We start from the raw sequence: 72,089 nt of genomic DNA on the forward strand, positions 1-72,089 counted from the left end.
AACTTAAATATTGAAGTGAAGAACGTCCTCTTATAATAATTTACATAAGATATTTCGTTAAAGCGATTATTAGTCTTTACCGCTATATACAATGCTACCATTCGCTCAAAGTCACAACACCAATACACATCATGCGATCCATGTCTCAATATGTCATCTAGTAGTTCTCCATTTCCCGCAACGTGTTCTAAGGGAGAAGAATTTGCACCAAAGGCTTCTTCCTTTCGAACTCTCCAAGCAGAAAACAAAGTACGTACAATACCTAAACATTCTTTTGACCAACCAATACATCGACTATAACTATAGAAGGCATGTGCAATATCTATGAGCAACAAACCTAGGTCAAAATTTGACTTTGGTATCTCATCAACTATACCTAAAATATATGGTAAGCACCATTGGATGAACTTTTGGTTCTCTTCGGCCTTAAAGCTTTCATAGTACTTACTTGGATTACGAGGCCACCGTCCATGACAAATAGAGGGTGGAGAGAGCTTATAAGCCTTTTCACAACAAAAATCTATCATCTTTTTCTTTTCATTGGACATGGCTCTCATGAGTACTCGTATGTATTTTTGAAATATATTTAGAGATAACACATGCATAGCATCATATACCAAGTCTATTGACAAGTTAAAACCATACAAATCATACAGTTTCCATAGAATAGACTCTCCAGCTAATCCTGCAAGCTTTAGTTTTCCATCCTTTTCAGCTTGTGTGGATGCCCTCTTTGAACTTGATAAGGCATCAATCATTTCACCTATGGACCGTTGGGTTGGAGGATATCTTGCTTGAAATCGACTACCATCGTAAAGGTAACGTCCTTGGAATGAGGGATTACTAGTATCAAGAGTAGCTTGGGCTTTGTCTCTACGACAAAAGAATTGCCCACCATCTTTGAAGGATCCTATTTTGCATTGTGCAGGATGATCCCCTGTAACCATCATTAGCATTGATCTAACAACACAAAAGTTTGATTGCCCCATTGGATTTTCAAAAATCTTTTCTACAGGATAGTTGTATGGCACTTGCATACCATTTATGTAAAGGTCTTGTAGCTCACTAATAAGTGGTCTTAAAAAAGTTTGAAATACATCAGCAGTATTACGAATAAATTTAGAGCAACTAAAAGGTATGAATAAAACAGGAATAATGCCTAATATGGAACCCTTCCCACCATTAAGGACCTTAATTTCAACCACACCACAGTCTTTTTGAGTGGTACAAGAGGCTTGGAAGCCATCCCAATGTAAAAGAAGTGCCAAGTTTCGAGGATCACCTCTACACTTTTTCTTTTTACATTTGTTGAGATGTCGGCATTTTTTACAAACAAAATTATACTCTTTCATCTCTTGGTCAAAACCTTGTTCTAGAACTATTGAAAAACAAGACCTTGGAAAAGTTGTATATACTTTCCCACATGTAGGGTTGTTACACACAACAGCCATCTCATAGTTAGCATCAGGATTCCAAAAATCTTGATACTCACGACACTTTGTTCCATCCCAAAACTTGTTTATGAATTCTGGTTGCATATGGATATCTTTCCCTAACCATCTTGTTTTATGACGCCACATGCTTAGGAAATCATGACAAAGTGTCCTGGATCGCACTAAAAGCTCTAATTGTTTCTTTAGAGGCAAATAATCAATAGCTAACATTTCTCTCCTTGGTTTATTGCATTTTTTACACTTTTCACAACATTCAATACAATCACGCTTTAGTATTCTTTTTCGCATATTTTGTTTGCAAGAACACAATACTACATCTTTGGTATAAGAATCTTCTTTACTAGGTGTAAGAAGTTTAATTTCATGATCATTGTTTTTACTTCCCATGCAAAACCTATAGCGCTCAGGTTGGACCATGCCAAGACCATGATACATAGAGTCAATTTGCTCCCAAGATGTCGGGACTCTTACTCCATCAAGATTTCCATCCCATGTATCAGGTAGTTGCACTAATAGCTTACTTAAACTTGGCTTGCACTCTTCAACTCTTTGAGCCCTAGCCCTTGGATTGCCCATGTCTCCAAATAATAATTGGAGCATCTTCTCTTGTGCACTAATTGATATTCGGTTCTCATCCCAAAGAGCTTGAAGCTCAATTATTTTTTGTATAGTTTGTTGATATAATGTTGGCCCAACAATAGATATGTGATTGTTTATAGAAGGATCTATTTGAGGAGACTCAGCATGGTTAATTGAGTTGTCATGACTGAAGGGGGGACTTATAGAAGTATTGATAGTTTGATCATTGCCTTGTTCATGTTGCCTTTCATTAGAAGGAGTAATACCAATTTGCATACTTAGTGCATCATATTTGGCCTTCAACTCTTGGTGCCTAAGAAAAGTTTGTGGACCAACACTCCTCCCACCATTACAATATGCAAGGCAATCACACCACCTACGTCTTCTATTTAAATCATCTATGTTAGTTTCACAATGCATTGGAGATGATTCTTCATGCCTTTGGTTCTCAAGATGATCTCCTTGCACATTTGAGTCCCTTGGTTCACTAGGATGTGATCTTTCTAGAGAAGAATATGTAATCCCAAGCATGTCATTTTTAGCGTGTCTAAAATAAGTACTACGGTTCACTAATTGCCAACCTTCAGTACTATGTGCACACTTATAGTTACATGTACATTTTCTTAATGTTCTTGTAGAAGAAGACATCCCTTACTTGAGTATCTTCAATCTTCAATCCAAGGTTGATGAAATTATGAGCTCCAAAATTAAAACTCCAAGACTGCAAAAAAAACCGACCCATAACATAGTTTACGTTAATAACATATTTTAGTTGCGCAATTAATATCATAGTCTATACTACTTTAGCATTAGAGCTACATTTAAAAGCATACTTTGAAGTCATGTTAGCCCTATAGATCTTTACCTTTTGAGTGCTTTGCACTCCCAAGGACTTTTCATAGTCTTTACGATTTTAAAAAGGGAGTCCACATTTACATAGAAAGAATAGTCCACATTTACACAACTTAAATAACCCAAGCATCTACTAAATCAAACCACACCAAAAAAAGGTCACAATTAGAAGTCACATACTCTGTCCATGGGTGGCTGGCATTTCTTTGTTCCATTCCATACATTAGTCGTCTATTGCTAGGAGAGGGTAGCTCAAAGAAGGCAATGTAACCATCATATTGGTTTGGAAGCCTTCAATAGACCAAGCATCAATATCTTATTTTATCTCCACCCCTTCTTGCAAGGCACTTCCAACCATGCCACGTTCTCTTGAGCACTTAATAAGCACTTAAAACCATCTCTCTCCCTAGTACTGCATGCAGAGTACTCTACTGCATGCAGTTCCGACAGAATATTCGGCCTCTACTGCATGCTGGCCAAGGATCTATCTCTCTCTCTCTCTCTCTCTCTCTCTCTCTCTCAGAGGCCGCATGCTGGCCACGGATCTATCTCTCTCTCTCTCTCTCTCTCTCTCTCTGTGTGGGTCTGCGTATCTGTCTATCTAATACCGCACGAATCCCCCACACCCTCACCATTACGAGCACGCTAGCTTTATCAAAAACATTCTTCCTTCATTCATTCATCAAAGCTATACATGCTTTCATAAGCTCTGAAACCTCTCTCTCTCTCATCTCTCTGATCTCTCTCTCTCTCTCTCTCTCTCTCTCTCTCTCTCTCTCTTTGGCCTGAAACAACCCATGGATTAGATCATGTTTGAAACGTATGTACTTCATCGGGATAGATCTTCTTCGAACATTTTTGCCGTCAAGGGCCGACGGTGGTGGAAAAAAAGGTTGCGACTCTTTCTTCAGCTCCTGTGCTGCCACAAGCTGTCAATGTGCAAATATAGGTGATTGAATCTGGACAGAAGCCCTCTCCTCGCATCCTTTCGAAACAATTGATCGCTTGTTCACCATGCCCATGCTGGATATATCCTGCAACTAGCGCATCCCATGAGATTGCATTCAGAATCAGAAGCTTTCCAAGTACTTCCTGTGAGGCCTGTACCAACAGACCACATTGATCTCTCGCCACTGGCTGGCCTCTGCAGCCTTATCAGTTGACACTGCACTAATCCATCCATCCACCAGTAAGTTGCCTTACCTTACCTTCTAATTAGTTCTAATACAGTCGTTTGATTCAGTCCATTCAGCTCTGTGCCTTCCATGCTCATCTAATTAGTTCTGACACAGTCGTTTGATTCAGTCCATTCAGATCAGACGATGGTTTGACAAGGAGAGCTGGACCCAATAGTCTTGAATACACAGATCAGACACACGCCTGATCAGCTAATTATTGACTTCAACCTTGTTTTGTAATGCAATTTTAACCGTTATTTGCATTGGAATTCTGACCATTTGTAGCTTAATCAAAAACATTCTTCCTTCATTCATTCATCAAAGCTATACATGCTCCTACAAGCTCTGAAACCTCTCTCTCTCTCTCTCTCTCTCCCTCTCTCTCTCTCGCCCCACTGGCTAGCCTCTGCAGCCTTATAAGTTGACACTGCACTAATCCATCCATCCACCAGTAAGTTGCCTTACCTTACCTTCTAATTATTTCTGATACAGTCGTTTGATTTAGTCCATTCAGCTCTGTGCCTTCCATGCTCATCTAATTAGTTCTGACATAGTCGTTTGATTCAGTCCATCCAGATCAGACGATGGTTTGACAAGGAGAGCTGGACCCAATAGTCTTAAATACACAGATCAGACACACGCCTGATCAGCTAATTATTGACTTCAACCTTGTTTTGTCATGCAATTTCAACAGTTATTTGCATTGGAATTCTGACCATTTGCGTGTTGATCTGTTGAGAAGTGCCATCGACTAAAAATTTAGGGGTTAACTGAAGCTACACACACACACACACACACACACAGATTTACCTCATAGACAGCCAGTTTCTCGAGGCGCCCTCTTTTGTAGCCTTTTAGAGCATTGTCATAATTAGGAAGAGAGGGACTTGTCACTTGCATTTGGTGGTCGTCTTGTCTGCGCAAGCAGCACAGAAAATTACAACCCTCTTTGTTAGGAGAAGAATAGAGATTTGATAAAAGAGCGAGAGACAGAGGTCTGTGCAATTGTGTGTATTATACTCATGATGTCTGCTGAGCGGCCTGTGTTGAGACCAGCAGGCAATGTGGCTCCTCGATCAGCAAGGTGGAGATGACAGAGCAGGCGCTAGGAAGGCCACAAAACCCCCTCCTTCCCCTGTCAACAAGCCATTAATTTCTCCCCCTCTTGTACCTCCTCTACTGCCCAAGATCTCCCCACCCAATTCACAGCCTTCCACCCCAAGAATTGCCCCCAGCCCCCAAGCAAGAAGCCCTGTCCTGAAGCCCAATGCTTCATTCAAGCTCCCGGCCCCTCGCAAGCCCACTGGCATCTCTCCCGCCACCCTTGCCCTATGTCTGCAATCAACAGGTTTCAAGGCCCCAACAGGTTTCAAGGAGGAGCTTCTCGAGCCTGCTAAGATCACCAGGAGATGCATGTACGTCCCCATTTAGAAGCTATACGTGTATGTCCCCAATTAGATGCATGTATGTCCCCAATTAGATGCAATCAACAGGTTTCAAGGAGGACCTTCTCGAGCCTGCTAAGATCACTAGGAGATGCATGTATGTCCCCAATTAGAAGCTATACACACACACACACACACAGATAGAAGTATCCCAGGGTCCGAGATTGACCTCATAGACAGGCAGTTTCTCGAGGCACCCTATTTTGTAGCCTTTTAGACCTCATAGATATCATCGACCAGCATTGCTCCAAGGTTAACGAAGATCAGGTGAGGCCATAAGCAATGTCCGCAGTGGCAGGTGCAGAGGCTCTGGGGAAATATCCGCAGTGGCAGTACAGTGCAGGCTGCTTTCTGTGCAACAAAAACAGTGAAAGGTGAGACACTTCAACAGAATGCATTAAGCATGTGACAGAGGTCAATTAGCTCTCTAGGCAGCATTCTTCACCATTTCCTCGAACTCCTCCTCCACATCCTTCATGCCCTACACCTTCTGAAGGACAGCCTTGCCTTGCACCTTCTGAAGGACAGCCTTGCCCTGCACCTTCTCTATCAAGCTGATCGGGGTCTCAACAAGGAGCAGCCCTCCAAGCATCAGTATTAATGAAGGGACACATGCACTAGCAAGGGCGATGCGCCAGCCGGCCACACCTGGTCTACTGATATAGTTTCTTTGGCTGGATTCAATAATGCTAGACCTTGTCAGTAATGCTAGACCTTGTCAGTAATGCTATGGGAAGAGCTGGCTATGTTCTCCAAAAGTTCAAAGCTACAACTAATCTTGCATATGGTCACAATTGCTTTCTGGTTCATCTATAGAGTGTTCTATGTGTAATTAACAGTTCCCTCGGTTTCTGCTTATTTAATACTGACAGGTGAATGGTGGAATGCTAATGTGGAGGATGTTATCACTCAGGCTTTAGCCCAGGGTGGGGCTTACAATATCTCAGATGACATCACAATCAATGGCCAACTTGGTGATCTGTACAATTGTCCATCCTCTGGTTAGCCCTAAAGATCCATGTCTTATTATCTAAGTTCATGAACAATAATTCCTGAGCTGTCGCTACAGCATGATGTGGAATTCCGGTCTAGATGCTTGACAGGCAATTCTCCTAATTCAGAAAACGCTCGTTCGAGTTTGTAACAGAATTCGTGCAAATCTATTAGAGATGTAGACTCTATTTAGCAGGCCTTTCTTTTTAGCTATTTAACAGAAGACACTAGCCTGGTAGTTCTGGATATACGCCTTGAAAAGTGTATACTAAGCTATGGGAAGAGCTGGCTATGTTCTCCAGAAGTTAATCTCTGAATGTTCAGCTATGGGAAGAGCAGGCTTTGTTCCCATAGCTGAACATTCAGTTAATCTCTGAATGTTCCCATAGCTGAACATTCAGTTAATCTCTGAATGTTCAGCTATGGGAATCAGACTCAGGGAACTTTACCAGATTCCTGGGCTCAATTTGAGAATCTCAGAGTGCTCAGTTTAGGTTATAATAGACTCACTGGATCTTTACCTTCTTGGATACTGAAGCTTGACAAAATTCAGCTTTTGGACTTATCAAAAAACAAATTTTCAGGCACAAAGCAGATCTACCACATGGAAGGTCTTAAGATTCGTGTGGATGTAATTGGTAACAGTGCTCTATCGCAAGACAATGTACTTCGCAAGCCTGAAGGGGAGAAACTACTCAGAGGGCTACTATTACTATGGCATCCCAAAAAGTGTCTGTAAGCCAGTGTCTGTACAAACACAAGAAAGAAGTACTAGTGCAGGAGACCCTTGTAGCAGAACTAATTACTGAGACTTAACAGGCCTGATAAGCCATAGCAAAAACGTATTGATGCATGAAAGAAGCTTATAAGACATTGCAAAAATATAATTGTACCTGGACTGGAGCTTAGTGATGGTGACCAATGCTGCAATATTCTGTGACCGTCTTTTCTTTCTCTATCATGAAATCTATGCGCCTCCACTCGGCTCACAGAGTACGGCCTGCTATGTTGCTGAATGAAAAAAGGGGAAAAGAAGAGAAGGCAGGAGTTCCAAAACGTTAGAGGGAAAATATATTAAGGTTAGTGTTTCAACGGTAGGATGAGAACTTTTTATTTTTTTGAGTTTATCAATATTTATTTCTCTATTTCGTTTTTGAAGAATTCTAGAAAAAGATAAGTCACATGATCATATTGATAGCATCACCAATTTGTTATAAAATCTCCCCCCCCCCCTAAAATCTTTCCCCCCCCCTCCCCCCACCTTCGATGACTCAACTCTTGGTGATTTTTGGTGCGTGCACCGCATCAATTATCTCTGTGACTACAATGAGTAGACTTTGTCGATCATCATCATTCCAAATGCAAGTCTTGTAGAGATTTTCGATGTCTCATCAAAATTGGAAGACTTAAAGGGATCCTAGTAACACTCAAGATTCTTTAAATTAATTTTTTTTTGTCTCATCAGTGATAATATTAGCTACCAAGACTCGTGGATTTATTTACATATCTAATAGAGTCTACATCTCTAATAGACCCGTTTTCAACATCTAGTGTCTAATTGGATCTTATATATCCTTTAATATTCGTATCTACCCAATGCTTCAAATCAATTTGCATATGTTGCTGGCATTGGCACCTTAAAATCTCAACAAATACCCCAATGACTCGTTGTTGGTATATTATTATAAAATAAATATTTTCAAAAAATAAAACACAAATATGCACGAGGGAGGGAGGGAGGGAGGGAGGGAGGGAGAGAGTGAGTGAGAGAGCGGCATGATTGCCTCGAAGGCAATCATGTTTCTCTCTATACAAATATTCTTTTTAAATTTTGCAGGTAGACTCCTCGGTAGACGCAATTTGTGTTTGGGGTTCGACTCCCCTTGAGTTTACCTTTATTTATTTAATTTACTCTCACATTGATATTGATTATTACTTGTCTACATGACAGGTGAACAATGTCCAAACAGAATTTGAAAAACAACACTTTGATGAAGGTTATGATTGAAATCAACTATGAGGGTATAATCTTGATTTTTTTCAGGTATAATCCTGATTTGTACAAAGGCCCCTCTCACTAAAGTGTAGTAGTACTTGATTTCCATTACGAGTGATGGCATAAGCATGGCTTAGATATCTCTAAAAATAATAGTAACAATTATGTTGATTTTCATTCAGTCTCACATTCATGACGCTTATCACTTGTCTACATGACGAGTTCACTATAAGACAGTAACCATTATTTTTATTTTTAGCCTTATGTTGATTATTACTTTTGAACTATAGGACAATAACCATAGTTTGTTTCAGTTTTAGTTTCAATTTCAACCTCATGTTGAACTATAGGACAATAACCATTATTACTTTTGAACTACATAAACCATTATTACGTCTGAACTACATCTACTCTGAATACAGTAGGGAGGTTGTCTGCCACACCTACTCTGAAAACAAATGATTTGATATGAATGATTGATTACTTGTTGATAATTGGAGTATTGCCTTGAAAAGTGTCCTTCAATGCTTGATAACAATACTTATACTAAGCAGTTGATGACTACAACACAGTCATGCATCCGAGGCAATCGGCGAACAAGGATGAGATTGTGTGCATTTGAGAAGATGGACCTAGTTGTGTGAGGGAGAATGGACAATGAGATTGTGTGAATATGAGAAGTTGGGACCTAATCGTGCACGCGAGAACGGACATTTCTTGAATCATGGAGGAACATTGAGCTCCCATTTAAGAAAACAACTAATTTTATTTGCATATTTTTTTTTCTCTTACATTGCCCAAGGTTTAATGACCTTTTACATGTGTCTTATTACCTATGCCCAATGGGCATCCTAAGTACCCAATCCCTTGCTCCAATTCTGCTACTTGGAAGTCTAGCTCCCTTAGCAACTTTGCTAACTCATTCAATCCTAGGAAGATAAGCTTGCTCATCAATTTATAAAATTAATTGGTCGAAGCACCAGCCCATAAGATACCATTTCCCTTGAACTAAAATTTGGCAACTTCACCTTTATGTTTTTGCAAATCTTCTATTCACTAATATGAGACCAGTTTTATGCCTCGTAACATATGCAAATTCACTGAGTCCAAATTAGTAATATAGGGAGAATTTTTCGTTATTCCTCTATTCTCATCGCATATCTTTTAAGCCTAAAATTATCATGCAATAACAAACATTATAACATATCTACCAGTAGAATCTATTGCTACCTTTGCATAGTATGCCCCCAATACGATTTTTCCAAAGATGAACCTCAATTAGATGACTTTAGACTTGACTACTTAAAGTACTACTCGCCCCTACCAATGACCCTAAACCTTTGAGTTCATGCTTCTATACTGCACATCAATAGCATTTTCTAACATTTCTATATTGCACATCATAAAATGTAGGTTTGCTTGGTGAGAACTAATAGATACTTGGGTTGCACATATAGCCTATCTTGTAATCATCAACAGTGCACCATCTCTTCTTCTTGCTTTCATTACACCTATAAGGCCATGGGAGAAAGAGAGTCTTGTGATTGGGATGCACACTTGTAGATGGATACATTTAAATTGGAAATTTTGCAAATTCATCTCAAGATTTTGAATTTGCAAACCTCAAAGAATCCATCAAGATATATTTTGGACATGCTCTGCAATATTCAAGAAGAATAAAACGTTAAATCAAATCGAGTCAAATTGATATAATCCCTTGATCGGTTAAAATGGGATGATTTCAAAAGAGGTTTAGTACCCCTTACTGAAGATTAAGATACAATACCTAAAATCCGCCTTCTCCTTGTAAAATTGGAACTTGAACAGAACATAGAGGAGAATCTATTGGTAGAATGCATGTCAAGAGATAGAGACCATTTGTTCTTGCCATACAAAGGATACCTATATTCCCTATATGCTCTTTTATACTTGGTATCAGCACATGTTTCTCATATTTTAGACATTCCAAGCTCCATTTGCATGGAGCTTATAAATATTTGTTGACTATGAAGCATGAAGTATAAGAGCCAGTGTGCTAGCATGCCACCCACTTGACCTATGCTCAAGGAGAATACCTAGGCTATCTGAAACCTAATTGCCCTTCCACATGCACCAAGGGGTCGCATGACAATCAAGATCACAATGCAATTGGCCATACCATCAAGCACCCATATGATTGTCACTTCCCTCAAAACTATAAGAGGTAATTACACTCTTCCACTTTAACTAAGAGTAGCTGCACATAAATGACATTCGGCCCCCCTCCAATAAATTAACTAACCTACTTCCTAACTCACACGAAGGAACACCTACTCACTATGACCTTCCAAACTAAATTGGCAATAGTTAAGTGAGTTAGCAACAATGTAATATTATAAGATGAGACCCAAACTCCTTGCACTATGGTTCAATACATTTTTAATATTTGCATGGTGCAAAGAGATGAGAAAGAAATCCAACAAAGGACCAATATCAATGATTGCTATATAGAGACATTATTGATGTACATGTCATATGAGAAATATGACATTGAATAAGATAGTTCTACTCCCATTTCCTAGTCATCAAACTCAAGTGGCTCTTACACCATCCAGCATGGCTTGATATAAGGTAGTTGCAATAGTTATTGGGTCCTATCTCCATGGCTCGATATAAGGTAGGTGCAAGAATTGTTGGCTCCCATCTCTTAGGTCATACAATTGTCATCTCAAGGCTCCTTTTCACATGCACATCATTGCTATGATGTAACATTATATTAACAATGCATGTATTAATAAATGTTGAGGTGATCCTTGCTTGATAGGATCATGCCTTCTTCCTCAAACAACTTGCTTCCTACTAAAAAGTCTACAACAATAGGCATAATTACTAAGAGACATTGTTTGTATGCATGATCAATTTTGGCAAAGAGAAATTGTTTAAAGTTACTAATAGTGTACTTACTAATACAAATGATGTACCACACGTCCATGATAGTTGTGTGATCTCCTAGTGCTTAAACAATTTTGGAGCTTGGTTGAGCTAAATGGGTTCTCATCTCATCTTGTGAGCTCTACTACCTCTAGGTATAAATAAATGAGTTCTTATCTCATCTTATAATATTTTCCTAAATTAGAAGGTTCATCTTTATTGTTAGAATATTAAGTAATCAAATGATTTTTTCAACCTCTTGTGATAGACCTTGCAAGGATGTTATTCGAACCTCCTATCTTGTAAAGCTAAAATTGTTGGTCAATCTAAGTGCCATTGTGATAGTTTTGTGCCATTTCTCTAAATGATATAGTAGTCGAAGAAATATGCAAGACATGAACCCTTTATAGGAACTCAAAATAGACAAAAAAAAGGGGCAATGTTGCATGTGCACCCTCGTTCCTTTAGATTAGTAAGTTTTCTTTTTCTATTTGCCTTAACAAAAATACACATTTTTAAAGGGCAGTCCATTACATAAATTAGTGAGTTTTCCTTTGCTTTTGTCTTCACACTTTGATGGTTCATAAAGGAAAGTCATAACATTTAATCTACTAAAATTGTGGTATGAGAAGTTCTAAGATAAGCATCGCAAAGCAAGATGGATCAAGAATGGCTTCAAATTGTATGATAGCATGGATAAATTCAAGACAAGACTTGATTTGCATAAGAAAATCCTCCTTTATTGATATTTTGCTCCACTTAAACATGAGTACTATGAAAATTATTGAAGTCTAGTTGACAACAATTGACATTGATTAAAAAAATGTGTGAACATTTCATTTCTAATGTATTTTGATTATGTGTTGAGAGAGAGAGAGAGAGAGAGAGAGATTGTGTGTGTGTGTGTGTGTGAGTGATTGAGGGAGTTAATTTAGTAAATCTATTACATTTGATAGCATTGAATAGGCTCACTTATGAGGTTATCTTAAGTTTTACACAAGCATAAAAATATTCAAGGTTATGCCTTGCAATGATCAAGATTCTCACCTAAGTTTTACATTTTTCAACTCATATAAAATATCTCTCTCTTGCAATACATACCGTGTGCATGTACAATTTTTATAAATGAAAGTACATGCAAATGCATGATTATCAAGATATCAAACATAAACCATGCATGAGAATATTAATAGATGGATATGCAAGAATTGAATTGACAAGTTTGTGTTTTAATAATTTTGCATGTTTCTTATGATATTGTTATAAAATCTCCATACGTATTACATCACTCTACAATTCTATACATCCTCCCCTTTGCATTGCAAAACTATGTTTGGTGCAAACAATGGCTACAAGGAAAAATTATTCTATCATTGCCTCTACATGAAATAGTATGTTCTAGATGAAAAACATGCAAGAGGAGATTGAGAACATAAGCTACACTAATAACTCTCCTATGCTTGACAACTGCATCATAGGTTGAGGTACAATACACTAGCATTATAACATGCTTGCAACAACTTCTTAGCTTGGTTATATAAACGTTATTATTTACTATAACTAAAAATTTATTTGTTTGCTTTGCTATATAGACATTTATTTTACTTTTTTAGCTTTATATACATTTATCTAGTAAAATTAAAACCTAGTTTAAATCCAAAATTTCCTACATGGTAACTAGAAAATTTTCATACATTTACGAGCTAAGAGTCATTTTACTAGTTATCACTTCATTTCTATGTAGTAAAATTAAAAACCTAGTTTGAAGATGAAAATTCCTACTTACTAACTAGGAAAATTAGTTCATTTACTAGATGTTTGTATTTTTACTATCTAGTCTTGTGTCTAAAGTTCCTTGTGTCGACCGTGGCGGCTGGCACCGCGCCATAAAAGAATCCTGGCGTGTCCTGCCCCAGCAAGGACGACGCCAACAGAGAGATCCAGGACACTATCCCTAGATCCGCATAGCCGTCATCCACAGGCGTGTAAATGTTGAGCTGCAAAGTATCGTCATTCTGCGCCCTGGTGCTACTTGTATGGAGATGATGTAGAATTATCCAAAAGAACAACAATGTAGGCACCAACTGCGACCTGCCCCGTTGCCGGCGCTGAGCTGCAGGTCCAGCTGGAGTATTTATCATCGTTGCGTAGTGAAGCGGGGAGGGGGGACAGAGAGAGAGAGAGGGGGGAGACCCTGCGTGAATGCCTTTTGGCGATCCCTACTATATTTGCTCGCCTTTTATAGACGCTCTTAGTAATCCAAGTCTCATGATTATGCTCGTCCCAGAGAGAGGAAAACAAGGCTGCAAGCCGGTGCGTCGCTCATTGGATTATCCGCCGGGCCCCCTCCCCCTCCTTCGAGGATCCAGATTCCAGAATGAAAAGAGCCGAACTTCTTGTCTTGACTCGTGCCAACATTCGTTTAGAGGTGCAGATTCACACGAGCCTAAATCTTCATACTATCAATGCTTGATTTGCAAAACTAATCTTTTGTTAGCATTGCTTGTTGAGGGTTGGAAAATGCTATTACAATGCTGTGGTGACAAGGTGGTGTCTCTTTGAAAATTTACTCTTAGAAGTTGATTTGAGTTACGTGGTTTACTTTTGCTTGTTAAGATATGTGAAGAGAAGTATAAAATCGAGACGTGTTTTCAAATTATTTTGTGTTACCTAATACATGTAAGAGTTTCTCCTGTGTCTATAGAAGTTGCATGTAATTAGAGGTAGGTGATGTGAGACGACAGACACATAAAGATCGAAATGAGAGATCTTGTTGTAGAGCCTCCTGCTTGAGGTCACTCCCCTATCCTAGTTGTCATATAGAGGGTGTCCTCCTTGTATATGTTCAATGAGGGATCTTGCAATGGAGGTGCATCAGAACCAAGGTTCTCGAGGTCTTTTACAGACTAGAAACCTCACCAAAATGGCTCGAATGTATTAGAGCTCAAAACCTGCAATTGAAGGACATAGTCAAAGTCGCATAGCTTGGAGGGCATATTCAAGGTGCTAGAATCTAGCTCATATTACACGTTGTTGATTATATTTATGGTAGTTCAAAAATGTTGTTCATCTTATCTTCATTAAGGTGAAGACTTCTCATCGAGGTCCATAGTGCAAGCATGCCTAGTATACACGAGGAAATCACCTTGCTTAGCAAGATAATACAACACACTTGATTTATTATACATTTGGTAGCAAGCTACCAAAGAGTTGGCATTTGATTACAGTCCTTTGTGCACTATCATATTGTAGCTACTAGGCTTCTTGACACTTTGAGAGCCTCTCACAAGGATGTGTATTTTTAGTGCTTGGGTTTGGTATTGTTAAGCTATGGGTATGTGAGGTACACATGTGGAGCGTAAGTCAGTTAAGTCATGCTCATGGATTAAGTGACCAAAGGGAATAGTGGTGGGTGACATTGGAAAGGCTTGTACAAAGTTATGCACCAGGGTAGGTACTTGCCCATACTTAGTATCAATTTGGGATCTAGGCCATTAACTGGGCCAATAAGATGTCTAGTGGTGACATTCTAGGACAAGATATTAATTAATAAATTACTGTTAATCCAGTGTTAATTAATATTGAGACCATTAAATGTCCCATGGGGACTAGTACCTTATTTGTGAATGGGTACTAGAAAGTTCTTGGGTATGATCAAATGTATAGTTAATGAAATTTTAGAATTAAAATTCTAAAAATTAATTAATCAAAGATAGAAATTACAATTACTAGACTCGAATTAGAATCATTTCAATTTTGAAAGTTAATTAATTAAAGCTAGAAATTATAGTTAAAAGATTGCAAAGTAGCAAAAGAGGCTACGTCTTGTCGAAATTACCCATGCAAGCTAAGAGAAGGTTGTTTAGGAGCTCAGTGAGGGTTATTTGAGTGTTCAAAGACCAAGGGAGGAAGGAGCCACCATCAAGTGAGCTCGGAAAGAGGAAACAACGCATTGCATAATGCAACAACATAAGGGCATCATATTTCCTTCACAACCTCTCGGTGGAGAGTACTTACTCTAGAGATTTACCCACTTTTGGAGTTATTGGCACCATCGATTTGCCATCAAAGATACCATTCAAATGATATTCCTTTTGCTTGATTTTTTCTCTCTTCCTTTCACATTCTCTCATCAATTCTTAGCATATTGAAGCCATCCGTTAAGAGAAATTTAAGAAATTTCTATTGAAACCCTAATTTGCAGTATCCATTAGGGTTTCCACGACCACCGTTGGATTTGTGCCCACTTATTGAGGATCCAAGTACTCAATATAGTACCTAAAGGTATTAATTTATAGCTAATCCCAAAGATAGCCCTTTCTAAATTATTGTGGCCCACATGCAAGATATTGAGGACCCAAATTGAGACACCTAGATTGTTGTAAAATCAAGAGAATTTTTTTTCCCAAGGAGTACTGGTCATTTATAACTACCATTTCTCTTGATGATTGAAGACATAATGAAGGGGAGAATGCAATGCCTCATCTTGCACAAGGAACATTGCTTGGGTAGAAAGCACAAAATGTCAGTGTTGACCAAGAAGTGGGTTTCTCTAGGCCACGATATGTTGATGTAGCCAGCAAGGAGATGAAGAACATCTTTAGCAAGTTGGCCAAGGATCCATGATTCATAAGATTTTCAAACTTTACAAAGAAGAAAAACAAGGGTAAGAAAAAGATGTTGTCCCCTAAAGCTTTGGGACATGAAGAAGCTTCCAAAGAATAGCCAACACAACCTCAAGTCACACCAAAAGTTGGTGATGAGAAAAAACAATACCTAGTGCCAATAGGGCAAGATGTCCAAATACAAGGTCATCTTGGTTTTTTAAATCAGATAGATTTTGGACAACAATGCATACATGCAAATATGGAAATGCGTCATATGGTGCTAGTTAATTTGTAAATACAACAAATGTCCCCTTTTTGAAGTTGCGAATGTATGATAACTTGACTCCAAAAGGGCAAACAAAGGACTATGATGAGAGTGGTGAAGGGGTAGAGTTTTAGGCCTTAAGTGGTGTGCAACTCACAATGAAAGCATCAACTTTCATTGAAAAGTCTTGTACAAAGTACTTGAGAGGAAACCTCAGCGAATCTTCTAATATTAGATAGAAAGCCATCTTTTTGAAGGGAAATGCATTGCATTGGAAGTCCACATTTCTAATGTAAGGTAAAGCACCATCAACATGGATACAATTAAAGCAAAGATTTGCTTCCAATTTGTTCATGAGCATCTTTGAAGTGGATGTTATAACTTCTTAGAATAAGTTGGATGAATCACAATGAAAAAATTAAGAGTAATATAATAAGACATTATGGGATGTATTGCTACATGTTACTTCATATCCTCTCATTCCCCTTCCTGAGAAAATTGAGAAGTATTGTTGTGCTTTACCTAAAAAAATTAGGAATTTTTACATAAATCCCACCACGACAAGCACATCACAACTCATAGAGACATCGAATATAAACAATGCTTTGTTGTAAGGAAAGGATTCAACCTTGCAAGATGAGAATCCATCCAAAAAGTTCCTAAAGGTAAGAAAAAGGGTAGATATGAAAATAAGGCTACGAAAAGAAAAGATAGTAACTTAGGAGAGACGTGGAAATTGGTTGCATAACATAGAGAATTAATAGATGCAAATAGATGTTTTGTATGTTAATAGAAGAGGCACGTAGCAAATGATTTTCCCAATTGACACCAAACTACAAAAGTTGAAAATAAGGTAGAGTTGAGGGGAAAAAGGCCCAAATATCTATTTTTTTGATGCTTGATATAGTTTATGATCAACCTAATGATGATACTATTGAGTATTGTAGAGCATAGGGAGATATGAGGGACTAGAATTCATTTTTATTTTTTGATAATGGAGCAACAAGGATTTTTATCTCCAAAACATAGTAGCCCATCTATGCATCCAAGAGGATGAGATGCGATGCATGGGAGAAATATTGTTACGTATTTCTTGGTATGCCTTGGTACATTGTGTTCATGCAGTGATTGAAAAGACGACCCATCCGTAAGATGAACGCGTCCGAGATCTTGTCCTCCCACTTTTGTGGAGGGTGTATTTTAATTAACTAATTATCCTAACACATTTATGTTTGACATGCAAAGAGAAAATTTTTAATTAACTATTAATAATGTTTCCTTCACATAATTTTGTCACACACAAAGATAATGTTAAACAATCCTTTGAAAATGCTTGCAAAAGAATATAATTTTATTCTATACCTTCTCCAAAGTGCAATGCCAACCCAACATTCCATCCCTCGATCCAAGACTCATGTTCAAATCTTAGACATAGGCTCCACTGATCCACCCTTATGTGGCATCAAGGCCTTCCATGAAATCCATCTTGGGCTTGTAAGGGTTAGGCTAGACCCAAGGGATTTATGACTAGAGCCCCCTAGTATCCTTGTGGCCTCCTAGCCTAACACCCTCCCTAGGGTCAGTCTTAACCTCCAGCTTAGTGAAATAGTGCCTTGGTGACGTGCTCTCACTGCTAACCTTAGGAGAGGTTTAGTGCATAACTATAAATCCGCCCATGAGGGCATAAGAAATTTAGTGAAAACACACAATCAAGTAATTAACCTATCATCATCATCTAAGATGACATTCATTTTTTATAACATCAATCCAAACAACCATTATGGTTATTCCTTTAACGAATCAACAAAGTTATCTAGGGTAAGGAAACCCTCTACATTACTTACTTAATCTTTAGAGAATTTTCCAAGATGCATAGGTTGCTTGTAATCGTGACTCTAACTCCTCTTCTCGTGTAATGGCACTATTTATATTACCAAGAGTATTTCTACTCAACTGCACTTGGATATTAAAATCTAATCCATGTAGGAAGTACTACAATCGGGAAATAGGTGGAATGGGAATAGAGGCATGCAATTATGTACATGAAAAGGATTGCAATCTCACTCTCAATCTCACTTTCACTCACAATCTCAATCGCAATCAAATTCACATTCTCCATCTTGGCTTTTGGAGGAAGATGATTGTTCGCTCAGCTTTTTACCAAAATGAATTCACATATCCAAAATAGGCTTTTATAATAATGGTGTGTTTTTCAAGAAAGGCATATACCAAAATTGAAATAATCCTCCCAAATCATCACTTGCATGTAAAATTGCAAAAAAATGGAAAGAAATCACAAATAGCATGATACGTTTTTTTAAATTTTAAAGTGTTGAAAACTTTCTATTTTCTAGTTTTGAAGGCTCATATATCCAAAATGGTGAATAATTGGACCGAGCCTATGAGATGATAAAATATTCTCCTCGATCTCCTCTTTGAACTTTGTGAGAGAAAATTTGCCAAAATTTGCTCCATTTGATAAGAAATTAGCTTCTAAAACAAGTCTTTTGCCTAAAACTTTAGAAAAATTTTGACAAAAAAATTACCATCACCAAAATTTGTCAAAACACTTAAAATGATATAAAAATCATTTCCAAATACTATCTAGATACATGTTTTAAAAAAAACTTCAATATTGCTTTATTAGGGCATATCACATTCTCCCCTTCTTTCAAAAACTCTGTCTTGAGAGTTGGAAAGATGGATATCCTTGTTCCAAACTATCTACATAAACCCAAGTTGCATTCGATAGGACATGTATCCCAGCAACACCTCTAGAATATCTCTAGCTCTAGGATGTCTGACTTTATGATGTCAAATACTAATTCTAGTTGCACCTTTAGTATTCCATCTTCTTGTAATCTAAACTTCTCATGATGAAAGTTAGCAACATACTTTTTCAATAAACTCACATGAAAAATAGGACAAACCTTGACATGAGATTGCAATTTCAGCTTATATGCAAGTGAACCAATCTTCTTTAGAATTTTGAGTGGTCCTCCAAAATGTGGAGATAACTTTCTATCTTTCCCAAGAAACAAGTTAGTTAAATGGGGTTCAACTCTCACGAAAACCATATCACCTTCATTAAACTCTAGTGTTCTCTTTTTATTACCATAATATTTCTTTTGCCTTAGTTATGCCTCTTTAATGTGTTTCTTTATTTTTTTCATTCCTCATCCATTGTTTCAAGCATTTGTTTTGAAATTTCTACTCTATTTGAAGCATTAGAAAAATGAATAGGAGTCACGTGGTTATAACCATACATTGCTTCAAATGAAGTCGTTTTAATTTATGCATGTCATGAACTTTTGTATGCAAATTCAATCAGGGCTAAATATTCAATCCAATTGTTTTGTTTTTTCATTTAAATACATTCTAAGTATATCTTCTAAAACCCGGTTCACTCTCTTTGTCTCCCCCCATCAGTCTACGGATGAAATACAATACTCATCCTTAATTCAATTCCAATGCCCTTAAATGTGGCTTGCCAAAAGTTACATGTAAATTTGAATCTCTATCAGAAACAATACTTTTGGGCATACCATGCAAACGAAAGATTTATTTCACAAATAATTTAGCTACATTTAAAGATGTGTCAGTCTTTTTTCATGGGAAAGAAATGTACTACCACAAAGATAATGTCATATCCTCCCCTAGCAATTGACAACTTAGTGATAAAATACATAGATATGGATTCCCACTTTTGGTCAAGTATATTGAGAGTGGGATTTTAATCTAGATGCGGCAGAGGCAGGTTTAGTCATTTTAAGCACAAGTGAAAGATGGATGTTAAAGTCACATTTAAATATGAATCCCATCTTGCACAAAATTCGTGTGCGAAGTTTGTGAAGTCGCTCGCCGCAAGGATGCTTAACAAGATGGGAGGAAAGGATGATAAAGAAAACTAAATTTTAAGGCATTTACGTGGAGTAGAAGATTCAAATACATTAGTGTTCAAGGATAAGTTTCAAACTTGCTTTGTATTTGGGAACAAGGTACAAAGAAATAATCATCCGAGGTAAGAGATCCACTCACAAAATAAAGAAGAAAAGAGGTTTTATAGAGAAGATATGGATAGAGGTTTACACAATTATAACCCGACATGTGATGAGTATGTGGGAAAAAGTTGATATGCTTTGATTAAAGCATGCTTTGGTGAATGAAATGAACTTCCTGATGCCTTATTCTTGTTGTCAATACTTGTAGCCATGAAGATCTAAATAGGTAAGTGATGTTCTACTTGAGCTTTTACAGAAAAGCCACGTGACGTTTTGACAAAACTGCAGATATCTTAATGAGCAAAATAAGTCATAGAGGACAATTACTTCACGACCATTGATCATGGCCATAGTCTTCCTTCTTGGATACACTGCACATGTCACCACCTGCCTCTTTTCCTCATTTCTGGTCCAAGTGTTGTTACATTCAAGGTAATGCACTGTGGAATTTATCACTCTGACCAAATCCGCAACAAGTGGAAGGGAACCACTTATCGAAGGCTATACTGTTTTCATGGTTGTGAGAAAATTTATACCAAAGTACACCATGACTGTAGACAGTAATATCAGCTCACACCAAAGGTGCAGTAGTGACCATTAGCAGACACACATCTTGGCCCTTCGTTGATCGATATTGCCATCGTCTTAGTAATTCCACTGGCCTTCTCGAACTTCTGCTCTCGGCACTCATTCGTCGCAGCAGCATCACATAGAATCCACTTTCCATAGCTTCAACGTCGTCTTCATCTCGTCCTCGTTCTCCATCACCCTCCTCCCTCATCCATGCTTTCTTCTGCAACTTCTCTCCCTTGACTTGCCGTCGACTGAGCCTTCGTCTTTGCCGTTATGATGGCCTCAATTGCAGGAGCCCTTCTATGTACTTCTCCAAGCTCGTCAATGCCGTGACTCACTCCTTTGTCACCACTTTCTCATCACCCTGAACACTGTCAAGTCGTTAAACATATAGGCTAGTTTGTCAATTCATACCTGATCTGGTGTTGCCTTCTTTTTAGCTGAATATTTGTTGAAGTTAGTCAGTGAGATCAACGTCACACGAAAAATCAAAAGTCGTATATTGAATGCCGTTCGATGGTAGCCAGTGTGGCAATCACGATCAGAAGGAAACTTCTCATTGCCTTCCTCGTTTGTTTTTTTGCTCCGCTTTGTCCAATTCCTTTGTCACCTTCCTCTTGTTTCTGTCGTCGTCAACCTTTTGCATTTTCATTCTTCTATACTGCATCCTTCATTGTCGGATTCGTTTGTGAGCTTCATTGTTCATCTTTCGGCCATGCTTACCCACCCTTTGGCTTCTTTGCATCGTTCTACGTACCACCTCTTCGTCTTCTTCGCTCGTTTCCTCTATAGCATCTTTATCCCACCATTTCGCTTCATCGTTTCCCCCTTCCACCATCAACATACTCCACCCTCTTGAATAATCAACGTCATCAATCTTTGCCGCAGCAACAAAAGCTACAGCTTACAAAAGCTTCCACGATTTTATCATTTGGTGTCAATTTGAAAGAAAAAAGTATTCATAAATTTTCCTTGGTATACGTCAGATATTATGTTCTTTTTCATCAACGTAGGCCACCTTGACATGCTCCTCCTTTCTTCCAAAGTAATAATCTTTAGTTCTCATGCTCTTCCATTTGCATAGTTAGCTTAGAGTTGATTTGAAGCATTCGCATGATCTTTTCTTATGATCACACTTTTCTTTAATCATGAAAGGAATAGAAGATCATTGGACGATTGACAAATCTGCTGTTGGTCAATAAATTTGACCATCAGTATTATGTCTAGTCAAATCAGAAAGTAGATGAGTAGTATCATCATTTGGCATAGTCAAGATGGGAATTTGTATAATGGATCATTCTCTTTCTTGGATTCTTCTTGCATCTCATAAATTGTGACCAAGTAAGTATACATGTAACCAATTCAAAGATCATGATCAGTATGCCCTTTGATGCAATGCAATGCTTCATCTTGGCAGCTCATCAAACTCTTCATATGCTTCTTCTAGGCTTGAACACTTGACATGTATGACTCTTCTGAGTTTTCAGAACCGGATTTCTTCATATGAATTTGTTTCTCCATGCAATGTGTCCTATCAAAGATCATGCTTTGAAAAAGAAGCCCATTCACTCATGCAGTTTGCAAATTTGAGTCCATGATTTGCAATCAATCAAGCGATGTTCCACACAAAAAATATAAATGCATTGAGGAATTTGTGCCTAGCCTAACTACATGTGCTTGTGCGTCATGCAAATGCAAACACAAAAGAAACCTACAGCGAAAAATAAACTAATAATGACGTTGAATAAAGAGTCCAAAATCTTGCACTACAACAAAAAGGCTCCATAGACGCGCTTGTAGATGCAATATTGGAATTGTGAAAAAAAATGTCGAGCGCATTTATTAACGCGTCTATTTCCGCGTCTACAAAATTGCGTCTAAAAGCGTGCTTATGATCAGAGTTACACGCACACATAGACGCGCGTATAAACGCGCTACGTAAATATATAATCATATTTATAAAAAAGTGGACATATTCATATTGTGCTCTATACAAGCGTGTATCTATGCGTCTAAAACCGCGTTTACTTTGAAAGTTTCTGACGAGAATAGACGCGCATTTATCCTGCAATTTAGACGCGCTGATAGACGCGCAAAACAAAGGTATGAAGCCACATGCTCTCTGGTTTTTTTTCCCCCATCAACATCAAATTGTATACTTAGGGAAAACAGAGAAAGATTATTTCGAAGATTGGATACTGAAAACAAAACAATGTATGTAGCACACGAAATTTCATATATATAGATGAAACTTTTTACATTATGAGTTCTAGTGCTTGTGATGTCATGGTTGCAAGCACTAGCTGAAAGTAATACATATCAAAAATGAAAATTACAAGCCAAGGGGAGGCATGCATGCATGGGGCTCCTCTATATCTCCTGAGAAGAGGCATCATCATCGCTTCCACCACCGTTGCATGTGCCCTGCCGTTGCCACCATCGCTACTACATCACGGTTCGCCTACAAAAGGATTAAGGTATATAAATACTATTACAAACAATAAATTAGAGTTATCTATACTTTTCATGTAAAAAATAAAACATACCTCTTCTGGTGGTGGAATCCTCATGGTGCGATTATATTGCTCCTCCGTGATGAGTCCCTTCTTGTAGAAATGCTGCCAAGTGGGCGCCCAGTTATGACCTCGATGGTAGCCTACCTCTCTAGGAGTAGGCATCCTACCAACGATATGATACTACAAAACAATTTGAACATACAACGTATTAAAACACACTACATAATGAAGTGAAATAAATTACAAAATTTAATTTAAAAAAAGAAATCAAATAATACTTACAAACTCAGCCTCCCATGACTCCCTACCACCCGATCCATAATGCGACGATCCCATGGTTGCCATCTGGATACGTCGCGCCTCTACATGCTGGCGACTTGTCATTTTCTCCGCTGCTCTATTCTTGGCCTCTTTCCACTCCTTGCGGTGGCGATTGGGTGGTTGGCCATATCCAGGGCGCCCCTGCTCTTGTCTCTGCAATGACTCCTTGGCGCGTGTCATAAGGTGAGACCTCTTGTTATGAAGCGCGTCTCTCACCTTTGACCGTCCCCAATCATCTGAGAATCGTGAATTCTCGGGATTAGGATACCTTTTATGTACTGCCCGCAGCACCTCTTGCCACAAACCATTTTTTTTTGTGCTTGAAGGGAATCATGCAATCTTTGTATGTGGCATGCACGACACTCCTCAAGTAGGCTATCACTTCCCTCCCCTCAAAGTCATGCAAGATACCACCAACATCAGTGATAGAGTAGTACATTTGTGGAGGCTCACCTCTCTCATTTTCTGGTGAGATCACAAGGAACTTTCAATCGTTCCCCACATAGGCAATTTGGTGAAATATAGGAAATTCTCCAATATTTCCTATGTAGACAAGTACGTATTCCCCATCTATAACTAGGAAATTGCATTCCCTACATCTTATAATAGGGAATATAGAGCATTCCCTACATTCTTTTGAAAGTCCCTACATTCCCTACATCTTATAATAGGGAATATAGAGCATTACCCACATTCCTTTGAAAATCCCTACATAAGGAATTATAAGGATGTGATTCCCTACTTTTATGTAATAGTGAATTAAAGGTACAATGAGGATAAGATAAATATGATGTTTATCACAATTCTCTATTTCTCAATTCAAGTTGATACTGATGGTTTCGAGAAGGTAAGGACAAAGGTGATGATGACTATCACGGTGGTGATGAGGATAAGAAAAATGAAAACCACGAGGAACATATATTTCAATTGCAATTTGAGGCTGCTCTAGTTGACGAGAGAAAGGAAAGGCTTTTGTAAAGATTATTCAACCTTTGTTTTAATTTCATCCACAAGTCCCCCCCTTCACACCCAAAGAGACACACGCGTGGACAAAACACAAGATATTACAATTCCACAATGCTCCATGCCAACCATTATCCCCTCCATTCCCATGCAAGCATTCAAGCTTATTTTCTTATAATCACATTTACAACATATGTCATTTCTAGAAATGCCAAGTGATTAAGAGATTATTGTGCAACCATAGCATGTGTCTCTTGTGCTAGTACTCGAGCTTGTAGAAAGTGAATGTGCCTTTGCTACAGCGTATACAACACTAAAATTTCTAGCTTTGGGTATACAACACCTAGCCAAACTTGCTGGCCCCACACCTAGCCCACATACTCGACTAAGGTGACTAGATCAATCTTATTTTTACTTTACTAATATTTAGTATTTTATTTATTTTATTTATATGTTTAAATTTTATACAGGCCCCATTTCTAGACCACATGGGTAGCTATGATGGGTATACAAGAAAGGCTTGGTAAACTAAAATTAATCATGAGAATTTAAATATATTATAGTTGTATTTATAACATTAACATTAACTTCTAAGGGTAACAACTTTGTGCACGCTCTCTCTCTCTCTCTCTACGTATATATATATATATATATGGGGCTATAATGGAATAATGTCCTAGGTGGTTTGACTTAACATACACAAACAAAGATTTTGTTGTATTATATATCTGTACAACACATATTCCCAAATAAACCTAGGAAAAATGAAGTCAAAGTGGCAAAATACCAAAAAATGCAACCTTTTTAGTTACTATTAGATTGTTTTTTACAGTATTGCAATGAAATTCCTTGTGTGTGTGTGTGTATGCATACCAATCTTGTAATGTATAACAACCTTTTGTGATGTGTTTTTGAAAGTATCTTCCAATATCATGTGACGTGCTTGAAAGGTGTATACCATGTGAGAGTGAAAAGACTGCAATGTGTGTAATGGAAAGTGATGGCACATGCTAGTGTCGGACACACTTGCACATTGAGGACATGTAAGTCTATAGAGATTCTGATGTTGAAGAAAGACAATCAAGCAGGAGAGAACAAGAACAAACAATGGAAGCAAATAATCAAGCAAGAGGATGAGAAATGAGAAAGTATTGATGATGTAGATGCATCCAACCACATTATCACACTACATGCATTGGGGGTTTTATTCTCAAATGAAACTACATGAATTAGCATTTAGGTTAGTAAAATGGGTTGGATGTTGTGGATTAGAACCAAAGGAAACATTGAATTTCATCCTTAAAGAGTATTAATGTTTTTGTTGTATTTAGTTATGCTAGAATTGCCATGAGGCTCTATTGTCATTCATTGAAGAATACAATTCCTAAGAGCATCGAAGTACTAGCCAATCTACCAATGGCTCCCAAATGCAATAATGCACTGAAATAAAATATGAGTGTTAGCTACCTAAAATTTGTGCATGTATTTCCTAGAGGGCATCGACATCCTATTGAGGAGGTGGCGTGTGAATGATACGTGGTTTCTTAATAATGACCAACATGGTCCAAGTATAATGCATAAGCATCATATTGTAGTCCATATCATGCCCTACATAATCCAAGGCACAACAAACTCTAGACCACTTACTATATAGAAAGTTCACACTATAACTAGGAAGAATAGCAACCAAACTAGGAAAAATGCAACAAACTCTAGTCAATTACATAAATTGAGATTTACAACATCATATGCTAGGTAGCCTTAGATCCGAACTCTTATTTGTTGTCATGAGTGGGTTATAGTAATTAATGTTGTCATCCAATTCCTCTACTAAAGATAATAACATGAACCCTCAGATAGCTTGGTGATAATTGGATAAGTATCTAAGTAATAATTGTGACATAGATTAGATTACCCTACGTAATGCATTTTGTGTCAAGTTGAGTAATCTATAATATAAAGCATCATTAATTGGTGACTTGGTACATCAAGGTGTTTATGCTATCATGGAATTAATAAGACTAGCATGCAAAAATGCTAATGTAGAGATAGATGTGATTGTTGAGGAAGAGTTAAACATGCTCTACTGGCAATTAGTTGAATATGTGAGTCTCAAGATCAAGTGGCTAACCTTAATAAAAACGTGGCTTAGCCTTGAACTAATCATTTGGTGCAAGAAGCAGGCATCACCTCAAAGGATTATCATTTCCCCCCCCCCCCCCCCCCCCCAAGCATTTTGATCTATTGTTTTGAAAGGCTCTAAAACTCTATGGGATATGAGCTACAAATGGGGACTCGTAAATGGAGGAGCCTTATATTGCTACTATACAAAACTAGCATGCTTAGGTAATGATTTGCCTTACTTGTTCAAGCTTTAAAATTTTAACCCAAGTTAGTTGGCATCATAATTAATATTCTACATTTTGCTTTATCTTTACTAATCAGTAATCAAGAATGCATGGCTATGATTTCTCCCCCTTTTCCCATAACAAAATAACAATGGTCTAGCTAGAAAGCATGGCACACACTTGTCTCTTTTGTATTCTCTCTTAAAAATATGTATGTTTCTCTATTTCTATTTAGTTTCTTCTAAATTTATTTATTGTTATGTTGATTTTTTTATTGATCACATTGATTTAAAGGACTTCCTTTACTTGTTCAAAATAAATCAATTAGTTATATTGTAGATGATCTAGCATTGCAATTGGTGGAGATTTTAGTAGATGACACTAATAATGAGGTCCTCAAACATATACAAAATGTCATATATTGACAAAACTTGCTTCTACAATCCCTCTTCTCAATTCCTTTGAATTTTAAACTTGTAACCCTACTAGATGAAGTATTTATTAGATGAGATGTTAGCTCTTTGCAAGAAGACAACAAGTTGAGATACCAAGTACATGCTATTTCTATATTTGAAATTCAAGTTATCTTTATGTCATTGTAATAAATAGCACATCATTTCCTTTAAAAGGATCCAAATGGCTAATTATATTGCTACATCATTTTCTTTAAAAGGATCCAAAGGACTAAATTATATTGCTAGACTACACCCTATTTTATTGTAAATGTGGCATGAAGTCCCAAAAAAGGAAGACTTATTATCAACATTGTTCTAGTACTAGGCATGGTTAGTAAGGAATCCTCCCAAAGCATGAGAAATTTTCTTTGAATGAACAAATAATTGAGCATTTTTAATCAAAAAAAGTCATTTGTATTCAATCCAGGGTATAAGGTGAACCTGCCATGATGGGAGATGCCATGAGTTCCATCCTGTTATTAAATCTCTTAGATTATTTAGTCTGGAACCTGAAATGGTAGTCACATTGGACACTTCAGTTTTTAAGTCAATTTAGGCATTTTGGGCTGCAACAGTGCCAGTCCCAGTAGAGGCAGGAGCCACAACAGCAGATTTTAGTAAGCTACATGATTGAGAGGATTCAGTTAGATGCAGTTAGATTGTTGTAGGTTTAAGTTGGTTGGGCATTGGTACTGTATATCATTCTTTAATGATTCTTGATAATTATTCAGTAAGGTAGCTGAAATGATGGTTTTTTTGCACACAGTTTGTTTTGTATTTTTCACTCTGGACTCATATTGGACCTATGTTCTTGCAAAAAAAGTTCTGCTTATTGAGCTATGTTAATATAAGTGTGCTTTTAGTGTGAACTCGATGGAGAAGGTAGGCATCTAGGGGGTAGCATCATATCATGACATGGGATACATTTTACTTCCATTTTTAATCTCCTTTGGTCATAGGAGAATTTGCATACTATGGACTTGGGTGTACTCTTGTTTGGCATAATGGAGTACCTAGATGGGTTGATTGTTCAGGATTGTTGGATTGCTATAGTTTGTATGGGTGCTGAGTTGGTGGGTTGGCACAGCATAGTCTGGAAGTGCAAGGACAATAGTTGAGCGCCCAAGCACAAGGGCCATCTAAAAGAACATCCCCATGTGCAACAAGAGGCCAGGACACTTTGATGTCTGGCAAGCCCTTGGTCAACTCACATTTGGGGATATCCTGAAATACTTGTAAGCTTCTTCGATGCACTACTGTTGCATTTTATGATCAGCACTACTATTGCATATATATGGGCTCTCCTTCCAATCAGCACAACATTGTGGAGCAAGTAGAAACAATGTTCAAATAGTTTATATGGAAGAGACATGATGGAAATGGTGGCCCAAATCTCTTGGGATACCCTGAAAATTGATAAGGAGGATGGGGGCTTTGGATTAGAGTCCCTCCCAAACAAGGCCAATAGATTGCTCTTTGGTCTACTTAAGAAGGTTCTTTCTGATCAACTATCGGTACACCTTTTAAGGGATTGGATTGATTCCTCTCAGACTACTACGAGGCGCCATTGGCCACAATCCAAATGGTTTGATATTCTTGGCAATAGACTGCCAATTAAAATCACACAATTTACCACAACCCAAGAATGTGATCCTGCAAGAGGGGAGCTTCCCCCCAATCACAAAAAACCTGAGGCTATCCAAGGCAATCCATATCAAGGGCTTGAAGACTTAGATGGATCTTAGGGATGGAGGAACCTAGAAAGGACTACATGTGATCAATTGCTCATCAATTGGCCTTACAAAGAGAGAGTCATTGGCTTTGTAAGGTCACATCCGGACACAAAACCCAATGGTCAACTTGACCAACCCCCAAACTGGTGCAGCTAACTAAGCTTATAACATCCCCCATAGGCAACCCACTTTAGGTGTGCAAGAAAGAAAGGGATATTAAAGACCCATAGTGACACATGACAATCAATAGGCTACTTATTAGAGCTAGGATCTCCAAGATAGTTAAGGTACCTTTGTGGTGTGTATCGTGTAGGAATAACAAGGAATGTACCAAGCACCTGTTCTAGGGTTTCCCCTAGTCCCAAGTAGTTTAGAACAAACATAGAGTGCCAATGACATGGTAAGAGTGCACATGGAAGTTTGTCTTATAAAGAAATAAAAATGGAAAATAGATTGAAAAATGGTTACAGAAAATACATTGGTGCCTATATCCATAGCCTATCTAGTTGTCCTTCATATTCTATAACACACGCAATTTACTTGCAAGATTTTGCAAGTAGCAACCAATCATGTGACAATAGCTATATGTTTCAAGGATAGAATCCATCATGATCCTAAAAGGTCAAAGTTTGAACCTGTTAGTGCAAAAAAAGTGGATTTAGCAAGTTAGAACTCATTCTATTAGATAGTGTGGAAGGAAAATGGAACTAATATAGGTAATGCTTGTTCTAAGGGAAATATTTTGGTGAGATTTCTTAGATAGCTTTCACTCCATTGCCCAAATAAGTAATATCATAGCTTATTTTACATCATGCCATAATTAAAATGTGTAGGTGTCCCAAAAGATGTCACCCAAAAAAAACAATGCATGATGATAAGAAGGGTGCCTAAAGTGTCTCTTTTGGAAGATGAGAGGAACTACATTGTCCAAATAAATAACATCATGGTTTATTGGACATAATCCCATCATTGTAATATGTAGGTGTCCCAAAAGATTACCCACAAAAAAATGCATGATCATAAGAAGGGGACCTAAAGTGATTCTAATAAAAGGTGGTTTACAGGACAAGCATTACCAAGGTGGAGAGAGAACAAGATAAATCCATATACTTGGGAGTTTGTTGCTCATTTAAAGGTCCTACGTGAGCAAAAAGATAAGTGTTGTGTTAATGCTTTTGGGGGTGCATTTTGTGTTAATCCTTATAGGAAACAATGCCAAGCTAGACCATGTAGATTGGTTAGCAACATTGTGAGGTATAATGTTGAACTATGTCAATGTGAAAGATAGAAAACACCATTGTCAAAATTAGATGCCACCAACAAGTAGCCCAACAAGTAGCCCAAGAGATAGACCTTGCTGTCAAAGACATCAGGGACATACCCAATGTGCTCGCCACAGGTATTGTCATCCGCGACCGTCTGCAGCTCATGGGCATGTGCTCGCCACAGGTATTGTCATCCGCGACCGTCTGCAGCTCATGATGTACAACATTGTCTACAGGATGATGTTCAACACAAGGTTCAAAGGGTTTGATGACCTCCTCTATGTGCAGCTCATGACCCTTAACATAGACAATATTGGCCTTCTCGTGCAGAGTTTCAAGTATTAACTATGGTGACTCTGTGCCTTCCTTCAAGCCCCTCATCTGCGGGTACCTCAAGTAGGTCTCGGACGCCAACCAGCGCAGGCTCACATTCCTTCAGTACACGTTTCTTAACAAGCGCAAGAAGTAAGACTTACTCGTCATTTGCTGCTTTGTCTGTAGATTTCGACCATCTATTGCACTATTCCGACCATCTATTGCACTATACCGAAGGATTTTGAGACCCACAGTGCAATGCTTTAATCTACAAACAGGTTCCAATGTTGTATGGGTGCAATTCCTACCATTCTGCAAGACCTGTAATTTCTTATGTATTCTTTTAATTGGCTTTGCAAGTAGAAGGGTGAGAAGATTGGAGTGGACTTCTTTCTGGACGCCTTCCTCAAAGGAGAGATCAGTGAAAACAGTGTGCTGTATCTTATTCATCAAAACATGAATGTTGCAGGTAGGCTATTCGTATGTATCTTGCTGTAGCAAATTTAGTCTTTTCACTTGGAGCATTGAATAATCTTCACTACTTCTGGGGGCCTTTACAAACCTGATCTGTATATAGATAGGGAGTTCTCCTCACTCATGGTGGAAGAAAAATATCTAATAATGGATGACACTCTACTCAGTATTATACACTTGCAGGTGCTACAAGGAATCACTTTAGGGAAAATTGATTCTATAAAGTGCTTAGATTCTTCACCTTGTCAAACATTCATAAATTCTGTTCTTATATGATTGTTTGGACTTATTTTCATGTGCAACAATTGATACCACATTGTGATCATCAAAATGGGGCGGTGCAGAGCTAGTGAATAATCCATACATCCAAAAGAAGATAAGGGATGAATTGAATACAATGTTAGGAAAAGGTGTACCAATAACTGAGCCTGATGTCCCAAATCTACCCTACTTGAAGGCAGGCTTCCCAGATTTGTGCATAATTTTTGGACCCTTGAAAATATTCTGCATGTATATGTGGATGAAATGCAAGATGTGTGCAAAAGATTATTTGGAACTGTAGCACTTCATGTGTGCAAAATTCTCTTCAAGTCAATGAATATGAAGAAAAATCGGTACCCAGCATTGGTGTTGTTTGTATCAGGCCACAGTGAATGAAATCCTCCAAACACACATGGTCATTCCCTTGTTGGTACCCCATATGAACCTCCAAGCAGCCAAGCTATGAGGCTATGACATTCCAGCAAACACCATAGTTTTAGTAAATGCATGGGGCATAGCAAATGATCTCAGGTATTGGGACAAGCTAGAGAAGTTCATGCTGGAGTGGTTTTTGGAGTGGAAGATAGAGCTCAATGGGACTGACTTCAGGTTAATCCCATTTGGCTCAAGCAGGAGGAGCTGTCTAAGGAGTATTATAGCTTTGCCAATACTAGCACTAGTGTTGGGCAAGATGGTGCAGGCCTTTGAGCTTCTGCCTCCACCTGACATAGATAAAGTGGACCTGAGGTCTGTTGGAGGAGGGCAGTTGAGTCTTAGTATTGCAGTGAGGTCCACTGTGGTGGTCAAGCCAATGGAAGAGAGAGAGAGAGAGAGAGAGAGAGAGAGAGAGAGATTTAATGAACATCTGGGGTGTTGTGCTTCTATTGCCTAGAAGCCCCTACAGCATCTATACTTCCTCCATAAATTGGACAATGGTAGTCTAATTATAGATGCACCAACAAGTAGTCCACAGGTACCTATGATGCACCTCAATTAGAGCCAGCTCAAATTTGTCCAACTCAATTCATTAACGGAGGGTTAGTGCATTGCTAGAGTCTTTGTGGCACTATATGCTAGCCACATCTTGGCCTAGTGATACCTCAGTTCAAATTGTGTGCTAATATTTCAAGGACTAATATGGTGTGAGGTTTTCCCATCTAACATTCACTATGTGTACTGATATTTGCTATATATGCAGGTTTCTGTTTCAATAAGCAAAGCATCATCATCAAAGGATGTTTCAAAGAATAATAAAGGCTCCATGGAGGAACTAAAAAAAAAAAGAGAGAAAGGTGTATAGTTTACCAGGGTAGAAGCATGATGCTCCAGAGAGTCAGCCTTGGAACAGCAGTGGGATTCCGCAGAAGGCAGGGGCATTTAACAAGTACTCCTGCAATCATTGTGTTTGTAGCTTCCAACTTATCTTGAGGTGAAGGAAGTTGTCTCTAAAACCCATGGCATGTGGTTTTATGGCCTCTAATTTTGTGATCAAGTTTAAGCAATAACTGCCTAGATTGCCTGTACATGAGAAGCGTTATGATGTCAACTAAAGATCCACAAGTAAAATCAATGTAGTGGACTCCTTGCTTAACTTCATGGTCCCTTTTTGAGAGAAGTTTCCTTGCCTGGTTTTCCATGAGTAATGTGCAGGAGAAAAGTCCAGTTCTGTAAAAGTGCTGAATCATTATCTAAGTTGGCAAGCTGACACATAAATATTATAGTTATACCCATTTGGATGATTTTAGGGACCAACTGGAGGCATATGGTGTGATGTTGATGTGGTAGAGTTCTGTTATTTTGGTATCCTAGCCACAACCCCTAAGCAAGAGGTATACACAGAGCTGGCTGAAGGTTTAAGGGGCAATGACCCATCCATCGGTCCAGGATCTCAGGTAAAAAGCCAGTGAATAACTTCAAAGTTTGAATACAAACTGCTCGTCTTGAAATTTAGTCATTCTATAATTTTACGTTTGTTTTGGAGGTGTTCATCTTACAACCAAGTTTCGGAGTCTCGCCAGGCTGCGGTGGAAGTTGCCATGGCGCAGGGCCAGGGTCAATTGACATCAAATTTGTAGATGAACTTTCCCGATGAGATTCTACTGCAGGGAGAAGAGAAGGATACTTCCCTGCGTAGGAGATCATTCCCAATCCTGAACAGAGCAGTTTCCCATCAAGGATGTCATCCCCGTGGGGTACTTTGTGACACTGCCTAATGGTAGAGAAGGATACTTCCCTGCGCGTAGGAGATCATTCCCAATCCTGAACAGAGCAGTTCCCCTTCCACTGTCCTTGAAAGAGATGTGAGTGCATGCCTTCAATCTCAGGCCTCTTCAGCTAGCAATGGATTGTTAGACAAGGATGCAAATGCATCTACACCACGTTCCCTAGGCTCTTCAGTTCACAGTAGTAAGAAATGTAGAGCCTGAAGAAAAGGAGCTGGTAAGAATCAGGAGATGTTTTTTTTTTCTACTCGGTTTTTCTGCTCAAAGAGGCACTGTATGTGTTGTCTAGATCCTCCAACTTGGGTCCATGTCAACGGCACCCTCAGCCTCTCCACTTCGAACATCCCGGGCTCCTATTTCGACTCCAAGATCAGGGCACATGACTTCCACTTTGTGCGCGTCCCCACTGATATGCGAATTGGCATTTTATTTTTGGGAAAACAGATCGTCATTTTGGTATTACATTGACCAGAAAATAGCAGCAGTATTGCGAATTCAAACTGTCATTGTTTTATCTTGCTCTCATCTTCCCAGAAAGGAACAAAATATGATGTATCAGAGAATGTTTCCACAACTATTGTGGCTAAGCTAGAGACTGCAAGTTCCAAACTTCTCAAATTTACTTCAGATATCCAGTTTTACATAGTTCTATGGATCTTTTCTAGAGGTGCTGCAGCAGACTTTAGATCCTATTGTTGCAGTAAAATTAGCTGGAAAGCAATCCCCATCTTAGTTTTCTGATCCTGTGAAATCCAAGTTTAAAGTTGATAGAAATGGTGCTCTAATCAAAATCAATGAGTCCCCAGTAAATGATCAGATTCAGCTGGAGAATGTAGCTGATTTTGAAGCTTGGGAGGATGCCCATTTGAATAGTGTGAACTCAGAAGTGAAAGTGGAAGATGTGGGGATCCATAGGGATTTGGAGAATATATTGTTTGAGCAGGAAAAGGCAGCCAAGGTCCTTCAAATCTGGTTCAAAAAATGTCAGAAAGAGAGAAGAACAACAGCCAAGGTCCTTCAAATATGGTTCAGAAAATGTCAGAAAGAGAGAAGAACATGCACACATGAAGAGTCTAAGTGGGAGAATTTTTATAAAGAAGCTTACAAGGCAACCAGGTCCTGGCTTCTTTCTGCTGAGCCTTTGCAGGACGGTGTTGTAGAGCTTCTCTACAGAAAGAGGTTTGTGTCTTCTATCATTGTATGGTCTCCTCAATTTAGTTAAAGGACAAAGATTCAAATGCTAATGCAGTTTCCTGGGAATCAGTATCTAGTCTGTCCCATATACTTACTGTCTTTAGTTAAAGGACAAAGATTTAATGTTGGAAATGACATGGGGACTGGTATATATAGCCCTAGGCCAGTAAACTGGCCGACCTGCCAAATCTGGCCGACCTGGCCAGATTTGGCCGACCAGCCAGATCTGGCCGACTTTGGCCAGATCTGGCCGACCTGCCCAGAAAACTAGCTCGACTGCACAAAACAGCCCAGTATGGGCTGTGTGTCTCCCGAAGGCTGAAGACTGATAAAAACAGCCACTAAAGGACTGACAGAGCTCCTCTGTCTCCTGTCAGACTCTGACAGGAGCTCACAACCAGGAGATGACAGACTAAGAATGATAAAAGAGTAGGCTAACACCCCCTCTTAGATCCTAGGAGGGTCTGAAGACCCAAGAACTGCATGTGATGAAGCAAAGAAGCTTGAGGCAAAGGCTTCGTAAAGAGATCAGCTGCATTGGCCGTCGTAGGACAATAGACCACCACCAGCTCCGAATCCACAATCCGCTCTCGAACATAGTGATACTAAACCTCAATGTGCTTCGTGCGAGCATGAAACACCGGGTTCTTGGCTAAAGCAAGAGCACTCTGGTTATCCACGCGTAGCTCCGTAGGTCCAGTCTGGGAAAAGCCAATTTCCGTGAGTAAGCGACCGAGCCAAAATGCCTCCATAGCGGTTGAACATAGGGCCCGATACTCAGCCTCTGTAGAAGAAAGTGCCACATTAGGCTGCTTCTTGCTGCTCCAAGAGACAACACCAGAGCCAATAAGGCCACACATAACGACTAAAGTCGTCCACAATCAGCATCAAATACCTGGCCTTCCCAAGGGAGGCTGTGCCCATAGGTCCGCAAAGGTCGGTGTGAACCAACTCAAGCGGAGAAGTAGCCCTCCTAGAAGCAACCTGAGGGTGGGGCTTCCTGTGCAGCTTGCCCTTTAAGCAGCTAGGGCAGAAAGTGTGAAGAGGAGGGAAATCTGGAAGTCCCTCCACCATCTTCCTCCTAGAAGCCCGCCGAAGAGAATCGAGGTTCAAATGACCATATCGAGCATGCCAAAGCAGCCCAAGCTCATGGGAAGTCCGCGCAGCCAAGGCTGTGAGCGTATAAAGCCCACCCTCCTGTGTACCTGTCCAAAGGCTGTGCCAGGAAGCTTATGTCTTAAGGGAAGGCTCCTCCTCCACCTGCATTGAGTTTTTGCGAGTCCTGAGGTGCCCCTTGCGCTGTGGATCTGCACTTCTGCTTCGCGCTGCACACTGTAAGATGGGGGAAACACAGACTCAGACATGGATCCGCTGAGGAAGCACCACAAAGTTTGAAGCAGAAGTGATTGACATTCCTCCAACTCCGACTCATGGTGAGAGAAAGTATGCTTCCTTCCCCTTCTCGAACATTGGGGTTTTGCTCCTTAACAAGTACCTATTGAGCATCTATGGCTACAAGTACCCCATATTTTTTACCATGCTTCACATGTGCGTATGTGCTGTCTACAGTTATGTTGCAATAGCATGGCTAGAGATTGTGCCAATGCAGTACATCTTGTCAAAGCAGCAGCTTTTGAAGATTATTGCTCTTAGTGTCATCTTTTCATTTTCTGTGGTGTGTGGCAACACATCCGTGAGGTAATTGCTGGTATCTTTTAATGAGGTCAGGTTTACCAGGTTTGGAAAACAGGTTCAGCTTTCTGAGGGAGAGATTAAGCAGCTTTGCCAGTATTCCAGAGACATCTTTCTCCAAAGTATTCAGCAGCCTAGGAAAGTAATCCTTCAAGATGTTTGTGGTGTTCACAGTGGCTGTAAGCAAACTGCATTGATGGGACACAGTTCAAAAGTTGATAAAGAAGGCTTTGATGCTTATCCTGATTGTTCAGGATGAAGATGACAAAGTTAATATTTCAAAAACCAAGTTGTTGAGTCTTGTGATACAAGAAGTTTCTTTTGGAGCTGCTTTTGTAGAGCTCTTGGAAGTCTTCAAATGAACAGTCAAATCTATTTTTCGGAAAAGTGGATATTACATATTCAATTTGTGGAGTCTTATATTAATGATGCAATACAGTTCTGTTTGTTGTTCATGGATGGTGATTGCCTGTACATGAGAAGCATTATGATGTCAACTAAAGATCCACAGGTAATACTAGTTTCAATGTAGTGGACTTCTTGCTTAACTTCATGGTCCCTTTTTCAGAGAAGTTTCCTTGCCTGGTTTTCCATGAGTAATGTATAGGAGAAAAGTCCAGTTTTGTAAAAGTGCCGAATCATTATCTAAGTTGGCAAGCTGACACACAAATATTATAGTTATATCCATTTGGATGATTTCAGGGACCAGCTGGAGGCATATGGTGTGATGTTGATGTGGTAGAGTTCTCTTATTTTGGTATTCTGGCCGCAACCCCTAAGCAAGAGGTATACACAGAGCTGGCTGAAGGTTTAAGGGGCAATGACCCATCCATCGGTCTAGGATCTCAGGTAAAAGGCCAGTGAAAAACTTCAAAGTTTGAATACAAACTGCTCATCTTGAAATTTAGTCATTCTATAATTTTACGTTTGTTTTGGAGGTGTGCATCTTACAACCAAGTTTCTAAATTATCTCGAGGATCAGTTGCATAGCCTTAGAGCATGGTCATAATCTGGATGTATCTACTCTTTTGATGTCATGCTTGTGGTCTTAGTTCAATTTTCGGATCAACTGTAGGCCCATTTATGTAATCAAGATTGATGTCTTATGTTGCTGATTCTTGCAGTACAGGAGCTGCTACCAATGTCATCTTTGGTTTGGCACTTGGCTACAAGTCTGTAATTGTTCCAATATTTGCTATTGCTATTGCCATCTATGTCAGCCATACCCTAGCAGCCATGTACGGGATCGCAGTTGCAGCTCTTGGAATGCTTTGTACCATTGCCACCTGTATAGCCATAGATGCATATGGTCCCATAAGTGATAATGCTGGTATCGCAACCGGTCTCTGGATGACCATGATACTTCTTACACATCTCTCCACAAGAAGCGCAGCTGCAATATAGACTATGAGGCCGCGAAGGCTTTCAAGGTGGACAGATTCCTCAACCATAGGACTTCTTCAAAGTCCAGCTTGTGGCATCAACAGCCCCCAATTGACAGCACTCCGCTCTCCGAATTGGTCTTCGTGATCCGCACTTTGGGGGAGCACTTTCTCAGATTAGAAGAGATGAAATTGCAGATGCAGAGAAAGTCTGAGCGATTTCGTGATGATCTGGAGGCCAGGCGTACAAAGATGTTCCTAGAGTCCCAGAAGCAGATTGCTGAGATATTTGCTTGGGCTCTGAGCAGCAGTAAGAAAATTGATGGCATTTTTGGGGTTCCACTTCCAGTGTCTCGTGTCTCTCTTCTCTTCTCTCTTCCTCCGTTCCTCGTCTCCCTCGTGCACTGTTCAACAGGAAGTTTGTAAGATGCTTCAAACCAGAAGGAGAAGTTGGTGAGCCCATAAAAGTATGAACAATGAATTCCTTGTTTTCACCTGCTCAATTTACTATCAGATGGTGTAAAGAATAGGGCAAAAAAGGTATGCGTGTTTTGTTGTTTTGATGTTTTACAAATGCGTGTTTTAATGTTTTACAAATGTCTCTTATGTTTCTAAACTTTGGTTTATTATGTGTACATAAAGGTAACAAAATCACAAATGATGGTACAAGAGATAATGGAACAATGAAAGCTAAGGAGGTCATTGGCCCTAACGTCTCTTCAAATCACGATATAGGTATATGTCTTTATTTCTACTAAACTTTGAAAATTAAAAATTTGTACATATTTTACATCTTGCTTTATTAGGTGATTCATTTTGAGATTAACTAGCTTTAATTAGTCTCTTTGTCTAATTTAAAGTGTTCATAGTTATTCGTATTTTTAAACTTTGAGTAATTGTGTGTATATATATAAATATAGATTAAAGAACAACAAAAGGTGGGAAAAGAGGTGATGTAAGAAAGGGAGATCAGGAGGTTACTTGCAATAATGTTTCTTCAAGTCAAGATGCAGGTATCAACTTTAAGGATCAAAAACTTGTACAAATTTGGTGACCCAAATTGATACAAAATATCTAATTACTTTCTTTTGTGTTATTGAAATTTTTCATAACCTTGTATTATTGTGAGCTTTGGTTAACTCTATGTATATATAGGTAAACAAGTTACTAAAGAGACACAAGAGACAATGCAAGAAAGGAAGACATTGAGATTGCTTGCCTTAACACTTCTTCAAGCCAAGAATCAGGTATTACCGGCTTTCTTATGTTGATAATGAGTCATTTTTTGAAATGGTTATACTAACTAATGATATTTGATCACTTGAGTATCAATAGAAGTGATACGCATACCATCATATGATGATATCTATTAGCCACCCATGTTGAAATTTAGAGAAGGGGTAGACAAACATTTATTACTTTGCAACATATTGGAGATTTAAGGGATAAAACAATCAAGACACACATGTTGCTTAATTAGTTTTTAGTTCTATGCTCCTTTAAAATTATTTTCATTTTTCTTTTGGTTGCTAGAGTAGATGTTGATGTCTTAATTTGTTTAATATATTTTGATAATTAGATGTATGTTATTGAGCCTTACTTAGAAATGATGACATTCTCTATATAATTTTCTAATTAAAAATTTATTGTGCAATTTCTTGTTTACTTAGAAATGATGACATTCTCTATATAATTTTCTAGTTAAAAATTTATTGTGCAATTTCTTGTTAGATATTAGCATGTCTAAAAGGAAGGGCAAAGTAGATAAAGTGATAAGGAAAAAATAGAATTTCCACGGAATTCCCTAGTTGAAAGTACATATAAGTAGGGAATGTAAAAAATAGGAAAAATGAGAGATTTCCTAGTGAGAGTACCTAGGGAATCACCTCTAGAAATTTTTTCCTATATATGAAATATTTCCTATATAGGAATTATTCCCTACATAGAAAATTTTGTATTTTCCTATGTAGGAAATATTTCGTATGTAGGAAATATTTCCTACATAGGAAATGTCTTATGTGATTCCCTACTTATTCTCACTAGGAAATGTCCCATTTTCCCTAGTTTTTACTTTCCCCAGTTATATGTATTTTCAACTAGGGAATTCCATGGGGAATTCTCTTTTTTTCCTATATGGGGATCGATTGAAAGTTCCTTGTGAGATTGATCGAGAGCCACCACCTAGGCAACCCCCACAAAGCCCTCGACCTCCTTGTCCTCCCACACCACTCTCCCTCCTCCCTCCATGTGCACTATCCTCTACCTCACTCAATACATGTGCTTCTGCAAATGCACATGCTTCGACCGATCCATGTACCTCAACTGATCCCTGTGTAGGCAAAGATGTAATAGGTGTCCCAGACATCACACTGGAAACCTCCTCTGCAGTGGGAGGGCGACCAAGATAATTGGTCATCTCCCCCATGAATGGCTCCTTATTGAATGGGGTGCTGGAGGATCCAGGATTCCACATCTACACAAGAAAAATCATATTACCCTGTGCAAATAAAACATATTACATACAGCGTCTATACCTGCGTCTCTGTACGCGTCTACACTTGCGTCTCTGTGAGCGTCTGTTAGCGCGTCTCTGTGGGGGTGTCTGCCAGCGCGTCTATTTCGCGTCTATAGCTGCATCTACACTATCATCTGGACGCGCTGACAGACGTGCATAGTCGCACCATTTCTTCTCAAACTTGCTTAAAAAACAAAGCTAAAAAACCTCCATAGATTACAAGATCCAGCATGTGAAGAGAGAGAAGAGAGAGACAAACAAACAGAGAAAGCAAACAAGATTGAGAGAGAGAAGAAGAACTCACCTTCTTTGCTTGTTCCAACGGGTGGCGGCGACTAGGTTGCAAGCTCCTTGTCCTCCTTCTCCCTTCCCTTGGTAAGTTGCTTCAATCTTGTTCTCTTCCTTGTTGTTTGGCTCTTGTTCTTTACTCTTTGGCTCTTCTTTCCTCCTGTCCTCTTTTTACTCTTATTTCCTTGCCTCATTGTCTTCATGAAGTGATAGATAGACACGAGTAGTGATGTCGAGCTCGAACTACAAAAAACGCGCAAAAAACGCAGGAAAGTACAGGTTTGAAAAGAAATCCACAACTTTTTTTAAATTTTTCTATACTTGCGTGGCGTGTCTGTCAGCGCGTGTAATTGCGCGTGTATATGCACAGATAGTTCATGTTACACACGCTTACAGACGCGCAGGAAAAATTTAAGGAATCAATGCATGCATTTAGGGAATCAATTGGCCTATGTGGTGACATATATAACAAAGCTTGAGGATAAGAGATAACACATTGGCAAGTCAATTGGCACATATGTAGTGACTTACTAGATGATCCCACTTACAATTGCATGCAAGTATCAATAGGTGGATAAAGCATGAATGGTTTTTAGCTAGAGAGAGATAATGCAATGAAGGTGTACACGAAAGAGATAGAGAAAGGCATATTATCCATCAATCAATCAAAGATATGTACATGAAGTGACTTGATATAGTAATTAAAGTATCGTCATTTTTAGGATGCTCCATTGACTTCTGCAAGTTCCTATAACCTTGAAGTAGAGCCAACCACACTATCAATGGAAGGAAATCTTGGCCTCATCAAATTAACCAAGTTAATTTACTTATACGTTTCATAGATAAGAGATTTGTAGTTGGCTTGTTGGTATTAGTCACCAACAAGTGGACACACTGGCTAAAGATGATGAAAAGAGGACATGTGCACATTGGTTACATGTGGTCCACCTTATCTAAAATTATATGTGAGCTATAAGTGCACCTTGACATGATTGGAATAGCTTGCATATGCACAAGCCAACTAATTTACATCAATCTACTCATGCTATGAATTGGCATGCATGACTAGGTTAAGTGCACAACATTAAATGAGACATGTGAGTGTATTGATCAATTCTCTCTCTCTCTCTCTCTCTCTATATATATATATATATATATATATATATATATATTGCAAATGCACAAGTCAACCTTTGATTTATATATACATCCAATCATCATGCCCTATCCAATCACATTTGTATAGGGCATGATTGGATGTATATAGGGCATGAAATCACATATATGTAATTAGCTTTGAATAATTGGATATATATTTGTACTACTCAGAAAGAAGTAAAGTTGGTAATGTATATCATGTCCTAGCGTATGATCCAGGTGTAATTATGTCGTATATACATCCAATAATGCCCTATCCAATCATGCCCTATTCAAAAAAATACTAGCTCTTAAGAGGTTTGGTCATATTCAGGGACTTTATGAGAAATGAAAAATATGTGCGCGTATTTTTGCAGCTATAAGCGCGTTTATCAGCGCGGATATATAGACACGTTTTTTATAGTAGCATGAATAGACGCGCTAATACACGCGCTTATAAACGTGCCCGCTTTTTGGCATGTACAGTGCGCATCTATAGGGTCTTTCTCTTGTAGTGTTGGCACAAAATTCTACCCTCAGGTTTAAAGTGGTAGACGTGCAGTGTCACAACATCCGTCCCCTCCAAACCTGCACATCCTTGAGATGGGCCACAACTACCCATCCTCATCACCGCCAAGCTCGACCGTCAATGCAATCTCTTCATCTTCTGCAAAATTATATTCAATGTCCCCATCTTCATCTTTGTCTCCTTTTGTCTCAAGCTGATCATGAATCGCATCATCGAACTCCTCGACTGAATAAAATGTAGCATCTCTTCTCTTGAAGAGTTTGATTCTCTTCCCTGCAATCGGAATCCACAAGGCTGTACCATCCAGTTCTACTAAGAACTAGACTGATGTCATAGACCAACACCCAATCTCCCTCTTTAATCTCTTTAGGCCTCAATCTGTGTCTACTATCGAAGTGGTCTTTGTTGCGAATTCTGGCCTCTTTGAGCTTTTGAATTGCTCTTTCAATATCTTCAGGTCTTCTCTTCAACTGACGAATACGAAGAGCCAAAATATCTTCTCTAGACATCTCTTCTAGCTGCCATGGTAAAGCACTCCAAATAAGTGTGCAAGTCTCTATAGGCATAACTGGCTTCTCTCCATACATCGACTCAGCTGGCATATATCCTATAGTCACACTGTGACTAGGGTGATCGACCCATAAGGCATAAGGAAATAACTTAGGCCACTCTCAAACCCGTCCATTGTATGCTTTGGCCAAGGCTTTCACAATTGGTGGATGGCCTCTTTCGCTCTTCCCGTTTCCTCCTAGATTTTTCCCAATACATCCATAGCTGCAAATAACATCTTCCAAAAGAAACTTACAAACCACTGAAGTAGACTTTGTTCGTAATACTCTTCCTTCCACTTGATTTTTGAGATCTTCTCGTGCCAAAACAATATAGTGCATCTGCCATAAACCAATAGGCATAGTAATTAAATCAAGAACCCACTTGTAATGAATACATAGCGGGTAGGTAGGATGAAGCTCATCTCTATGCCTCACTGAAGAGAACAGACAATCAGGACATGTTTCAACAAACTGTCAGATATCTCCATACATGACTCTCCACCAATAATGCTCTTTGATCTTCTCATAGGTCACCCATCCAGCTCGATGTCCAGCCCAAAGACTTTCATGGAATTAAATGATACACACTTGTGAAGCTTTATCACAAACAAATCTCAATGGCTGTCCTCCTCACTTTCGTGGATGCTTCCAAAGTAGCCCACTTCACAAGAAGAAACCATAATATTTTCTTCTAATCTTTTTAAAGTCTGCATTAGTCCATCCATCTTGTCTAGACATAGTACTAAAATAATGACCAATCTATAAATACTCCCCTCTATACAAAGTCTCATCAAAGCTTTCCAAAGTAGACACATGATAGGTATGATCAGCATGCATGGCTGAAAGATCAGCCCCATCATCGGCATCATCAAAACAAGAAAAATTCATATCATCATACCTCGCTCGTGAAAGCATATCAACTATTGGGTCTTCTTTACTTGCTATGTGCCTGAACTCAAGATTCATGGATTTTATGTACCCAATCCATCTAAGCATGGCAACAACTGGGGTAGAACAACTCATGATCATACCTAGAAGAGGCAAACAATTAGTCCCGACCACCACAGTAGCACCAATGAAGTATTCTCTGTCATTCTTGAGAGTCGTGACAACTCCCAACAACTCTCTTTTAACTTGTGGATACCTTTGTTGTCGCTTGTTTAGGACTTTCACCCCAAACCAAATAGCATACCTATTCCCATCTACATCATCTTGGCCAACAGCCCATCCAATGCCAATAAGTCTAGTATCAAGAGTAAGCACAATAGGTCTTCCACACTCATAATATGGCTTTCGAAGAGTTAGAGCAGCTCTCAATAATTTCTTCAATTTTTGGATGGCTTTAGTATGTTTTATCTTCCAAGAAAAACGTTTCCCTTTTCTTAAGAGCAGACAAAGATCATCTGCAATATGAGTAAAGTGAGGAATCCAAATCAGATAAAACACACAAGCTCCAAGAAACCTACGAACCTCGGAAGTAGAGGAGCAAGTCTCAATTTTTTTTTGTATGGCATCAACCTTTGCAGGAGAAGGCTTCCTACCATAATATCCACACATATGACCAACAATCAAAACCTCTTTGGCACCAAAAGTTGACTTCAACCCTGACAAGGTCAAATTTACTTCTTCCAATCTGCACAGAATCCTCTCAAAATTTCTAATATGTGAAGCCACAAAGAACCTGAATCCATGATCATATAAAGAATCATATTTTCCTTCTTTCAAGCAACCTTTGATAGGTAAATCATCAATGAAAGGCGTAGTAAGCTCACGAATAAGATCTCGTAGAACATTGTTCATCCCATTCATCATATGAGCAGCCGAATTAGTAGCTCCTTACAAAAGCATACACATTCAGACAAGGCCTAAGGGTTTCTTCATTGTAGTCAAATCTCTACTTTCAAGGGCAAGCTGGAACTAATCATATCCATAATAAAGATTACCAAGAGAATAGATAGCACATTGTCGTGCCGCTAGGTGCACATCGTGTAAAAAAATCTAGAGTGTGGCTTTTTTATTGATTTAGAGAGTCAATGCCATTTTAGACATTAGTGTTAGTATCCATGGTTCAAAAATATTAGATTTTTGGACAAGTTTTAGCCAATTTTTTATATTCTAGATATTATCTTTTGTAAAAATCTATAAAACTATAGACAACTTCTAGATTAGGATGACATGTAAAAGAAAGCATGTAGCTTTCAGCCAATTTGATAGATTTTATGTAAAAAGAGAGATTGATGAAATCGAGCAACGCGCGATCGCTACTATCAAGCAATGAACAACATTCCAAAGTGGAAATGAAGAAGCAGTGATCTGAAAGAATTTTGGCCAGGTGTCCTAGTATTTAACACCCCTTTCGGAGTCAATGGAGGCATCAATTTGGCGATCTGAGCAGCATAGAGGAAGGTATTATTTTATACACGTTTCTGTCTATTAGAGTTTTATCTTCTCATATTTTCTAATCCTTTTTTTGGGAGTATTCTTCTACGTCTTCAATTTCTTCGAACCCCTTCTCTTCCATCTACTCCTCTCCCTAAATCTACCTTCAACCCTTCTCTTATCTCTATCATCTTCGGAGTCTAAGCTCTTAAACCCCCATCTCGTGAAGACATATCTCCATCTATCTTGTCTAGTTTTCTTATCAAACCCTTGTGGTGATCTTCAACCCTACGCGCTGCGACATTGGTGAAGCTTTCTTATTGATTTAGAGAGCCAATGCCATTTCAGAGATTCGTGTTAGTGTCCATGGTTCAAAAGTATTATATTTTTGGACACGTTTTAGCCAATTTTTGATATTCTAGATATTATTTTTTGTAAAAATCCATTAAACTATAGACAACTTCTAGATTAGGATGACATGTAAAAGAAAGCATGTAGCTTTTAGCCAATTTGAGAGGATTTCAAGTAAAAATAGAGACTGACAAAATTGCATGACGCACAATCTCTGTTTTCACAATACTCCAAAGTGGGAGATGAAGGAGTAATCTAGCAGAATTCTGGCCAGGTGTCCTGGTATCTAACCCCCCTTTTGGAGCCAATGGAGGCATCAAATTGACGATCTGAGCAACATGGAGGAAGATATTCTTTTATACACGTTTTTATCCAACATGGAGGAAGATATTCTTTTATACACGTTTTTATCTATTAGAGTTTTATCTTCTCATAATACTGGAATAAACTAATAGGCTTCATCTCTGTTAGTATTATTCTATATTTTCTAATTCTTTTTTTGGGAGTGTTCTTCTATGTCTTCAATTTCTTTGAACCCCTTCTCTTCCTTCTACTTCTCTCCCTGAATCTACCTTCAACCCTTCTCTTATCTCTATCATCTCCAGAGTCTAAGCTCTTGAACCCCCATCTCGTGAAGACATATCTCCATCTATCTTTTCCAGTTTTCTTGCCAAACCCCTATGGTTAACTTCAACCCTACGCGCTGCGACATTGGTGAACCCGACGTGAAGGTCGTTGTAAGAAAACTCCAAGATGGAGGATTCTTCAGGAGATGCTCTACAACAGTTGGTATGCATACTACAGCAAACCCAACAATAACAAATCCAAATGTTACAACAACAACAACAAAGACAAGAAGAAGAGAAGATTGATTCCACAGCTATCAAGGCCCGAGAATAAGTTGGGTGTGAATTAAAAAAATTTAATGGTCAAAATGTCTATGTTTTCATTCGTTTGTATGTTGAGAAAATGCTCTTCTTTGGTGTACCATAACATGCATGGAGCCGCTATTTTGCTAGACTAGCCAAGCATGGTCTTTAAGGGAGAATCCATGGTCCTTTTCAGCAAGATGTGGATTGGGCTGCATTCAAAAAAGGCCTACATAAAGAATTCTTCTTAGAAGATCCTAGAGCAAAGTTTCACTGATTGGGTTGAGAAACCCAACAAAGGTTTAGCTGCAACAGCTTTATACCATGAGTTTGAAAGTAAATTTGGACAACTTGATACTGAAGACCAACAAAGTATGGAAGGCCAGAAGATTGAATTATTCCTTAAGGCTGTAGATCCCATTCTACAAGAGAAGCTTGCTGATCGCCTAGAAGATGCTACCTCCAAATTAGGAGTCAAGATTGCATGGACAGATATTACTGATGTAGTTAACATGATTGCTCGAAGAGAGTAGATGCACCTAAGATTGGGCTCTACTTAAACTTTAGCAAGTCCATTGATGGACCTTATTCCACCTTTGGAATCCCCTATTCCTTTGACTAATCAACCAACTCTTTATTCTTCTGTTCCTTCTAATAAAATGATATCATGGATGAAGTCATTAAAAGCATGCATGACCTTGATCTGAATCTTACAGAAACTAGTTCTGGGATGGAGAAGGTGGATGTCAAAATTGAAGAAGGCGGTCGATCATCAACTCAAAGACCCATGAGAGAAGGATTTAAGAGGCGCTGTATTTTGTGTGACAGCCAACAACATGACAATAGGGAGTGTTCTGCCTTCTATGAGGCTGAAGCATAGAAGCTTGTCTTTTGGAAAGATGGAAAAATTCATGCAGTTGAAACTGGTCTTCCACTAGAGCAAAATTTTGGCAATGGTGGAATGAAGAGAAGATTAGAAGATTTAGTTGTAAAGAATGCCCACGCAACAATTGATGCAACTATCTATGGGGTGCAAATTGAAGCATGTAAAGCTAATGTGCAATCTAAATTATGGATGCATGCACTAGATCAAATGGAACGTGGTAAAGTAGCCAAAGAAGATTCGGCTAACGCAAGTTATTGCACATTTGGCTGATGTCAATCATAAAGTCTTGATTGAAGAAAAGAGAAGAAGAGAAGAGGAACCAGGGCCTTCCTCTTTTGGCCCTCCGAAATGGGTAACTAAAAGAACACATGAACAACCAAAGCTTGCTGAAAATATAACCCTAGATCAAGAGATGGAAGATGCGCCACAAACAAAGAAAACCGAAGAAAAGAAGAAAGGCAAGTAGCTAGGCTACAAATTGCAGTCTCACATAGAATCTGCAACCGATCTCAAACGAGTCCTAGAAAAATGAGTTCTGGAAATCAAATGTGAATTCATCTTAGGCAAAATTCTTGGAATTGCCAAACATGAATTCCATGATGTAATTATTAATGTAATCAAAAGGAAAAGACAATATGTTAGTGATGAAGCTGAAGAAACAGTGCATGCTTTTTTGCAAGTTCTTCGAGTTTTTATGTAGGATGAAGATAGGCTGACTTCACAAGAAATTCATCTTGAAGCAGTTAAAGAATTAATCACAGCAATTGAAGCTGAAGATAAAGAAAGCATGAATGCAAAAATTAAAGAAGTGAAAGCTGAAAATGTAATGATTGGCTGGCCCAAACTAGTTGGGCAACCCACCCCTAAAAAAGAATGCCGTCTACAACACATGCATGAGGAAGAAGATGCTCGGTTTATTCCAAGCAGTCACTACTCCCGTACACATTGGGCAAGAGCAACAATGGAGATAGTCGTCAAATTTGGAGAAAAATAAACATTATGTATTGCACTCTTACACCATGGCTCGGAGATAAACGTCATGGCAAGGAGTCTCTATGAAAGTGGCGGATGGCCCATAGATGTTGATCTAGATTGGCGAATGAGAGCTGCAAACAACTCTTCTGGAGAGTTATATGCTACATGTCCTAATGTGCAGGTAACTATTGGAGACATAAAAGACAATTTTCACTTTATTGTTCAGGACTCTTGTAGTTACCCTATCATTCTTGGGCAACCTTACAGTTTTGAAGCCCGCTTGGAAACAAAAGCTCTTAATGATGGTTCTTCCTATGCTTGAATCTGAAGTAAGCATAATGAACGAGCTGTCCAATTTCTTACTGTGTGTGTTAACCATCATTGAAACAGAGATCGACTATGTGATTATCTGCCACACTCTAGATTTTGTTACATGGTGTGCTCGAGAATTCAAGGGTTTTTTGGGCTGCAATGCTATAGAAGGAGGCTATGGCAATGTATCATGTACAAAGATTAAACCTCCTTATGCTATAGAAACTGTGTCTCTAGTAAATATGTATGTATGTACAACCAATAGTATGGGTTGTTATAAGTCTCTTTCAACCATGAACAAAACTAAAAGAAAATACTTATGTCATGTAAAAAGGAAGCTGAAAACTTATGACATGATGGCTAAAAATGAAGATATTTTAGGCATTTTTTAAAGACTGATTACAACTGACACATTGGCTGAAATATATGCGGCTGCTCATACATAAAATCAGGCTCAAAATCAGTCCATAGAAGTATGTACATTGGATTTTTATCAAACAATTCAAGAATTTGTTGAGCAGAAAGACATTGGTTTACTCAACAAGGCTGAAGCGCAAGTGGAGACAAAATACAATACGGTGGATAAGAAAGTCAAGCCTATGGCACTCCCATTGCCTCTTGAAAGTAAAGGAGTGGCTGATAGGGCAACATATCAGCCAAGTCTTCGTGATCCTTCCAACATTGGTCACAAGTTGACATCTGAAAGTATAAAAGAGCTCACAATAGGTGAAAAATCTTTTCTTTCGCCGGCTAAAAAACACTCTTTTATGCAAATGCTAATGAAACATTGAAAAGCTTTTGCATTTCAACCAAGTGAAATAGGTTGTGTGGATCCAAATATTGTGGCTCCTATGTTCATTTTTATGGTCCCACATGTGCCTTGGAACCTCAAGCCTATTCTTGTTCCAAGGGCGCATTTGCCCAAATTATTGGAACTTCTAAATGAGAAGATCAGAATGAAGATTTTAGAACCTTCATCAGCACCTTACTCAAACCGATGGTTTATCGTGCCCAAGAAAAATGGATCTTTACGATTCATTCAAGATCTACAGCCTGTTAATCGTGTCACGATTTGAAATGTTAGTTCGGGTCCAATTGTTAACGAATTTGCTGAAGCTTTTGCAGGTAGAGCAATTTATTCTATGGGTGACCTATATTCAGGATATGACCAATTTCATCTTTCATTAAAAATCTGAGACATTACCGCAACGAAGACACCTCTTGGATTGGTCTGCATGTGCACTCTACTACAAGATGCAATAAACTCCGTAGCCCATATGATGAATGCCATGCACAAAGTCTTAAGGGACTTTATTCCACAATTTACTCTTCCATTTCTTGATAATGTACCTATCAAGGGATGTGAATTCAATGAAATAATGAGGAGCTTGACGAAGATGGTTGTAGGACATTTGTAGTTAACCATATTCATGACTGTGACAGGATTTCAACAAGGCTAGAAGAAGTATATCTTACTCTTTCTAGAGCTAAGTTGATTTTTGGAGTAGAAGAAGTCCTAGTGGTTTGCCATCTATGTGGCCCTTATGGACGCAAACCTTCGCCAATCAAGATAGATTCTATCAGCAAAATGCAAGAAAATACACAAATGTTTTAGAAGCAAGAAGATTTATTGGGGCATGCGTACTCTATCTCATATGGATACCACATTCTGCTCATGTAGCTGAAAACATTTATCAATTATTAAGAAAAGGCCAAAGATTCTCTTGGGGTAATGAGCATACTCTCACTATGCGTAAATTAAAGAAGCTATTAATTTCAGCCCCCACTCTTAAAAGGGCTGATTATTCAAATGGTCACCTTACTGTGGATACAAGTCCCATTGGGATAGGATGGACTGTTGGCCAAGAGGATCTTGAAGGTAATAGGTATGCAATTCATTTTGGAGCAAAAGTTCTGAATGAATGTCAAAGAAGGTATGCACAAGTAATAAGGGAATTCTGAGGAGTTGTAACCGTATTAAAGTGTGATCGTGAATACTTTATAGGTGCTTCCGTAGTAGTAGAAATTGCTTGTCTTCCACTATTGGGCATGATTGCCAACTACTCTACACCCAACATTGCTATGCTAAGATGGATTGCGTATATTAAATCTCTCAATCCCGATTTAAAGCATATTGCAAGAAAGGTGAATCCACTTGCTAACATGCTATCACGTGCAAGATATGACAATGAAGAAGAGTTGATGGAAGAAGATGAAGCTTAAGAATCTATACTTGCTGAATTTCATTCCATGGCTCCTGAAAATACCTTTTCAGTTATTGCATATACTGGTCCAAAGCTGAAAACAACAGGGTGGTCAACTAGAAGCCAGCATGCTCATTACATTGCTCAAGTTCTAGTTCATTTCCTTGAAGAAGATTGGCTAAAGATCGGCCAATATTTGAGCATAATGAAAAAGAAGGAGACTTCGACTGATGAGGAGTTCAAGCATATCAAGAGGAAAGCTTATGGCTTTTTTCTTAAAGAAGGACATCTATGGAAGCATGCAAAGAAGAAGAATGGAGCACTGTCCGAGTTTTAGGTAACAAAAGATTGCAACAACATGTAATGAAGGAATTTCATGAAAGCTTGTGGGTTGGCCATAGAGGCATATGGGGAACCTTTAGTAAAGTCAAAGAAAAATATTGGTGGAAAAACATGTATCAGGATATAGCACATTTTTTTGAAACGTGTTATGTGTGTCAAATGTATTCTATGGTTAAGTATCGAGATGGATTACAACCAACTTATCCTTTGTCTATACATTATAGATGGATTATTGATATTATAACTATGCCTACTATACGAATATGGAAATGCAATATTTAGTGCTTGCAAGAGAGGATCTAACCAATCAAGTTGAAGGTAAAGCCTTACCAACCAATTCCACTCAAGCTATTTGTCATTTTTTGCTTGAAGAAGTGTTTTGTAGATATGGTTGTGTGGGTAAAGTAATTGTAGATAGAGGAGAGTTGGATACTAATAAGGAACACAACTTCTTTGCTCAATTGGGTATTAAGTTGGCTTTAACATTAGCCTACAACCCTGAAGGCAATGGGAAAAGTGAGAGAGGGCACCAGCCTATTCTCAAAGCTCTAGCAAAGTCTTGTAGAGGAAAGATCAAAGAATGGCCTAAAATACTACATTTTGCATTATGAGTTGACCGGACTACTCACAGTATAGTGACTGGCTATATGCCAGTTGAACTTATGCATGGACAACAACCAATTATGCCAATTGAAGAATCTATTCTCACATAGAGTCTTCTACCTTGGGAGGAAGGCATCAGTAGAGAAGAGTTTCTGACTTTGTGCACATGGCAGCTAGAAAGAAGGCCTGACGATATTCAAGCAGCTATTGAGAAGCTAAAGAGAGTAAGACTAAAGAATAAAAGAAGATTTGATAAGCGACATCGACTTCATCCAAGAGCAATTCAAGAAAATGACTGGGTCCTTATCTATGACGGTAGCCTAGACAATCAATAAAGTACTTCTAGGACAATGGTAAAGTGTTGGTTTGGCCTGTATGTGGTAAAGGTCGTTCATGACAATGCCACATATTCATTGGCCGAATTAGGTGGGACCAACATAAAGATATCCATAGCAGAAAAAAGAATCAAGCTCTTCAAATAAAGAGAAAGTTCAACATGTGAGTTAGAAAACTTGGATATAATTCCAAAGCAGAAAGACATAGAAGAAGAAGAAGAGACAGAAGATGAAGACATTGACATGGAAAAAGATACTTCTTCTGACACTTCAGATCCCTAAGACTTTGGCACATGCCATAGGATGTGCAGGTTAGGAGGGGGTGAATGTCTTGCCACTACGTGCATACCATGTGAAAAAATCTAGAGTGTGGCTTTCTTATTGATTTAGAGATTCAATGCCATTTTAGACATTAGTGTTAGTGTCCATGGTTCAAAAATATTAGATTTTTGGACAAGTTTTAACCGATTTTTGATATTCTAGATATTATCTTTTATAAAAATCCATAAAACTATAGACTACTTCTAGATTAAGATGACATGTAAAAGAAAGCATGCAGCTTTCAGCAAAATTGAGAGGATTTTATGTAAAAAGAGAGATTGACAAAATCGCGCGACGTGCGATCGTTGTTTTTAGGCAGTGAACAACACTCCAAAGTGGAAGATAAAGAAGGAGAGATATGGCAGAATTCTGGCCAGGTGTCTTGGTATTTAACACCCCTTTCGGAGCCAATGGAGGCATCAAATTGGCGATCGGAGCAGTATAGAGGAAGATAATATTTTATACATGGTTTTGTCTATTAGAGTTTTATCCTCTCATAATGCTGAAATAAACTGACAAGCTTCATCTTTGTTAGTATTCTTATATATTTTCTAATTTTTTTTTGGGAGTATTCTTCAACGTCTTCCATTTCTTCCAACCCCTTCTCTTCCCTCTACTCCTTTCCCTGAATCTATCTTCAACCCTTCTCTTATCTCTATCATCTCCGGAGTCTAAGCTCTTTAACCCCCATCTCGTGAAGACATATCTCCATCTATCTTGTCCAGTTTTCTTGCCAAACCCATGTGGTAACCTTCAACTCTATGCACTCCGACAACATCCAGCAAAAGCTTCAGCGAACATATCCACAATAGATCCAGCACCAACATTTCGAGTAGTGACCTTGTTTACTGGCTATAAGTCCTATATGAATCTGGCTGTCCCATTCTTCTTAGGAATTGTGAACCATGTGTTGGAATATGGAGCTGAAGATGATTTAAAATTCCTATCATGATCCACTCATTCAAAAGCTCTACAAAGTTGGGAAAGTGAGCCCTCGGCACACTCATAGGCTGTAGATTCCAAGGGACATGCAAAATGGTAAAAATAACCATAGGTGTCACAACCCTAGGAAATATGCTTCCTGGCAGCTCTAGACATATCAGAAATATGCTAAAAACATGAAGTACTTTCAGTGCATACACCATAAACACATGAGGAAAAACTACTGCTACCAGGAGGCGATAGGTTTCTCTGACTCGTACCACCATCGTTTGGCAAGACAGTGGTACAGAGCAAAAATCCAATTCTCCTGCTAGAAGAGGGGAATCCCTCAAAGAATCTTTATTCCTTTGATGATTGATGCAAACAGTCATGAACTGGATAGCGCTCTTCCTATCCTTGTTGCTTCGGATCCGTGCATACGTAGACCCATCATCCAAAACCTTAGTCTCCATCCAAGACTCAACAATAAATGACTGCCCCAAAATAATAGGATAGAAACAATAGTTTTGAACAAAGAAATGATAAGACTCACCCACATCTCCAATAGCAATCTTCAGATTTGGACAAGTAGCATACAACTCTCCTGCAGGGTTGTTGGCCGCACGTATGCACCAACCATGATCAACATCAACTGGCCATCTACCAGCTTCATATAAACCTCGCACAATTACATTAATCTCGGAACCATGATCCAAAAGAGCAACACAAGGAGTCTCAATCTCACCAAGCTTGATGACAGTTTCTGTAGTCGCACGAGCCCCTAGTGACTTCGAGAAAATGGCTACGAGGCACCAATGTAGGTGCATCATCGCTCTCATAATACTGTACGGGCTACAGTAAAGGATGAAGAGACTTTTTAGACTGCATACATAGAGCTCCATCTGTAGGCTCCTCAATGGTCTCTTCTTCACAATCAACCTCCTCAATCTGTAATCCATAGATAATAGCCTTGGCAATAGCTAAAGCCTCTCGATGGATCATATCCTATGTTGGCTCTTCAATAATTTGGTGCTTTTTTTATGATGTCAATAATAACATCATGAAACTCCCTTTTTGAAATCCACAAAACTTCTCCAAGTGTAAATTTAATTTTGTAATTAAGAATTCCATCCTCAAGTACATTTTTCAAGTCTGTGGATGTCTCAATGTCGGATAGTAGCTTGAGTCCACGTTGCTTCTTCGGCTTCGAATCCTTTGTCTTCGGGGCCTTTTGATCTTCTTGTACTTTTGGTTTTTGTACATCGGCCATATTTTGCTCCGGTCTTGAAGAAGAAGGTTGAAGAACCGGTTCAGTTCTCCTAGTTTCCCTTTTTTATCCTTCAGATTGATCATTATCTCTTTTGCGCTTTTCTTCAACAAGTGCTTCAAATTCTTGAGATTTTGCAATATAAGCATAGATAGAGAAGACATCTACGTGATCATTCCATCTAGTCCCTTTTCTAATGGAGTCTCCTATGAATGAAACTTTAGATGATGAAGCTTTACCTTTCTTTTCAGCATGCAGTGCATATGACCATAAAGGAGACTTATCTTTCGGTAATTGCTCCAGTTGAAGACCATAAGCAGCAGCTTCTCTTGCCGCCTCTTGCTTCACATAAGAAGAATGTAAGAGAGATTCCTCCAATAATTTCTTCATACCTCCTTTGTCAAAATTTATTTTAAGTGGTTGCTCAGTATCTCCAAGACATATCATCCTGTCCTACCAAACCACCAACTTCAGTCTTTTCGCCTCTTCATAGTCTTGACAGTCCTTACGCTCATGGTCTAGATTATCACACCATATGCAACAGCGAACACGATCGTTTCTGGAAGAATTCATAGGAGCAGAAGAGGATGGAACAGAATTTGGGACTGGGTTAAGTGGCTATAGATCTCTTCTGGCCATTTTTATTTGTAGATCTTTCAAGTTCTTTGAAATTTCTTCCACCATGTCTTCGACAGTTGGTTTAGCAAATGGTCTAACGGCTGCCATAGGAATAGGCATAGGCATAGGCATAGAAGTAGGCATAGACATGGGATGAGAGGTAGGAGAAGAAGTGGAAGGAGCAGTAGGAGAAGTGGAGGTCGGAGAATACATCATTAGAGGTGTTTGCATACCGTTTTGAAAGCGAGCCTTGATCCATCTCCACCTCTTTGTGAATGTGGAAACCGCATCAACAACATCTTGCCAATCCATCTTCAATCCCATAGGCTACATACGGTCTTCAAGAAGCTCTCCCAACTTGTCTTGTATTGCAGGAGCAGACACCTGCAAGAATAACTCCACCTTCTCTGAGTTTAGGGCTCTTTGCTCAAGTGCATCCAACTGGTTGTAACGATCTTCAAATTCGCACAATAACTCGGAAGCAACAAGTCCTTTGTTGGGCTGATAGACCAACTCCTTGAATGTCTTCCGAGTAGTAATACCATAATCCTCTAGGACATATTCATCTTTGAGTTCCTTCTTGAAGACATTCCAATTTTAATCTTGCACAAATAAATTATTCACTCTAACCCACAAAGCAGGCATACAAGTCATAAGAAATAGTTGCTCCAGTTGGTAAGAACTCCAAAGAAGAACATCTGGCTTTCAAATGGTTTAAGATAAGCTAAAACATTCCATCCATCAAATAATTTGTGTTCACTTACCATGTCCTCAATTGCTTTGGTTGCTCCATGTGTATGCTCTTGTTCTTGATGTAGCATTCATTGTTGATCCAATTATTGTTGGCGTAGCTGTTGCTGCTATAGCATAGATAACTGCATATGTTGATTCAGCATTATAATGGCCGAAGAAAGAGTTTGCAATAAATTCTTCATCTTATCAGTCGAAAAGGAAGAAGCACTTGATGATAAATTGGGTGGAGCATTCGAAGAGTCTCCCATCTCGACAATCAGAAGTGACGCTTTCACGTCCGGATCACCAGGTGTCACACAAAATTCGTGCGCAAAGTTTGTGACGTCGCTCGCCGTAGGGACGCTTAGCAAGATGGGAGGAAAGGATGATAAAGAAAACTCAATTTTAAGGCATTTAGATGGAGTAGAAGATTCAAATACATTAGTATTCAAGGATACGTTTCAAACTTGCTTTGTATTTGGGAACAAGATACAAAGAAATAATCATTCGAGGTAAGAGATCCACTCACAAAATGATGAAGAGAAGAGGTTTTATAGAGAAAGTATAGATAGAGGTTTACACAATTGTAAGTTGACATGCGATGAGTATGTGGGAACAAATTGATATGCTTTGATTGAAGCATGCTTTGGTGAATGAAATGAACTTTTTGATGCCTTATTCTTGTTGTCAATCCTTGTGGCCATGAAGATCTGAATAGGTAAGTGATGTTTTGCTTGAGCTTTTATAGAAAAGCGAGGTGAATTTTTGACAAAACTGTTGATGTCTTAATGAGCAAAATAAGCCATAGAGGACAATTACTTCATGACCATTGATCATGGCCGTGGTCTCCATTCTTGGATAGCTGCGCATGTAAGCACTGATCTCTTTTCCTCATTTCTCTTCATCCACAGGACTATTGGTTCAAGTGTTGTTACATTCAAGGTAACACACTGTGGAATTTATCACTCTGACCAAATCCACAACGAGTGGAAGGGCACCATTTATCGGAGGCTATACCATTTTCATGGTCGTGGATGAGAAAATTTATACCAAAGTACACCGTGGCTATAAACAGTAATATCAGCTCACACCAAAGGCATAGCAATGACCATTAGCACACACACAGCTCGGCCCTTCATTGACCAATATTGTTGTCATCTTACTAATTCCGCCGGCCTTCTCTAGCTTTCGCTCTCGGCACTCCTTCATCGCAGTATCATCACATAGAATCCAATATCCGTAGCTTCAACGTCGTCTTCATCTCATCCTCGTCCTCCGTCACCCTCCTCCCTCGTCGATGCTCTCTTCTGCGACTTCTCTCCCTCGACTTACTGTCCATTGAGACTTCTTCTTTGCCATTACAATGGCCTTGACTGTGACACTACAACAGAAACGAGGCATAGATGGGCATGTTAGACGTGCTAAGTCGGGCGTGTCTATCATTGCGTCTATAAGTGTGTGTAAACATGCGTGTAAATAGACGCGAATTTTGCGTCTATATATCTGCGCAAATAGACGCCAATATAGACGCACCAACAGACAGACAATTATTTAACCACCTAAAATTGCAATTCACATAATTAAAAAACCAAAGTTAATAATTATTTAACAACCTGAAATTGATTCTTGAGCATGCACGTGTACGCATGATAAAAACCATAGAATTAAGAATACACATTGAATCATTCAATTTAAAAAATAGAGTTAATAATTTCTTTTTCATTGCTCTCTAATGAATGGCAGTTCCTACAGTTGACAAGCCTAATATAAGTAATTAGCAGCAAGCGACAAAAACCTTACAATTAGTAGCAAGCATTGCAATATGTATCTCGTAATTTCTCTACGTACTTCAAGATGATAAAAAATACTTCCTTTTTATTATGGAAATTTCAATTTAGCTTTAAACTTGACTATTGATTCTTGAGTATGCACGTGTGCGCATGATAAAAACCATAGAATTAGGAATACACATTGAATCATTAAGAAAATTAAGTATGTTACAATGAATGATCCATCTCATCTTCAATGAGATCAGCCCTTGCTAAACTATCTCCTTCTAGGTCTATGTTACCAAGAGGTAACGAAACAAATAAGTTTATCCCACTATCAGATGTGTTGCTATATTGCTCAATAACTTCATCAATATCATCGACAATCACATTATTGTCTTCTTCTGCGTTTCCTTGAACATCCTCGCGAGGTTCATCTTGTACTATATCACACATATCATCCATTATGGTGTCATCATGCACATCATCATTAATTGTTGGATTGTCATCTGCTATCTCCATGTCGGTAATATTACCATATATTGGTTTTGAACGATTAGATATAGGGATGACATACCACCATCGGTTATTGTTTACCATTGGATGATACACAACCTATATTTGAAAAACAAAAGCAAAAAACTTAAGTACTTATTATATCGTGTATATGTATCACATGTATACATATAAAAAAATTAGCCTTTGCATATATACTTACTCGCATTGTTGAGGTAGTACTAATGTGTCATTCTTGTTTTGGTGAAATTTTGTAGAGTTAATGATTACAAAACCACTTGGATGACGTCTGATTGTGCAATGCTCACCATTTATTACCACTTCACATCCAGTACATATATAAAGAATTGTCTGAAGTCAAGCTTCAGAATATCTTGGATCAAGCCACAATAACCTTCCATGGTACCATTGGCATCCTGGAAGTGAGCAAGGACACCACAATCTTGGGTATTTCTCTTTTCATCTATATATTGAGTTTGAAGATGTTTACCCTCACACCAAAGTGCATTGAATAATGTGCACTAGTAGTAAAAGATAAAAGATCAAACATGTCAATTATTTATATAAAATAAAACTTATAGAAACAAATTAATTGATAGTATGTCTCACCTTTGATAAGCAACCTCGTGCGTATTTCCACTCTCCTTGAGATATATTAATTTCCTCCTCTTTTTTCATTCTCTCCATTTCCTCATGTAACCAATCTATATCAATATGACATGGGAGCACATTTAGATGATCTGGAAATGAGACATTACGCCCATATCTAGTGCAAAATTCTTGTCTTTTGCTTTTTCTTCTTGCCCTTGCTTCATTATATAGTGTCACCCATTTGCTCATTACATCACTATTGAGCACACAAAAACTATTTAACTTACGAAGTTCTTCTTTTGTTAGCACTTTACTCATTCCTTTTCCTTGAGGTACTATAGAGGTCATCCTCAAGTCTTCATCATCTTTCCATAGTCGTGGTTGAGAGGGATCCACTTCAGCAAGATATTCAGAGATATAAACAAGGGATGATTGCACTAACCAACCCTCAGCCAAGCTTCCCTCAAGCCGTGCTTTTTGCCTCACAAAATCTTTCAAGGTTTTCATGAAGCGCTCAAGAAAAAACATCCACCTTACATGAACTGCCCCACAAAGTGCGATCTCATCAATCAAATGTACGAGTAAATGTAATTGAGTAGTCAAAATGGATCGAGGAAAATTTTCCTCCACCAAACAAACCACCTCAACAGATAATACTCGAGCATCTTGCAATGTGTTTGGATGAATTTCCTTCGAGCTCACATATCTGTCAAGATGTATTTGAGAATTGTTTATTTTTGTGTAGAAATTCAAAGATATATAATGAAAAAATACAATGTATACACACCTCACAAGCTCTCCCATCTTGTAAATGATATCACGTACATCTTTGGATACACAATGGGATATGCTAGTAGGAAGTACGAACTGAATGTAAACAATACTCATAGATCAAATGATTAGTTGAGGAAAAAGTCATCATACCCCAAAGTTTACACATAGTTACTCCACTAATTACTATATTCATGGTTAGAGATACCCTTAGTTGAATCATTTTGTGCCAATCGTGGGACTTCAAACCAGATAGTTGCTCCACACCTCTTTTCTTTTTCTTTATGAAGGCTCCCTTGAGACATCTCATACATCCTGTGGGTGTTCGAAAGCTATATATTTGTTCCTTCACTATTTTTTCCTAATTCTTTGACAACATCCAAGGTGCATGGGGTAGCTCAATCTTTCCTCTAGGTCCAATGCGTGGCCAGGCTCCTCTCATGCGACCAATGTTACATAAATCCTCCCTTACATTAACTGAATCACAAGCCCCTATCAAGTGATCCCATAATGTAGATACAACATTTTTGAATATGTGCATGGGGTCCAACAGGTGATTAATATTGAGTTCAGTCCAGTACGGAAGACGAGAAAATATAGAGAACCTAAAAAAAAACAATATATTATGTAAACAATTCATCATGCTAAATACTTTAAGGTCAATCGAGAGAAATGCACTTCTTACTGACTCATGCCGAGTGGAGAGTGGCTGTCGGCATTAATCCATCTCTCCTTCCAATCTTGAATGGTTAGAGATTGTGGAGTCATTCCATTAGTAGGGAGAATATATTTGGGATGGTCAATAGGAAGAAATCGATGATGATTGTCGTAGATAACCTTTTTTAAACGTGCCGGCCTAGAGGAAACTAGAGAGGGACTGCAAATAGGACATGCATGATATCCTGACATGGTTAAACCTGAAAAAACAAGTGAATTAATAAAATGCAATTGATTCAAGTCTTGAATTTCAAATATAGAGTTATACACATGTACCTGAACACTCTCTGTATCCTAGAAAGTCGTGCATGGTCCACAACAACATGGCCTTCAATGTGAAATCTCTAGAGGATGCAGATGCACTTGTATCTTGCACCTCAATACCTTCCCATAACATTTCTAACTCTTCAATCAAAGGCTCTAAGTAAATGTCCATGTTTTTTACCTTATGCTTTCCAAGAATCAGAAGGGACAACATTACATGTCCCTTTTCAATTGCCATGGATGGAGGAATATTATAGTTCACCAATACCACTGGCCATACACTGTATGATGTGCTTTTGATGCCAAATCGATTGATTCCATCCATACCTAAACCAAATCTCAAATTTCTTGGCTCTTCTTTGAAAACGGGCCACAAATTATCTATATGTTGCCATTCCAGTGTGTCTGCAGGGATCCTCCATTTTCCATCACTTGAACGATGACTAGCATCCCATGACATGAGCTTTCCAATAGACTTACACTTGAACATAAGTTTTATACGTGGAACAATCGAAAATGTCGCAAAACCTTACGAGGCATATCCATTGACTTCATCTCCACTTCGTATCTTGATTCGCCACAAATAGGACACTCTCGTGCGAACTCATGAATCCCATGAAATAAGACACAATCATTGACACATGCATGGATCTTGACATAATCGAGGCCTCCCAGAGATGTCAAGTAATGTCTTGCTTGCTCTCTCTTAGTTGGCAATTTGTTTCCTTTTGGAAGAATTTGTGATAATAACCTACATATATTTTTAAAAGTGAGTTAAAAAACCACCAACGTCATATATTTCTGTCTGATTTCAAAATAGAACAATTAATATTATGATTCATAAGCCAAACTGAATTGATACCTACTTCAATAACGCATCCAAACTGACATTACTCCATCCATAAATTGTTTGCAAGTTAAGTATCTCGAGGGACGCACGAAGAACGGAGTACGTACAACCTTCATACAATGGAGTAGATGATGCTACATATAGTGGATCATCTAGCTTTGTAGAGTGACCTTCTCCCTGAACCGGTTGTGAAAATAGATGGTGTACCATGTTGTCTAAAATCTCATCCTCTACGACTTGATGGGGCATTTCATGAGGGTTACTATCATGGTCGTCAGTCTCTACTCTTCTTGAAGACTCTGCCTCCTCACGTCAACGTTTTGCAGCCTCTCGACGCCTAGGAGGGAGCATCTGAGGATGTGGCACTGCATCCTGCTCAACCACAAAAGGGAGTTTCATGTACATTGATATATAATTCCCATAACATAGACTAGCAATCTTAGTGGTAAAAAAAAACAATGAATACCGGTGATTTTTCTCGGTCCCATTCTCCATACAAGCTAAGGTGTGACATTGCAATTCGACGTGCTCGAAAAATACACCCTCGACAACAATCACACATGCATTTAATTTTTCATTATAGCCATGCATCTCGATTATGAAGACACAATGTTTCATCCTCACTTGAGGATGTGGTCATTGACTCATTAGCATGCACCGCACTAGGTGATGACAACATGATTAAACCTAATTCATGACAACATCAAATTAAAATATTTTTCATTCATATGTTTACATAAGATCTCAATTTTAAATACACAAAAACCATCATAAATACATTAAAACTTATGATAAGAATTCATTATTAAAACTTATCTTAAAAACAAAAAATTATGATAAAGCCTAAATGTGCGTCTATATTCGCGTTTACCTACGCGTCTATATTAGTGTCTATTTTCGCGTCTATATTCACGTCTATTCTTACGTCTATCTGAACAATAGACGCACATATACATGCAAAAATAGACGCACACGTCAAAATTCAAACCATACTTAAATCATTTCTTTTCAAACTGCGCCTTTCCTTTCTTGCTTTTTTTGTGGTTCTGAAGCTTAAGTTTAGCCGACATGCAGTCTCTTCATGCCTCACCTAGTCTCTTCGTGTCTCACCTCCTCATGACTCACCTCTTCTTTCATTTTAAACACACAAGAAAGGAAAAAGGAAAGCCAAGGAGAGGAAGAAAGAGAGAACAAGAGAGAGGAGAATAAGAAGAAGTAGCAAGCAAGCAAGCAAGCATCAAGGGAGAGTAACTTACCAAGGAGAGGAAGAAGGAGAAGGAAGAAGCGCCACCACCCGCCACACCAAACACCCAAGGTGACTCTCTATTTCTCTCTCTCTCTCTCTCTCTCTCTCTCTCTCTCTTTGTTTCTCTCTTTCTCTCTCTGCTCTGTCTATATATTTAGGATTTGTGATTCCATTATTTATTGCATTTTGTAAATCATCAATGGCGGTCGTCGGGGCTAAAATCAGGTAACCGAGCGCGTCTACATTTCAATGTAGACGCAGATATAGACGCGAAAAATGTTTCCTCTCATAGCGTCTAAGGGTGCGTCTTAGAGCGCGTGTGCTGGCGCCTATGCTCTGCAGTCTACACGCGATGATACACGGGCATGCAGAGCATTGACCTGGAATGTGCATCTGACAGCGCATCTGTGCTACATCTTAGATGCCAATATAGACGCGCTGGACAAAAGGTTGACTTTTGGGAGCGTGTCTGAGGGCGCGTCTAACCTGCAATTTAGACGCGGGCATACATGCGCCAGGTCTCCCAGTTTTAATAGTAAACAATATATTTTTGCAATGATGAATGTGACCAATCCCATGTTTGTGTTTATCAGTTTTCTTGTTTATGAGAAGCATTAGCACTTAAGTTTTATGCTCAATGTCTAAAGAAAGCTCTTTGAAAATGTAGGTAATATATGATTTTTTGTATACAAATAAATTTATCTTTTTCCTGTGTTTTTTTTGCAGATATCATATCCTGGTTCATCTAGCAATGACCCGAATTTGGATCGCATGAATGATACATTGGCCTTGTTTGACAAGGGATTGAATGCATTTTTTGGAGGTTTTCCTAGTAGGGAAGACTTCATGGGAGAGATGACCAGACACCTTGGTCGCTCTCCCACAGCGGATGAGGTGTTCAGTGTCATGTCTGGAATGCCTCTAACGTCTTTGCGTGGCACTACTTCCCAAACTCCACATGCAGGTACTCCATATGCAGGTACTCCATAAGCATGTACTTCACGTGCAACACCTGTACATGCATCGGCTGAAGCACAAGCATATGCAGAAGCACGTGCATTTGTAGAAGCTCGTGCATCCAGCGAGGCAGAGGGTAGTTGACAGAGAGGGAGGAGGGAGAGTCGACGGGGAGGAGGAGGCTTGTGTGGGGGTTTCCTAGGAGGTGGCCAGTGATCACCCTCACCAGTAGATCACGTAGAGGAGGTTGTACGCCAATACTATAGAGTTACAGATGCTGGTGGTATCTTTCATGATAATGAAGGAAGGGATGTAATGGCGTACATGAGGAGCGTCGTGCATGCGACGTATAAAGATTGTTTCACTGCCTTCAAAAATCAGAAAAGCGGCTTGTAGCAGGAGGTGTTGAGGGCAGTCCATAGGAGGTACCCAAATCCTGAGGGTCAGCGATTCTCGAATGATTGGGGATGCACAAAAGTGAGGGATATGCTTCACAACAAAAGATCCCACCTCATGACACGGGCCAGGGACTCACTGCGGAGGCAGGAGGAGGGGCATGGAGCCTATAGCCAACCACCTATGTGCCACCGCATATAGTGGAAGAAAGCCAAGAATAAAGCAACAGAGAAAGTGAAGAGTTGCCAGCATGCAGAGGCGCGACGGATGCAAATGGAAACCGTGGGATCATCGCATTACGGATCGGGCAGCAGAGAGTCGTGGGAGGCAGAGTTTGTAAGTATATTTTGATTTCTAGTTTTTTAAAATTTATATTTCTTTCAATTCTTTATATATTTTATTCTAATATATTGTGGCTCATAATTGTTTGTATATATCATAATTGTTTTGCAGACTACCATCGTTGGTAGGATACCTACTCCTAGAGAGGTAGGTTACCATCGAGGCCATAATCGCGCAGCCACATGGCTTCACTTCTATGAGGAGGGTCTCATCAGTGAGGACCAATACAACCGGGCCATGAGGATTCGACAGCCAGAGAGGTATGTTTTTCTTACTTTCCTATTAAAAGTATAGCTAATTATAACTTTTTCTCCACTATGTCTATGTAAGCAACCTTGATCTTTTGTGTGTGTAGGTGAACCCAGATGTGGAGCATAGCGAGGAGGGGGATAGCGACGCTAGTAGCCATGGTGGTACTAGCGAAGATGTTTCTTCTTCAGATTCGTAGAGGAGCACCATACCTCCTCATGAGGCCTTCTTTTCTTGTATATGTATGATCCATCTTTGAGCCTACTGCTTGTGGCCACGCTTTAGGTTGCAAGCACTTAAACTTCCCATGTAAATGCTTTAGACCTATAATCAATACATGGACTTTTATTTTCAATTCTCGTGCCCATAAGATACATTGTCTTTTTCCCAAATGCACAATCTGATGTATGGGAGGGGAAAAAAAAAATAGAGAGCACATGCTTGCTGGTTTTTTTTTTCCAGTTCTATTTTGCATATCTATCCGCGCGTCTAAATTGCAGATAATCCGCGTTTATACGCGCGTCTACAGTGCAAATTACACGCGCTTCATAATTCAAATTTAAAAAAGAAATTAAATATCTTTTTAAAAAAAGGGAGATTTTTTGTTTTTCGTTCGCGTCTACCAGTGTGTCTATATGCGTGTGTATATGTGTGTCTATTGCGCGTCTATTTTTGCATGTAAATTCATTGATACATGCGATTATAGATGCGAAATGGTAGACGCGCAAATAGACGGGCGGATAGACGCGCCCATAAGATTTTCTCTATATTCAAAAATCGCATCTAAATGTGCATCTATGAGGCCTTTTTGTTGTAGTGCAAGACCCCTTCCGTGTGCTTCTCCGAGCTCTTTGATTCCGTGATTCGCTCCTTTGTCACCGCTTTCTCGTCACCCTGAACACTGTGAAGTTGTTAAACATATAGGAGAGTTTGTCAATTCATACCTAATCTATGTTGCCTCCTTTTTGGCTAGATATTTGTTGAAGTCAGTCTCAGTGAGATCAACATCACACGAAAATTTAAAAGTCGACTGTTGAATTTCCTTCGATGGTAGTCGGTATAGCAATCACGATCAAAAGTAAACATCTCATTGCCTTCCTCGTTTTTTTTCTGCTTCGCTCTGTCCGATTCCTTTTTCACCTTCCTCTTGTTTCTACCGTCGTCACCTTTTTGCATTGCCATCCTTCTCTATTGCATTCTTCATTACCAGATTCGTTTGTCAGCTTCATCATTCATCTTTCGGCCATGCTTACCCACCCTTCGGCTTCTTTGTGTCGTTCTGTGTACCACCTCTTTGTCTTCTTCATTCATTCCCTCTGCAACAGATTTCTTCCCGCCCTTTCACTTCGTCGTCTCCCCCCTCCACCATCAACATACTCCACCCTCTTAAATAATCAACGCCATTGATCTTTGCCACCGCAACAACAAAAGTTGCAGCTTACAAAAGCTTCGGAAAAGCTTCCACCAATTTATCATTCGGCTCCAAATTGAAAGAAAAAAGCATTCATAAATTTTCCCTCGTATACATTAGAGATTACGTTCCTATTCATCAACGTAGGCCACCTTGACATGCTCGTCCTCTTTTCCAAAGTCATAATCTTTAGTTCTCGTGCTCTTCCATTTGCATAGTTAGCTTAGAGTTGATTTGAAACATTCGCATGATCTTTTCTTGTGATCACACTTTTCTTTAATCGTGAAAGGAATAGAAGATCATTGGATGATTGACAAAGCTGTTGTTGGTCAACAAATTTGGCCCTCAGTATTATGTCTAGTCAAATCAGAAACTAGATGAGTAGAATCATCATTTGGGATAGTCAAGATGGGAATTTGTATAAATTAAATGGATCATTCTCTTCCTTGGATTCTTTTGCATCTCATAAATTGTGACCAAGTGAGTATACATATAACCAATTCAATGATCATGATCATTATGCCCTTTGATGCAATGCTTGCAATGCTTCGTCTTGTCAGCTTATCAAACTCTTCATATGCTTCTTGTAGGCTTGAACACTTGACATGCATGACTGTTCTAAGTTTTCAAAATCAGATTTCTTCATATGAATTTGTTTCTCCATGTAATATTCCCTATCAAAGATCATGCTTTGGAAAAGAACTTTGTGGCCTTCACTCATGCAGTTTGCAAATTTGAGTCCATGATTTGCAATCAATCAAGCGACGTTCCACACAAAAAATATGAATGCATTGAGGAATTTTTGCCTAGCCTAACTACATGTGCTTGTGCGTCATGCAAATGCAAACATAGAAGAAACACGCAACAAAAAATAAACTGATAATGACACTGACTTAAGAGTCCAAAATCTTGGCACAAAATTCTACCCTCATGTTTACAGTGGTAGACATGCAGCATCACGACACTACAGTGGATTTGAATTTTTATAAAATTTTTGGAGTAGCGAAACCAACAACGACAAGTGCCAAGCAATGCAGGAGTCTAAGACAAACATTCAAAATTTTTCAAATCGCAATTCTGATGTCAAATGTGGAAGTTATTGGTGCCCTAGTAGCAGAAAGCATAGAAATGGCCAAATGGGAAAGGGGTTTGGACTAAGTGGGGGGGGAGGTGGATTGATGTGAAGGGGAAGAAGGGGGGTGAGAGAGATATGGAGCATCAAAATACCCATTCCAATCCATGGCAGCATGATTCTTCCTCATTTTTTCACTCTCCATCCTTGCATTAGGCTCCACAAATGGTGGCTTGATAAAAAATACCCATTTCTACACTTTCTCTCTCCTCTCTATCTCTTCTCCTGTGGGTTATTCTTGTGGGAATCATCAAGAGAAGGTTGAGATGAGAGATGGCAGACCGGTAGATGAAGATGAGATGAGACTAATGCTAAGATGCGATGAGCAACACTGAGTAGACCCTAAATTTAGACCAATTTATTGTCTATATATGCAACTATAAAAATATAAACGACGAGAAATCTCAATAAGTCTTGTTTTTCATGAAAAGTGGGTTCATTTTTATGTTCAATCATGGAAATGATGTGCCTATGGCATGAAATTTGATATCAGCATAGCATGTGACGTGTTTAAATTCACTCATAAAGAAAATGCACAATCTGATATCACATTAATGAGAAAGTAATTATCCAAAATTGAAAAACACGCAAAAATAAGCAATTTTGATAATAATTTAAAAAATACTAGAAAGAAATATTATATGTGGATGAAATAGTATATGATGATTGCCATTGTTATTATTTGTTGGTGTGTAATAAAAAAGTACAAAATAATGAGTATTTATAGTAGAAATAATTGAGAAAAATAGCACAAAAATAAGAAAAAATGATTTTTAAATCTATAAAGATAGAAAAAAATAGTAAAATACACTCAGATGTATGGTGGGCTATGGGGCATGAGGTTTAGTCTGAGCCTACATGCATTGCATATTAAAGTGCCCGTTTAGGGGGTGGTTTTATGGAAAAATATCATATAACATAAAGAACGTGACATAATGAATCAATGGGCCTTGAGGTTGAAATGCCAAGTTTTATTTCATGAAAAATAGATGACTATGCATTGAAGTGCATCATTTAGGTTATGTTCAATATCTAAAGGAGCGGAAGCACGGGTTAGCGCAGTTCTGTCTCCTCAATTATTCTACACTATGCTAGGGGGAAGCATGAAAAGAATGTCTATGCAAAACACGTGGCTAACAATTGGTCAAAAATCTTTGAGCACACTACGGCATGACATTGCATATGGATGAAGCATGGTATCAAAGAAAATCTTTTAGATGCATGGTACTTGTCTGCCAAATTATTGATCTATGTTGAGTGAAAGAGGTTCCTTTGTCATAAGTTAGAGTGGGTATCTTCAAGAAAGGTTGTGTGAGAAAATAATAAATCTCCAAGATAAGAAAAGATACAAAGAGCGAACTATATTTCATTATGCCTTACAAATCAAGACGACACATCTTGGGGCCAATCCTCCCTCGAATATATGAGAGTTGTGGGGGCCACAACATTCCGCCTGCCCTCTATGTATATAAACAAAGGTGAAATAGTTACCTAAGTATGGGAAGCTCCATTTTCTTGGAGTCACGATGGGCAAACCATCAGATTATACTTTAAAAGAGCTCATGCAACATTGTAGAAGGGGTTTTAGTCAAAAGGTCGTATCCACCAGGTATTTGAGAGAGAAGAAAGTAGAGAATAGGAGACATAAGAGAAGAAAAAGAATAGGCAAGAGATTCTAATGAATTCCAAGATTGCTGGAAATCAACTTCTCTTCAAGATATGTCCATACATCATGAATCAATCATGAAACCTTGTGCCAAGTTTGCCAAAATCTTTACACAAGATAAAGACAAAGCTCAATGATTCAAACTCTGCATGTATTACATGTAAACTGTGTTGTACATCCAAGACAAAGAATCCAAAAAATCCAAATGTCAATAGGTTTAGATGATTTCTTGGTAGGACAAGCCAACCACACACCCCTCTATGAAAACAATGTCTAGACAATTGTGAAACCTCTGTAGGTTTCTCTATTAAAGAAGTAAATATTGCAAGGCCAATGTGAACCATCTCTTGAATTCCCTTTAGAGATGGGTCACATGTAGTTGACATAGCTATGGTTGTGAATACATGAAAGATATCATATGACTTTTGTTTCATATAATTCATGATTGATGAGTGGGTCAAAGAGGCTGGAATAGTGACACCTTCAATCTCACTTTCTTACATAATTTTTGCATCCAACAACATTTAATCAAAACCACCATATGAGCACAACAGACTCAATGTTAATGAAGTGTCTGCCTATGATATGAAGAGAATGCACATATAGGAGCACATGTGTAATATTACAAGTTGTAACATACATATCACTCTACACTTGAATATAGCTTCTAAGCAAAGGATTCCATGGTATTTGGCAAGCCTACTTGCTATGCTAATGCTATGATAAGGAATGCTATTATGTAGTCCATTACAACAATCTTCTACACTTTCATTGTTGCACCCACTTCTAACATGGTATTAGACGTCCATGTTAGGCCTTATATTACTATCCAAATTTTGCTAGATTGAGAACCACTACACTCCATTTATGTATTTGTAATACAGTTCAATCTCTCCAGTAGCTTACATATAATTTGAATCTCCTTGGACTTACAAAGACTCCCTAAACCTAAATTTCGAAAAGAAGTATTGATAGCTCTTTCCCTCGCTCTCCCCAATTATCTCTCTCAGAATAAGACAATAGGACCTTTGAATGTAGCAAGGGTAGCATAGCTTTTGAGAAAAGAAGAGAAGGATTGAGGGGTCATCCATGAGCCTCCATAGAAGTAGAAAGTAATTGGAACACCATCACAAGATATTTGAGGGGATTAGAGAGAGGATATTAAAGGGCATTGCTCTTGTATGTGTGTGTGTGTATGTGTCGATGTATGTGTGTGCACACTCCATCAAAGTTAACTCCCCACCTAAGAAGATCGATTCCCCTTAGTCTTAATGCCCCTATTCCTCATGCCACCAAATGCCACCAAACTGTAAGAAGTTAACCCCTTAGCCCCTAAAATGCTAACCCTATCCTAAAGCCTTGCTTCCACCAAAACTCTAAACCCATGCCTCTTAGATCTAGTTGCTCCACCAAAACTCTAGCCCCCTCCATCAATCCAAATGTTTTGTCCTCTTCTAATATATAATTATCCAACCAAATTCATGGGGGAGAGAGATGTGCAAATAGAAATTCACATATAATCCATGGCAAATCTAATTTTTGTTACCCATGAACAAACTTGAAGAGTTTATGGACTTTGTAGAAACATCTATAATTTTGCACTATGCCACAATCAAAATTTTTACTAAAGGAAAAGACTACCTATTGTAGAAACATCTATGATTTTGCACTATGCCACAATCAAAATTTCCACTAAAGGAAAAGACTACCATACTATTGTCCTAGCATTGGTGATGAAGGATGAGCATTGTAGTGGTATAGTGATACCAATGGTCCAGAACTATTGGACTGTCTTCTTGGAGCTTTGAGAAAGTCTCACTTCGACTATCATGGACATTGGTGAACTACCACATGTGGGGAGTTGTTTATTTATCCCTTGCTTTGTACTTGAGGAGTCTTCTTTGTTTTTTCTTGAAGGGACATCTAGTTTAAGTATAGGACTTGAGCATCCATGGGTCTAACATCTTATTAACCTCTTTGTACCATTTTAATCCCTTGTTACTATAGAACTTATTGATTCTCAATAGGGTGCATAAGAAGTATGTATGCAACTCTATAAAGTGCTATTGTGGTTTCTCTCATGAACCTCTTATTATATCATATCTCTTGAGTCTTGTCCTCCTTCGTCTCATCCTCTTGAGTCTGGTCCTCTCAAGCCTCATTCCATTGTAGTCTAGCACCCTGCACATTGTGTGCTAAAATCATCATTTACTCACACGGATCCCGAGCTTATTGTGAGTGTCCATGATCTAGAACTATTGGATGGTCTTCTTGGAGCTTTGAGAAAATCTTACTTAGACTATTGTGGGCATTGATAATGAGCGACCACATATGGGGAGTTATTTCCTTATCCCATGCTTCCTACTCGAGGGGTCTTGTTGTCTTTGAGAAACATCTAGTCTATGTATAGAACTCAAGCATCCATGGTTCTAGCATCTTCTTGACTACTTTCTAACATTGCAATCTCTTGTTACTATAGCATTTATTGAGTATCAAGAGGGTGTGTGTATGGTGTTGTATAAAGTGCTATTGTGATTTCATTGGAGACTCTCTTGTTGTACCTTATCCTCTTGAGTCTTGTACTCTTGGGTCTCCTCCTCTTTAGTATAATCTCACTTGCAACATAGAAAAAGGAAAACTTGTTTGGATCATGGCACATGGTGTGCTCAAATCATTTGTTTACTCACTCTTGGTTGGTTCTTCACTCTTGGGTCCAACTTATTGTGAGTATTCATGGTTTAGAATTATGTGAGAGTATTCTTGGAATTTTGAGAAACTCTTACTTAGACTATCATGGACATTGGTGAGCCACCACACATGTGGGGAGTTATCTATTTATCCCTTGATTTATACTTGTGGCGTCGTCTTTTGTATTGTCTTTGAAGCATATCCAGTCTATGTATAGGACTCAAGCATCCATGATTCTAGCATATTATTGATTTCTTTCTACCATTTTAGTCTCTTACTGTTGGAACCCCACATTGTGTACTAAAGTCAGTATTCAGTCGCTCTTAGTTGGTGCCTCAGTCTTGGATCATAACTTGTGAGTGTTCTTGGTGGCTCACTTTGGGATAACTATTGTG

At 38.7% G+C, this 72,089-nt stretch overlaps 1 pseudogene; it reads left to right on the forward strand.

Annotated features, from left to right (window-relative positions):
• Positions 1 to 28,829: 28,829 nt before the first annotated feature.
• Positions 28,830 to 32,398, forward strand: LOC148029855 (trans-cinnamate 4-monooxygenase-like; annotated as a pseudogene).
• The last annotated feature ends 39,691 nt before the right edge of the window (positions 32,399 to 72,089 follow it).

This window comes from Lygodium microphyllum, chromosome 10 (genome assembly GCF_053477565.2).
Source record: "Lygodium microphyllum isolate KBCC chromosome 10, Lygodium_microphyllum_v1.1.10, whole genome shotgun sequence".
NCBI lineage: Eukaryota > Viridiplantae > Streptophyta > Polypodiopsida > Schizaeales > Lygodiaceae > Lygodium > Lygodium microphyllum.